The sequence below is a fragment of the Hyperolius riggenbachi genome, chromosome 8, assembly GCF_040937935.1.
Source record: "Hyperolius riggenbachi isolate aHypRig1 chromosome 8, aHypRig1.pri, whole genome shotgun sequence".
Lineage (NCBI taxonomy): Eukaryota > Metazoa > Chordata > Amphibia > Anura > Hyperoliidae > Hyperolius > Hyperolius riggenbachi.
The window spans coordinates 22,487,600-22,559,688 of record NC_090653.1 but is presented as its reverse complement, the minus strand read 5'-3'; the positions used below and the strand labels follow the sequence as shown (position 1 = coordinate 22,559,688).

The 72,089-nt window shown below is 43.9% G+C and overlaps 1 protein-coding gene across 1 annotated transcript; it reads left to right on the top strand.

The window, feature by feature from the left end:
• The first annotated feature begins 52,231 nt into the window (after nt 1–52,231).
• POU3F4 (POU class 3 homeobox 4) lies at nt 52,232–55,042 on the top strand. Its single transcript, XM_068249265.1, has one exon. The coding sequence runs from the start codon at nt 52,254–52,256 to the stop codon at nt 53,352–53,354; it is 1,101 nt and encodes a 366-aa protein (XP_068105366.1). The 5' UTR covers nt 52,232–52,253; the 3' UTR covers nt 53,355–55,042.
• Nucleotides 55,043–72,089: the final 17,047 nt, after the last annotated feature.

Sequence of the window (72,089 nt, the reverse complement as noted above, 5' to 3'; positions counted from 1 at the left end):
GAAATATTCCCCTGAAAAATCAATAGGTAATTTTTGATTGCCTTTTGTAGGCTCCACCTACTTTTCTGAATATTAACTCCAGTCACCCAGTAACCAACTGTGCAAAGTTTGAGAACCCTGCCATTAACAGTGTAAGAATGGCTGCTGTTTACATTTTCCCAGTAAAATTTGTATTTGTCTCCGCCCACTTATGACCCGGCGTTGCCTGCTTATGTATTTGGCTGGTGTTGGCTGTGCCCGTTTTTCTAACCCTAACGCACAATTAATCAATTACTCAATTATCAAGTTTGTGAGCTTTGCGGTGTTTGGCATCAATAATTTGCATTGGAATATAACAAATCTAATTGGCTGTTTGTGGCTCCACCCCCTTTCTGAAATTGAACCCTAGTCACCCAATGATCAACTGTACCAGGTTTGAGGCTTGTGGCATTAACAGTCCAAGAATAGCAGCAATGTAAATATTCCCCTTGAAAATCAATAGGTTAATTTTGATTGGCTTTTATAGACTCCACCCACTTTTCTGAATATTAATCCCAGTCACCCAGTAACCAACTGTGCAAAGTTTGAGAACCCTGCCATTACCAGTGTAAGAATGGCTGCAGTTTACATTTTCCCAGTAAAATTTGTATTTGTTTCCGCCCACTTATGACCCGGCGTTGCCCATTTATGTATTTGGCTGGTGTTGGCTGTGCCTACTTTTCTAACCCTAACACACAATCAATTACTAAGTTTGTGATCTTTGCGGTGTTTGGCATCAATAATTTGCATTGAAATGAAACAAATTTAATTGGCTATTTGTGGCTCCACCCCCTTTCTGAAATTGAACCCTAGTCACCCAATGATCAACTGTACCAGGTTTGAGGCTTGTGCCATTAACAGTGGAAGAATAGCAGCAATGTAAATATTCTCCTTGAAAATCAATAGGTTAATTTTGATTGGCTTTTGTAGACTCCACCCACCTTTCTGAATATTAATCCCAGTCACCCAGCGACCAACTGTGCAAAGTTTGAGAACCCTGCCATTAACAGTGTAAGAATGGCTGCAGTTTACATTTTCCAATGAAATTTGTATTTGTCTCCGCCCCCTTTTTGGTTATGGGAATAAAAAGTATCCTATGTGTTATTCCAGGTAATGTACTATGTGTGTGCCAAATTTCATTCAAATCCGTTCAGCCGTTTTTGCATGATCGAGTAACAAACATCCAAATATCCAAACATCCGAACTTTCCCATTTATTATATTAATAGGATAGGATACAGACCATTGACTGGTTGGATTGGTCAATTCTCCCTCTCCCTAAGCGGACTGGTCAGCTCTACCTGCCTCCAAGCGGATTGGCTAGCTCTCCCTGTTTATCAGAGCAGTATGGAAGAATAGATCGTGCTGTGCCCATAAAACACGCCTCTTCCACCCACCTGGCCCGCCTACCTCCTTCTCCGCCTCTCAGATCTTGCACAGTCCTCAGCAGCGAGATCTGAGAGGTGGTAACAGGATAGGGAGGGCCAGGCAGGTGGAAGAGGCGTGTTTTATGGGCACAGTGAGATCTCTTTCTTCCATACACTGGGCGTCCCAGACCTTGCAGCATGAGTGGTGAGCTCCCCCCCAGCATATGCGGCGACTGCCGTATCTCCAGAATCCGGTAATTAAACATTAGCATGTCGCATGTGCGAATCTCATATCAGCATCGCGTAAACATCAGCATGTCTCGTACGCGCATCACATATCAGCATTGCGTATTACCCGGCATCAATGACACATGGCGTATAAGATGACCCGTGACATTTCAGAAGATTTTCAAGGGTTAAAAAGTCGTCTTATACGCCAAAAATATGGAAATAGTAATTGAAAATAATATGTATAAGAAATAATATATATATGGAAAAGTAATTGTTGGGTAGAATTATAATAATAACTTTTTAGTACTTTGATTGATTGAACAGAAATCAATTAATGGTTGCAGGAATAAATAATGTTTAATCAAAGGGGCACTTTGGCGAAAAATTTTAAAATTTAAAATATGTGCAAACATAGACAACCAAGAAGTACGTAAAATGAGTCATAAATGACTTTTCTCCTATGTTGCTGTCACTTACAGTAGGTAGTAGAAATCTGATAGAAGCGACAGGTTTTGGACTAGTCCATCTCTTCATAGGAGATTCTCAGCAAGGCTTTCATTCTTTATAGAAATATTTCCTCAAAAGGACTTAAACAATGATGCTGGCCAGCTTCCCTGCTCCCTACACAGATTTTTGGCAGTTGGACAGAGCAACTGCCATTCACTAAGTGCTTTTGAAAATAAATAAATCCCTGAGAATCCCCCATAAAAAGATGGACTAGTCCAAAACCGGTCACTTCTGCCAGATTTCTACTATCTACTGTAAGTGACAGCAACATAGGAAAAAAGTAATTTATGGCTCATTTTACTCTGTGAAAAAATGTACTTCTTATTTGTCTATGTTTGCACATACTGTATTTAAAATTTTACAATTTTTCCCCATAGTGCCCCTTTAAGTTTTGAGTAGCAATGAGGTGTTCAGTGTTTGTTGTGATACTAAACACAGAATGATGATGGGATGAGATATTAATAGATGTACAGAGATGTTACATTTAAAAAATCCATATAAAAAAAGGCATTCATATTACAAAAAAGAAAAAAAGAAAATTGAGGCAATCTCGAACACACGTGTATAGTACCTCCAACAACTTCCTTGGAACGTTCAAACGACTGTCAATCCACTGAAAAACTGGATCGGTTTTGTCGGATTAAAAAAAAATTGATTTGATTTCTCAGTCAGAAAAAAAAAAAAATACATTTTTTATGTATTGAATTAAATAACCACCAATTGTTTTTATTGTAAGATGGGAAAATTTCATCTTTTTACTGTAGCATTTGTTTGTGGCCACCTTGGCATTGAACAAAACCATTATTGAATGCTTAACTTATAAACTCTCCCTATCTGTATACAATTTTTCCCAACCAACAATGCTACCGACTGATGAAACTACTGCTAAACAAACAATGCTACCGACTGATGAAACTACTGCTGAACAAACAATGCTACAGACTGATGAAACTACTGCTAAACAAACAATGCTACCGACTGATGAAACTACTGCTGAACAAACAATGCTACAGACTGAGACTGCTGAACAAACAATGCTACCGACTGATGAAACTACTGCTGAACAAACAATGCTACCGACTGATGAAACTACTGCTGAACAAACAATGCTACCGACTGATGAAACTACTGCTGAACAAACAGTGCTACCGACTGATGAAACTACTGCTGAACTAACAATGCTACAGACTGAGACTGCTGAACAAACAATGCTACCGACTGATGAAACTACTGCTGAACAAACAATGCTACCGACAGATGAAACTACTGCTGAACAAACAATGCTACAGACTGAGACTGCTGAACAAACAATGCTACCGACTGATGAAACTACTGCTGAACAAACAATGCTACCGACTGATGAAACTACTGCTGAACAAACAATGCTACCGACTGATGAAACTACTGCTAAACAAACAATGCTACCGACTGATGAAACTACTGCTGAACAAACAATGCTACCGACAGATGAAACTACTGCTGAACAAACAATGCTACCGACTGATGAAACTACTGCTGAACAAACAATGCTACCGACTGATGAAACTACTGCTAAACAAACAATGCTACCGACTGATGAAACTACTGCTGAACAAACAATGCTACAGACTGATGAAACTACTGCTGAACAAACAATGCTACAGACTGATGAAACTACTGCTGAACAAACAATGCTACCGACTGATGAAACTACTGCTGAACAAACAATGCTACCGACTGATGAAACTACTGCTGAACAAACAATGCTACCGACTGATGAAACTACTGCTAAACAAACAATGCTACCGACTGATGAAACTACTGCTGAACAAACAATGCTACCGACTGATGAAACTACTGCTGAACTAACAATGCTACAGACTGAGACTGCTGAACAAACAATGCTACCGACTGATGAAACTACTGCTGAACAAACAATGCTACCGACTGATGAAACTACTGCTGAACAAACAATGCTACCGACTGATGAAACTACTGCTGAACTAACAATGCTACAGACTGAGACTGCTGAACAAACAATGCTACCGACTGATGAAACTACTGCTGAACAAACAATGCTACCGACTGATGAAACTACTGCTGAACTAACAATGCTACAGACTGAGACTGCTGAACAAACAATGCTACTGACTGATGAAACTACTGCTGAACAAACAATGCTACCGACTGATGAAACTACTGCTGAACAAACAATGCTACCGACTGATGAAACTACTGCTGAACAAACAATGCTACAGACTGAGACTGCTGAAACTAACAATGCTACCGACTGATGAAACTACTGCTGAACAAACAATGCTACCGACTGATGAAACTACTGCTGAACAAACAATGCTACCGACTGATGAAACTACTGCTGAACAAACAGTGCTACCGACTGATGAAACTACTGCTGAACTAACAATGCTACAGACTGAGACTGCTGAACAAACAATGCTACCGACTGATGAAACTACTGCTGAACAAACAATGCTACCGACAGATGAAACTACTGCTGAACAAACAATGCTACAGACTGAGACTGCTGAACAAACAATGCTACCGACTGATGAAACTACTGCTGAACAAACAATGCTACCGACTGATGAAACTACTGCTGAACAAACAATGCTACCGACTGATGAAACTACTGCTAAACAAACAATGCTACCGACTGATGAAACTACTGCTGAACAAACAATGCTACCGACAGATGAAACTACTGCTGAACAAACAATGCTACCGACTGATGAAACTACTGCTGAACAAACAATGCTACCGACTGATGAAACTACTGCTAAACAAACAATGCTACCGACTGATGAAACTACTGCTGAACAAACAATGCTACAGACTGATGAAACTACTGCTGAATAAACAATGCTACAGACTGATGAAACTACTGCTGAACAAACAATGCTACCGACTGATGAAACTATACTGCTAAACAAACAATGCTACCGACTGATGAAACTACTGCTGAACAAACAATGCTACCGACTGATGAAACTACTGCTGAACAAACAATGCTACCGACTGATGAAACTACTGCTGAACAAACAATGCTACCGACTGATGAAACTACTGCTGAACTAACAATGCTACAGACTGAGACTGCTGAACAAACAATGCTACCGACTGATGAAACTACTGCTGAACAAACAATGCTACCGACTGATGAAACTACTGCTGAACTAACAATGCTACAGACTGAGACTGCTGAACAAACAATGCTACCGACTGATGAAACTACTGCTGAACAAACAATGCTACCGACTGATGAAACTACTGCTGAACAAACAATGCTACCGACTGATGAAACTACTGCTGAACAAACAATGCTACAGACTGAGACTGCTGAAACTAACAATGCTACCGACTGATGAAACTACTGCTGAACAAACAATGCTACCGACTGATGAAACTACTGCTGAACAAACAATGCTACCGACTGATGAAACTACTGCTGAACAAACAGTGCTACCGACTGATGAAACTACTGCTGAACTAACAATGCTACAGACTGAGACTGCTGAACAAACAATGCTACCGACTGATGAAACTACTGCTGAACAAACAATGCTACCGACAGATGAAACTACTGCTGAACAAACAATGCTACAGACTGAGACTGCTGAACAAACAATGCTACCGACTGATGAAACTACTGCTGAACAAACAATGCTACCGACTGATGAAACTACTGCTAAACAAACAATGCTACCGACTGATGAAACTACTGCTGAACAAACAATGCTACCGACAGATGAAACTACTGCTGAACAAACAATGCTACCGACTGATGAAACTACTGCTGAACAAACAATGCTACCGACTGATGAAACTACTGCTAAACAAACAATGCTACCGACTGATGAAACTACTGCTGAACAAACAATGCTACAGACTGATGAAACTACTGCTGAATAAACAATGCTACAGACTAATGAAACTACTGCTGAACAAACAATGCTACCGACTGATGAAACTACTGCTAAACAAACAATGCTACCGACTGATGAAACTACTGCTAAACAAACAATGCTACCGACTGATGAAACTACTGCTAAACAAACAATGCTACCGACTGATGAAACTACTGCTGAACAAACAATGCTACAGACTGATGAAACTACTGCTGAATAAACAATGCTACAGACTGATGAAACTACTGCTGAACAAACAATGCTACCGACTGATGAAACTACTGCTAAACAAACAATGCTACCGACTGATGAAACTACTGCTGAACAAACAATGCTACCGACTGATGAAACTACTGCTAAACAAACAATGCTACCGACTGATGAAACTACTGCTGAACAAACAATGCTACCGACTGATGAAACTACTGCTGAACTAACAATGCTACAGACTGAGACTGCTGAACAAACAATGCTACCGACTGATGAAACTACTGCTGAACAAACAATGCTACCGACTGATGAAACTACTGCTGAACAAACAATGCTACCGACTGATGAAACTACTGCTGAACTAACAATGCTACAGACTGAGACTGCTGAACAAACAATGCTACCGACTGATGAAACTACTGCTGAACAAACAATGCTACCGACTGATTAAACTACTGCTGAACTAACAATGCTACAGACTGAGACTGCTGAACAAACAATGCTACCGACTGATGAAACTACTGCTGAACAAACAATGCTACCGACTGATGAAACTACTGCTGAACAAACAATGCTACCGACTGATGAAACTACTGCTGAACAAACAATGCTACAGACTGAGACTGCTGAAACTAACAATGCTACCGACTGATGAAACTACTGCTGAACAAACAATGCTACAGACTGAGACTGCTGAAACTAACAAAAAGACTCAACCTACTGTATATTCAATAGCAGTTCCTAAACTATCCCAGGAGAGACTGTAAGCTTTCAAAAGTTAACCTAAATACCATACTTTTTGGTGCTCAAATTCCCTGAAAACTTAAAACACAATGCAGAGTAAGGCCTGAAACCCACTAGAGCACTTTGTTGACTATTAAGGGTTACAGTTACAGTAGCGCCTGCCAGGGGCGTACCTAGAAAGCCCTGGGCCCCCCTGCAAAAAAAAAATTCCGGACCTGTGTAAATTCCGTTTACACAGGATGTTCTATGAAGCACTTAGTGATCGGAGACCTCTGGCCAGAAGGAGGTATGTGCTCAGCTTGCCACGAGCACCACCAATGATTGCTTGCAGGAGGGGAGCGCTGAGAGGAGAGCCCGAAGTGAGGGGGGGGGGGGATTTCCCCCCTCCCCACCGATCTGCGGCCACAGCTCTCCTCTTATGCTGCGACCCCTCCTGCCCCCAAAAAGTCCCCGAGCGGGCCCTGGGGGGGACCCGGGCCCCCCCCCGCGACGGCAGGGGTTGCATTCCCTATTGTTACGCCAGTGGCACCTGCCATACGAGCACCAACAATTTGGCCTCTTTGAAAGTCTGAGAGATCTGCCATTTTTATAAATTACTAGCTGGTTGCCTGGGTATGTATTTGGCTGGTGTTGGCTCTGCCCACTTTTTCTAATCCTAACACACAATTACTCAATTACCTAGTTTGTGAGCTTTGTGGTCTTTGGCATCAATGATTTGCATTGAAATGACATAAATCTAATTGGCTGTGGCTCCACTCCCATTTCTGAAATTGAACCCCAGTCACCCAAAGACCAACTGTACCAGGCTTGAGGCCTGTGCCATTAACAGTGCAAGAATGGCAGCAATTAAATATTCCCCTTGAAAATCAATAGGTGAATTTTTATTAGCTTTTCAGGCTCAACCCACTTTTATGAATATTAATCCCAGACACCCAGTGACCGACTGTGCAATACTTGAGAACTCTACCGTTAACAGTGTAAGAATGGCTGCAGTTTACATTTTTCCAGTGAAATTTGTATTTGTCTCCGCCCACTGATGACCCGACATTTCCTGCGAATGTACTTGGCTGGTTTTCGCTGTGCCTACTTTTTCTAACCCTAACACACAATTATAGAAGGTAAAGGAAAGAAAAACACAGGGAGATCCGGGAGCCCACTTTGGTGCAATACCGTTAGTTGGAAAGATAATTTTTCAAAGATGTAAAGATAAACGGCGCCCGGACACCAGCTCTAGACCGATAAAAGGCACTTTTATTGACCTGAGGAAGCAGGTTAAGCCGTGAAATGCGTTGTCTTTATGCATCAATAAAAACGAAGTTTTCTTTCACCATATATCTCTACTAGCTTTACTTCCCTTAAGGGGACAACTTTAAGGTAGGTTCCTTAAAAACTAACACACAATTACTCAATGACCAAGTTTGTGAGATATGTGGTCTTTGGCATGAATAATTTGCATTGAAATGAAACAAATCTGATTGGCTGTTTGTGGCTCCACCCCTTTTCTGAATTTTTAACCCCAGTCACCCAATGACCAACTGTACCAGGTCTGAGGCTTGTGCCATTAACAGTGCAAGAATGGCAGCAATGAAATATTTCCCTTGAAAATCAATAGGTGAAGTTTGATTGTCTTTTGTAGGCTCCACCCACTTTTCTGAATAATAATCTCAGTCACTCAGTGACCAACAGTGCAAAGTTTGAGAATCCTGCCATTACCAGTGTAAGAATGGCTGAAGTTTACTTTTTCCCAGTGAAATTTGTATTTGTCTCCGCCCACTGATGACCTGGTATTGCCCGGTTAAGTATTTAGCTGGTGTTCGCCACGGCCCCTTTTTCTAACCCTAACACATGATTACATAGGGCTTGATTCACTAAACTGTGATAACTCAGTTATCAGGTGTTAAGGCTTTGCACTCGCAAACGTGCATGTTAAGTAGTTTGCACGTGCAAAGTTTATGCTGTTCGCGTGCTAAGTTTTAGCGCGCGCATGTCGTTAAGCGTCACAGGCCAAGTGCGGTATGCCACTGAAAACAATGGCGCTTCGCCCGCTCAGTAGATAGAGTTTGGTAATGAAATTATGAATGGTGCTTACATTAACATGTGCGGTACTGTAACGCGGCGCTCACAAAAGTCTTACGTACATGCATAATGAAATATATACAGTAATAATTCAAGATATACATTCCGCTCGCGGGATCTGTAGTGACTTTGCCTGCTAAGTATCATTATCACGTGAAGTCACTGCAGATCACGATACTTTGCGCATGAAGCAATTGCACACAAATCTTTACGCGCATGTTAGCACGTGCAAAGCGGCTTTTCACTGCCGTGCTAAGTGTTAGCACGGCTTTGTGGGATCGAGCCCTTAATGACCAAGTTTGTAAGCTTTGCAGTCTTTGTCATCAATAATTTTCATTGAACTGAAACAAATCTAATTTGCTGTTTGTGGCTCTACCCTCCTTCCTCAAATTGAACCCCAGTCACCCAATTACCAACTGTACCAGGTTTGAGGCTTGTGCCATTAACAGTGCAAGAATGACAGCAATGAAATATTTCCCTTGAAAATCAATAAGTGAATTTTGATTGGCTTTTATAGACTCCACCCATTTTTCTGAATGTTAATCCCAGTCACGCAGTAACCAACTGTGCAAAGTTTGAGAACCCTGCCATTAACAGTGTAAGAATGGCTGCAGTTTACATTTTCCCAGTGAAATTTGTATTTGTCTCCACCCACTTTTTGGTTATGGGAATAAAAAGTATCCTATGTGTTATTCCAGGTAATGTACTATGTGTGTGCCAAATTTCATTCAAATCCGTTCTGCCATTGTTGCATGATCGATTAACAAACATCCAAACATCCGAACTTACCCATTTATAATATTAGTAGGATTTACTGAAGGATTCTCTATCAAGGTGGCACCACTCACAGACCTGACTAAGAAGGGGGCTGACCCGAGTCAGTGGTCCACTCAGGCTTTTAAAGCTTTGAAAGAAGCCTTTTGTTCAGCACCCATTCTGCTGCATCCGGACATCACACGTCCCTTTATTGTTGAGGTTGACGCATCTGAGCTTGGAGTAGAAGCGGTCCTCTTTCAGTATGCTGGAACCCCTGGGAGGTTGCATCCCTGTGCCTTTTTCTCCAAGACATTTTGCCCCGCGGAGCAGAATTATGACATCGGGAACAGAGAGTTATTGGAGTAAAGTGGGCATTCGAGGAGTGGAGGCACTGGCTGGAGGGTGCAACGTACCCAGTCACTGTGTTCACCGACCACAAAAATCTGGAATACATTGAATCTGTAAAAAGACTAAATCCCAGGCAGGCTCGATGGGCCCTGTTTTTCTCCAGATTTAAGTTTACCATCATGTATAAACCTGGGTCAAAGAATGTTAAAGTGGACGCTCTGTCCCATTATTTTAGTTCAGGTCCCTCCCAAGATCAGGTTCCTGAATCAATTGTGCCCCCTCAAAGTATTGTTGTGGCTACAACTACCCTTAGTTCAGACAGGGATCTAATGGACATTCTTTGTAATTTTCAAGGTGATGCTCCTTCGGGAAAACCTGCCAGCCATCTTTTTGTTCCCCCTCAATGGAGACTCAAAGTCTTGCAACATTTCCATGAAGACAAGACAGCAGGGCACCCTGGCGAAGCCAAGACTCTGGAGCTGTTATCCCGTCTGGTTTGGTGGCCATCCCTGACTTGAGATGCCAAGGCGTTTGTAATCGCATGTTCTACTTGCACGCGCAACAAGGTCTCTCGACCTGCTCCGCGTGGGTTCACTCCAACCCTTACCAGTGCCATCTAAACTTTGGACAGACTTGTCCATGGACTTTATCGTGGACTTACCCTCATTAAATGGGTACACGGTCATTTGGGTGGTTGTAAACCGCTTTAGCAAAATGTCTTATTTTGTTCCATTAAAGAAATTGCCTTCTGCTAAGGAGCTTGCCGACCTTTTTATTACACACTAGCTGATGATCCGGCGTTGCCCGGGTATATATTTGGCTGGTGTTGGCTCCGTTCACTTTTTCTAACCCTAACACACAAACACTCAATGACCAAGTTTGTGAGCTTTGGCATCAATAATTTGTATATTCCCATAGAAATTAAACAAATCAGATTGGCGGTTTGTGACTCCACCTCTCTCCAGCATGTGAACCCCAGTCACCCAATGACCAGCTATAGCAGGTTTGAGGCATCTGCTATTAACAGTGTAAAAATGGCAGCAATTTAAATATTCCCCTTAAAAATCAACAGGAGAATTTTGATTGGCTATTAGGGCAGCCCCCTCCTTCAACACCTTCAAGAAAGCCCTCAAAACTCACCTTTTCACTCTGGCCTACCACCCCTCATAGTTGCTCTAAACCCACAGCTGAACTCTGGTCCCTACCTCTCGTGTCCTTACCTCTCCCTCTAGATTGTAAGCCTTTGGGCAGGGTCCTCCTCCTTTTGTGTCCTACCTGATTATGCACCTCCATTACTGTGCACCCATGCTATGCATTTGAGTGAACCTAACTTGCCTAATCTCCATGCTCCCCTCCAGTGACTGACTAAGCATTACCTGGTACTCATACTGTGCTGTGTGATCTGGTTTTCTTGTATTCCTGTATTGTCATATTGCTGTATCTCACCCCTAAATATTGTCTGTAACTCTAACTAATGTCCAGCGCTGCGTAATATGTTGGCGCTTTATATATACAATAAATAAATAAATATTTTAGGCTCCACTCACTTAACTGAATATTAATCTCAGTCACCCAGTAACCATCTGGGCAAAGTTTGAGAACCCTGCCATTAACGGTGTAAGAATGGCTGCAGTTTACATTTTCCCAATTAAATTTGTTTTGGCTCCACCCAGTTTTTGTAACCTGGACACACAGTCACTCAATGACCAAGTTTGTGAGCTTTCAGGTCCTTGGCATCAATAAAAACAAATCAGATTGTCTGTTTGTGGCTCCGCCCTTTTCTGAATTTGAACCCCAGTCACCCAATGACCAACTGCACCAGGTTTGAGGCTTGTGCCATTAACAGTGCAAGAATGGCAGCAATTTTAATATACCCCTTAAAAATCAACAGGTTGATTGGCTTTTTTAGCCTCCACCTACTTTTCTGAATATTAATTCCAATCACCCAGTAACCAACTGTACAAAGTTTGAGAACTTTGCCATTAATAGTGAAGAAGGGCTGCAGTTTAAATTTTCTCAGGGAAATCTGCTTTTGACTCCACCCAGTTTTTGTAACCTTGACACACAGTCACTCAATGACCAAGTCTGTGAGCTTTCGGGTCCCTGGCATCAAAATTGTGTGAATGGAAGCAGTTTATCTAGCAAAAAAATCTGATTGGTTGTTTGTGGCGCCACCCCTTTAGTAAATTTGAACCCCAGTCACTTAATGACTGACTGTTTATGACCTTTGGGGTCCTTGGCATCAATAAGTTGCATTTTTCCATTGAAATTAAACAAATCTGATTGGCTGTTAGTAGCCCGCTACTTTTCAGAATTTAAATCCCAGTCTCCCATTGACTGACTGTACCAGATTAGAGATGGCCCGAACCTCCGATTTTCGGTTCGCGAACTTCTGCGAAAGTTCGATTTGCGCGAACTTTCACGAACCGCAATAGACTTCAATGGGGAGGCGAACTTAGAAACACTTATGCTGGCCACAGAGGTGATGGAAAAGATATTTCAAGGGGTCTAATATCTGAGTTTTTGCATGGATGAGTGAAATAGACACCAAATGTCCCGGGGAAAAATCTGGATTTGACGCAAAGCAGCGTTTTAAGGGCAGAAATCACATTGAATGCTAAATTGCAGGCCTAAAGTGCTTTAAAACATCTTGCATGTGTATACATCAATTAGGGAGTGTAATTAGAGTACTGCTTCCCACTGACACACCAAACTCACTGTGTAACACACCGCAAACAGCAGTTTGTGTAGTGACGGCCGTGCTGGACTGGTGCGCACAATGGCCAGAGTGCAGGCCGTGGGGGTTTTCAAGCCCATATGGTCGCCGGGCTGTGATAGCTCAATGATAGTGACTGTCAGGTAGGTATATGCAGTGATGGGTATTATAATGTGCACCTGTCACACACAGACAGGTACCAAACAGGCACAGTGACACTGCGTGCGCCCCTCCTATTCCGTCCTCCGCAAGATGTCCGCCGTCACCCTTCCGCCCGTCTGGCCGGGGCAAGATGGCCGCTGCCATCCTTCCGCCCGTCCAACCCCGCAGCGCAAGATGGCCGCCACCATCCTTCCGCTTGTTCAACCCACAGAATTTTTCCATACGCGGCCACCATCCACCAGGTGACCCGGGAGTTCCCCCTCTGTCTGGCTGACGTCGCCCTCACCCCGCCCTTTCCCTCCACACGCCCGGCATCGTAGAAAACCATTCCGGACAGCGCAGTCTGGTTGAGACAGGCGCATCCGAATACTGCTCGCAATTTGCCGGTAAGGACTATACCTCTTTTTTCCTCTACCCTCTCTCTCACACTTCCCCCTTCCACACATACCCAGGCCACCCCACCCTCACCCGAATGTGTTGCCTTCCTGCTGCCACAGGACCACACATGCTGGCTCATAAGCCCTGACTTCAGTCCCCATTAGTGGCCCCTCAGCACATCACTTGGGGTGCATACATGACACAAAAGCAGACCACTCAGCCAGTTAGATCCTTCTGCGTATATACACTCATGCCAAACGACCACCATGTTTTGGCGTTGGGTAGGCAGCTTTTGCTATCCCTAGGGACTATAGCACTATGTTGCCAATGGTGTTTACATATTACAGCACCATGCAGCTAATGGTTTATACATATGATATATAATAATAATTCCTTTTTTTTGTATAGCGCCTTTCTCCTGTCGGACTCAAAGCGCTTGCGAGGCAGCCACTAGAGCGCACTCACTCAGTAGGCAGTAGCAGTGTTAAGGAGACTTGCCCAATGAACTCCTTACTGAATAGGTGCTGGCTTACTGAGTAGGAAGAGCCAGGATTTGAAGCCAGGACATCAGAGGCAGAGCCCTTAACCATTACACTATCCAGCCATATATATACTGCTTAGGGCCTTTACATATGACACATAAGCCATATGCCAGCTCTATTATACATGTTTTCTAACATCTTTCCTAATATTATATTTTTACTTTTTTTTTTTTATATATATATTTTTGAATGATATATGTGGTGCATAGATAGCCTTTATGACACTGTCAGACTGAATATTACAATGTTATGCTTATTAGTATGTTTTAATATGAGTGGACGAGTCTTGTGTATATATATATATATATATATATATATATATATATATATATATATATATATAATTCTTTTTATGCAATTTTTATTATGCCCTATTTGTTATACGTATTTTATCTGCAATTGAGTATTCTGAGCGCCACTCCTTGTTTTATTTTAAGGCACTTATTTGACCTGAAGAAGCAGCTTACCCAGAGAAACGCGTTGTCACAGTGCTGTTCGCATTTAAAGAGACTCTGAAGCGAGAATAAATCTCGCTCCAGAGCTCAAAGTTAGCAGGGGCACGTGTGCCCCTGCTAAACCGCCGCTATCGCGCCGCTAAATGGGGGTCCCTTCACCCCCAAATCCCCCCCTCCCGCAAGACTTGGTCGTACATTTGGTCGCTCCCGGAGGCAGGGCTAACCGCCGCAGCCCTGCCTCCAGTCGCGTCTATCAGCGGCGCATCGCCACCTCTCCCCCGCCCCTCTCAGTGAAGGAAGGCGGGGGAGAGGCGGAGATATGCGCTGACAGATGCGCGTGGGGCAGGGCTGCGGCGGTTAGCCCTGCCCCAACCAGGAAGCGCTCCCCCGCTGCACCGAGGGGATTTGGGGGATCAGGGACCCCCATTAAGCCGCGGGATAGCGGCGGTTTAGCAGGGGCACACGTGCCCCTGCTATATATGAGGTCTGAAGCGAGATTTATTCTCGCTTCAGACTCTCTTTAATAAATGAAATCATATTCAATCCTGTTATGATTCATCCTCCTATTTTATAAAGAATACATGTCATTATATAGACGTTTTAATCGTTTTATAATTACATAATTTCTCTAATTGGGCGCCTCCTGTTATCCAAGCTCACGTAGGTAGGTGGGTGCACTGAAGTGAACAACAGGTAGTAGGTATATGTAGTGATGGGTATTACAATGTGCACATGTCACACACAGACAGATACCGGACAGGCACAGTGACACTGCGTGCGCTCACGTAGGTAGGTGGGCGCACTGTGAACAACAGGTAGGTATATGTAGTGATGGGTATTACAATGTGCACCTGTCACACACAGACAGATACCGGACAGGCACAGTGACACTGCGTGCGCTCACGTAGGTAGGTGGGTGCACTGTGAACAACAGGTAGGTATATGCAGTGATGGGTATTATAATGTGCACCTGTCCCATACAGACAGGTACCGAACAGGCACAGTGACACTGCGTGCGCTCACGTAGGTAGGTGGGTGCACTGTGAACAACAGGTAGTAGGTATATGCAGTGGTGGGTATTACAATGTGCAGCTGTCACACACACAGGTAGTCACTGAATGTGCTGGGCCTGGCTGGCAGTGGCACACACAGTAGGAATTACCAAGGCTGTCTATGCAACACAAGTGTCAGTGGAGCACACACACACACACAAAAAAATGGATCACAAGAACAAGATTAGCTCTCAAAAGAGCTGTTGTGGGGTGCTATTTTAGCTATAAGAATCAGCAAGGAGCAAGCTAAGACGCCTACAAGCGCCCAACTAAGCTTTCCCTATAGGAGTCTGCAGCAGCTTTCCCTTCTCTAATTAATGCAGGCACACGAGTGAGTCCAATGCCTGACGCTGCCTGCCTCTTATAAGGGGGGGGGAGTGGCTCCAGGAGGGAGTGTAGCCTGATTGGCTACACTGTGCCTGCTGACTGTAATGAGTGTGACGCGGGAGCCCGTGTGGTGGGACTGCACCTGCGCTGAATGGACCCAACTGGCGGATTTATTGAGACACTTAGCGGAGGATCCAGGAGGATGGCGAGGGACTGATCAGCGTGAAGGGGGCTGGAGAAAGCCCCACGTATGTATATATTTTTTTCATTGTCTCAGTTACACGAGGCAGATGGTTTCAGCACACAACATTCAGCACTGGGCGCCAAAACCAGGTGCCCCATAGCGGCGATGTTATGCTGTGCAGGGCACACAAGAGTAATTCGGGGTTCAGTTGATCGCCAGACCCCGCACTACACCTCCCTCCACGTTGCAATGACTCAGAGGAGGGGGCGTTGCTAGGATCCTAAGAGATCCGGGGCACTTTTGGGCATTACAGCTTGAAAATGGGTGTGGCCATGCACCAGAATGTGGGTGTGGTTATAGGTGGAGCCTCCCTCCATTAATATAAAAAAATTGCAGCATATCACATAAATAAGCAGTGTCACTTAAACATTACTAGGCAGAGTTACCTGGCTTCTGTGCTGGCTAGTCTGGCTTTCTGCTGAGCGGGGGATCTGCCACCAGGTTATCTGGCAGTCCCCCCATAGCATTCTCTGACCTTCTAGTAGCCCATGCCCCCATGGGCCTCCCACTGAACCACCAAGAACCACAGCTGCCTGCATACCCCCATAAAGGCACCACAGCACCCAGTATGCCCACATCGAGGCACCACAGCACCCAGCATACCCCCGATTGATGCACCACAGCTCCCAGCATGCCCCCAATTGAGGCACCACAGCTGACTCTGCCTGGGGGACATCAGGGGCACGTGCCACTCATCTTCGGGGCTAGGAATGCCTCTGACTCAGAGGGTGAACAGTATTTAACACCGTTGGGGAGTTTAGCGGCAGCAGGGAGAGCCGTCATTTGGCGCTCCCGGCGCTCAACTCACCGACGGCATTTTAACACATACGCCACTTTATGCCTCCAGCAAATGAGAGAATACGCGAAGTGATTTTGACAACACTTTTCACCTAATTTTGTTACGTTTTCAATTGCGGAGTGACGAAAAGTTATTTTAAACTGACAATGAAAAATGATCTCCTTGGAGAAAATTTAGGATAAATAAAGTAAATTGAATAAGGACCATAATATCTTCAGTCCCTAACTCCAGACTAATACACAGCTCTGGCAATGTGCCCCTTACTGGCTGATCTCCCTTATAATATTGTTTATATAGCACCAACATCTTACACAGCGCTGTACAGCCTATATTGCCTTGTCACTAACTGTCCCTCGGAGGAGCTCACAATCTAATCCTTGCCATCGACATATGTCTATATCATGTAGTGTATGTATCATAGTCTAGAGCCAGTTTATTTATTTTTTTAGGGGGAAGCCAAATAACTTATCTGTATGTTTTTGGGGTGTAGGAGGAAACTGAAGTGCCTGGAGGAAACCCACACAGACAAGGGGAGAACATACAAACTCCTTGCAGATGTTGACCTGGCGGGGATCCAAACCGGGGAACCAGCGTCGCAAGGTGAGAGCGCTAACCACTACGCCACCGTGCTGCCCTGACACTGATCCATGCCTCAGTCACTATAGATACCATTCACTCTCACACTCTCCTCACCTTACAAACGAGCTCAGAAAAAGATCCGTGAAAAAAATATTCTAGTATAATAGAATGTAGTTTGGATATCACAAAATCAGCATAAGGGTAAAAATGAAACATCTGTACATCTACTGCTCAACTCTTTATCTTATAATAATACCTAGATGATATTGATAACACCGTATCACCCAAAATCAGTCCTTTATAATACCGATGTAAAGTTGCTTTAGAACTAGAAACTGCACAGCTAATAATTCAGGAGTGAAACTTTATTATCACAACTTTTGGTCAGAAATGTATCTACCAAGCTTTGCAACCAAAACTCCATAACCAAAACTTCCTAACCTCAGAGAAACATTTGAGCCCTATATAGGACATTTTAAAGCAAAATATAACAAGAAAGTGTACCGTATATCCAGAACCTGAAATTCCTAAGCATTTTTAAAAGAAAAAGAATCAGATGTCCTCACAACACAACTTTAATTCAGAACATTATAACCAGAGCTCTCTAGTCAAAACACAAAAACATAATCTGATCTGTTTTGTAACTTTTGATTCTGAATATTTAATTAAAATATGTAAATAATATATAACAAATGTTTAAAAACAAAAAGAAAGACTAAATAAATACTTTGCAGAAAAAGTACAATGGAAAAAGTTAAACAAGTACTGTAAATAAGCAAACAAAAGAAAAATAATAATCAATCAGGAACTATAAAATGTGAGAGTTGCACACCAGCAAAAATTACATTAAAAAAACAAAGTAATTTGACTCCAAATTAGTTTGCAAATTTCTGTCAGAGGAAAACTAACACACATTTTAATGAAAAGTTAAAACAAAAAAAACATTTTTTAACAGTTCGTTTCTAAAAAGAGTAAAATGCAAATGGCTTTATAAGCAACTGCTACAATAGAAAGTGTCTGAGAAAATAATAACCTTCAGAAAACTTCAGTATATAATACTGACAGTAAATACATATCTTAATTGTGAGGCAACAATGTAAAATTATATATACATTCAGAGTATGTGAATATAATTGCTTAATTTATACTTTTAAGAGTGGAAAAAGTCAAATTTCTTTATTTACAAAATGTTTCTCTACAGTATTTCAAACTTTTTTTTTTTTTTTTTTTTAAAGGGACTCCGAGCAGTGCAGAAACTATGGAAAGATGCACATCATTTTAAAGCTCTCTTTCTCCTCTTTCCAATGATATATAAACCACCACCCTACGCCTTTTAGTTTTCGCTATTTTCGCGATTGAATTTGCCGCGGCCGCGATTTCGATCGCGAAAATAGAGAAAACTAAAAGGCGTAGGGCGACGATTTAGGTGTCGTCAGAAAGAGGAGAAAGAGAGCTTTAAAATGATATCCATCAAGCCATAGTTATATTGTATTACACAGGGCGACTTTTTGTCAAAGTCAGCAGCTGCATTCAGCAGAATGGAGCTGCCGACACTGGGGAAAGTGTCGTCCTCTGTAATACAATATAACTATGGCTTGATGGATATCATTTTAAAGCTCTCTTTCTCCTCTTTCTGACGACACCTAAATCGTTGCCCTACACCTTTTAGTTTTCTCTATTTTCGCGATCGAAATCGCGGCCGCGGCAATTTCAATCGCGAAAATAGCGAAAACTAAAAGACGTAGGGTGGTGGTTTATATATCATTGGAAAGAGGAGAAAGAGAGCTTTAAAATGATGTGCATCTTTCCATAGTTTCTGCACTGCTCGGAGTCCCTTTAAGTTTATTGAGGACATGTGTATTCATTGCTTAACAAGGGCGAAAAGGGATAATTTGCATATTCACTAGTAGTGCATTGTGGGTAACCACAAATGTTCACTTATAACTGAATTATTGCAAATTTCCTTCTGTTTTAAGAAGGCAATTACACCAAGCTTTGCTTTTTTAGTCGGAGGGCTTTTTGGTCCCTTTTAGTTTTAGCCCCCTACACATTCCTAGTAGTTTGGGTCCCCCTGAGCTGCTTGATTACTCTGTTACAATTACAGTGACACACATCTTAAAAAAACTCAAAAAAACTTTTGGGTTTATGTGTTGTGGATCTGAATCCAAAATAACAAAATAAGACATCTGGATAAAGGAACAGTTTTGTATTCCAGATTAATGAAGTACTGACGGGTAAGAAGTTATTTTTATCTTCTAGATAAATGTCTGTGTCACTTTACCGCAGACAGTAAAATAATCCAAATGTTTGATAAATCTGTAATATCTATATAAAGTTTATCACTATAACGTTTTGGAGTCCTGCAATATAAAACCATCTAATAATGTAGCAGGTTGGCAATAAAATGTTAAGTTAACATTACTAGTAAAGAAAAATATATTTTGTTTTCGTCAAACAAAAAAAATAAAAAATGTGCATTTTATCAGTTTTGCCTACATCATCATCAATTTACCTCATCTCCTTACAATCAAGATAAACTCTGTGTCTTCACTCACAAAACTCTCCTAGTTACAGTATTTACTATTTATTGACATGTATTATACCATCTGCTTGAGAGTTATGTAATACATAAACAATCTCTGCATTTTCATTTGGTTTATTTTCATATTGAGTTTACTTAGAATAAAAAAAAAAAGTTTTTTTTCAGCAGACATTTGTCATGAGTTTTGTTACAGTAAAACTTTTTCTTTACACTTATTCCTTTCTGTAACTTCTACCTTCACACTTTTACTGCATATACTTATATTTTCTATGCTTCGATTACTGTTTCTACTGTAAAAAATTACATTTTCCTTTTCGCTTATCGTCGCCTTTATACTTTTTTGTTTCTTTCAATTTCTATCGATATGATTTTTATGTTTTTTAGGTTGTAAGTATTTAGTAGTTAGAATGAAAAGTCAGATGAAGTGGTTTTTGCAGTTACTGAGCCCGGTCTGTTTCAGGGGAATTAAGAAAGAAAAAGGGACTTTTTGAAGTACGAATAGTAACAGTAGAGAATGTCTCCACTCATTGCTCCACACCTACTTTAATAAATCACTTTAACTAGAATGCAAATTCTGTAAGCAGATGTTCGGATCAGAAATTGAAGTCCGGAATTTATAGAACTTCTTCAATATCTAACCTGAAGTATAGATTACAAAATATTTCCAATGTACTGGAAATTGTGGAAAACTTTTTTATACATCAACAAACATCACTGGTGAGTTGTCAGGAAGCAAAACTTAATGCTACATCTTGATTTTTGTATTGTGAATAATTCGTTCAACACTAACTAAAGCAGAAAAAAATATGTAATCAAAATGAACATAAATATTCACTGTATGAAATCTGTGGCAGCAACAGGTGTGTTTTTAAAATATGCAAACCTAATTCAGAACTGAACTTAAAATTTTGTCTGGAAAAAGAAATAAGGATGGAATACTTAAAGAACAAAAAAGTAAACATATATAAGTATACAGTATAATACTGATAAATAATAACAAGAGGAAAGTGTGCAACTTAAGGCCGGTGCTCACCTACCATTGCAAACACTCATCGCTTTTAGAAGTGATTTTTATAAATGATTCTAGGCATGTACCTAGCGAATTTCTAGCTATGCCTAGTGATTTTTGGAGGGTTTTTGTGTAGCAATTTTTTTTTATTTTGTACAGTAGAGCTGCCAGTGTACAGCTTTTGTATTAAAAAAGCTTGGAAAATCGCTCTGTTCTAGCATGTTTTAGATTGATTTTCCACTTTCCTATACTTAATATTGAGGCTGAATTGTCTCAGAAATGCTGCAGGACCCGTGTTTGCGTTTGGGAGAAAATCACATCGCTCCGGTGTGATCCATCCCATTCAAATACATTAGCCAAGCGCTTTTCAAAGTTGTAGCGTTTTGAAAAGCGCTCAGAAGCGCTCTAGGTGGGCACCAGTCCATAAAGTGACACAAATGCATTTATTAAATTCACTTTTTCTCCTGAGTTTTCTCCTAGGAGATAATTTGTTATCTAGTGTTTAAAATAGCTTTTTAGTGCTCTCCAATGGTAAAAAAAACAACAAAAAAAAACAAAAAGAAGGTAAAAAAAGTACTGTCAAAATTATTTTCTTTGCTTCCTGGGCCCATATGCAATTAACTTTTCCTCCTTAGTTTTCTCCAAGTTGACATTTCTAAACTTGTCAATAAAATGCTTTTGAAGCCACCAGAAAGCAAGAAAATGCTCAAAATAATTTTGATAGGACTTATTCAACTTCTTTTGGGTACTTTTTTAGTTGAAAAGTGCTGGAAAGTGATTTTAAATTGAAAATGAAAAATTATCTCCTAGGAAATAACTCGGGTGAAAAAGTGAATTGCATATGGCCCCTGGTGGCTTAAAAGGCCAAGGCCCATATGCAATAATTTTTTTCACCTGAGTTATCTCCTAGGAGATAATTTTCATCTTCTCTGTAAACTAAATTTTCAGCATTTTACAATTGAAAATATACCCAAAAGTTGGTGAAACGTTCTATCAAATTTATTTTGAGTATTTGCTTGCTTGCTGGTGACTTAAAGGGACACTTAAGCCAGAAAAAAAAATGAGTGTTACTCACCTGGGGCTTCTACCAGCCCCTGCAGCAGTCCTGTGCCCTCCCAGCCACTCACTAATCCTCTGGTCCCCCGCTGCCAGCTAGTTTCATTTTTTCCGACAGGCCCGTCAGGACTGGCCATGCGTAGCTTTTTCCGCATTCCCAACTGTAATTATCGCTATTGCAAAAATATGTTTTGCCGCATTACGCACGCATAGATATGCGACAACGCATATTTTTGTACGCGTTGCGGCCCGCAATAGCGCTAATTACAGTCGGGAATGCGAGGGCACAGGACTGCTGCAGGGGGCTGGTAGAAGCCCCCGGTGAGTAAAACTCATTTCTTTTTCTGGCTTAAGGTTCACTTTAAAGAGAATCTGTACTCTAAAATTCTTACAATAAAAAGCATACCATTCTATTCATTATGTTCTCCTGGGCCCCTCTGTGCTGTTTCTGCCACTCCCTGCTGCAATCCTGGCTTGTAATTGCCAGTTTTAGGCAGTGTTTACAAACAAAAGACATAGCAAGTGATAGGCTGAGAGGAGCTCAGTCTGTGACTCACACAGAGCCTGCAGTAGGGGGTGTGGAGAGGGTGTGTATAGCTTCTATCCTATCACAAGCAGACCAGCACATTCCAGCCTGAGTGCCTGAGCCCGACAAAGCCATCAGAGGAAAGAAGATTTGATTATATAACAGAGATAATGCAGCCACTGTGCAACTAGGAAAGGCTGCAGTAAGACAGGCCACATTAGAGCAGGTATAGGAACTTATAGGATAGAAGAAATAAGGCTGAAATTTTTAGAGTCTCTTTAAAAGGCATTTTATGGCAAGTTGTAAAAATATCACCTAGGAGAAAACTCTGGAGAAAAAGTAAATTGAATAAGGGCCAAAGTTTGCTATTTAAAATTAACAAAATAAAAATTTGTTGTAATTGTGAGGCGGTGATGCAACATGAAATGTAAAGTAATGTGGGTAAAATGTAATAGTTAATAAAGATGGCGATATAAATGGGGAATTTTCAGACTGATCTGCTGCATCACAGCTGTTTTTTTTATGGAACTGCTGCAGTTACCAGATATGTAACTTGAAAAGTTTTTTTATATGGGTTAAAGTTACTCATTTCATCTACAAATCATTTTCTGACAAGTGAATAATGAATTAACTTTTGTTAGGACGCGCTAAAAACTTTGACATTATTTAGGGATCTTGTTTAATCTTATTCAGGCTCAGAACAAGCTTCATAAAATACTCCAGAATTCTTGATTTTCAGCAAATCCCTTACCTGGCAGAGCAGCGCAGACATAATTGGCTGCAGGCAAGGAGAAGCCCTGTACTGAGACTAAAATGAATGGGTAGGCGGAGTTAAAGTGGACCCAAATTAAAAATACAACATTTCAGAAATAAAATCTATTTTCTAAATTATAATAATAAATAGCAGCCTTTTTTCAGCTGCATGATGACAAATATAAAATATTTTACATTTATTGAAGGAACCCTTCCCTTCTTTTCATATTGCCGGGACAGAATCCGGCAGACTAGTGGTGGAGTAGGAGGTGTCTGGCAAAGAAGGAATTGCTAATGGCTGCCACCTGTGTAACCCTAGTTATGGAAAGAGGAGGGTGAAAAGCATGCACTGAAATGCTCATAGGCTTGAAGGAGTGTTTTTAGTTATCTTTGTATGTGTCAGAGTGGTGCAACTAAATATTTTGAATTAAAAAAATGTTTGGTTTGGGTCCGCTTTAAAGGAAACCTGAGATCGCGTTACTGGAGGTATTTATACTTACCTGGGGCTTCCTCCAGCCCCATAAGGTGCGTGGAATCCCTCACCGTCCTCCCTGGCCACTCTGTTTCTTTGTGATCCCCGCCAATAATCTGGCCAGCCACACATGGGCAGCTTAGCCACGCCCACCCCGCTGCCCTCCAATGCTTTCTGCGCCTGTGCAGTAGTGCGACTGGCCAGATTACCAGAGTAGAATATAAGGCAACGGAGCGGCCGGGGAGGATGGCGACCTCATGTACCTCATGGAGCTGGGGGAAGCCCCAGGTAAGTAAAGAAAACCCCAGTAATGAGATCTCAGGTACACTTTAATTATGTATTAAATTTGAATAGTTGACTAGTAGGAGTTATCTTTGTATTGAATTTAATATTAACCAGCAGCCGACAGTCTTATCCATGTAGTAAAGTGGGCATTGACTAATATGAATGAATCACAAACACTGGTCCACATGACAGCCCAGGGGCCCCAGGTCTCTCTCACTCGCTGGGGCCCCCAAACCACCATGCGACACCTAGAGGGAAGTGTGGGCAAGCCCTGGACCTCTCACCTCCAGGGAACTCACCCCACCACCTCTAAACTGAATGCCAACTGCAACAAACACAATTGCTAACTTCCAGCCAGAGCAATATCCTGCCTCTATCTGGCCAGCAGACGCCAGTCAGCCAATCAGGTGTACTGTCATACACCCTTTGCCTGCTGTACCAAATCTAGCAGGAATTACATAAATTAGCATTCAGGTGGGAGGCTTCGGTTGGACGCAATCGTGAATTGCATCGTTTACAGGGACGCCCCGTGTAGGCACATCTCCCACACGGTCCCCTCCCTAATATGAATGAATATAAATTAGCCCTGCTGTGTTGAGTCTAAAGCCCAATCTACACAATAAGATTCTTTGTGCGATTCGATTACGATTCTATTTACGATCCGATTAAATACGACATGTCCAATCAGGATTTGATTCAATTCATTGCAAAACAATGGCAAATCGAATTGAATCGAATCAAATCCCAATCGGAAATGTCGGATTTAATCGAATCGTAAATAGAATTGTAATCGAATCATACAAAGAATCGTATCGTGTAGATGGGGCTTAACCCTCAAATGAGTTTGGCGTTGCCTAGAAGGCAGAGTTTGCTCTCAGCTGAGATAAGCATTGCCAGTGAGGTAGGAGTTTCAGCACTAGTAGGTAGGAGTTAGCACTAGTAGTTAGCTATCTGATAAAGTTAGCTTTACATGCTGGACAGGGCTATCGCCAGAGCTGAAGGTGGTATTGCCCAGCTGCCAGGGTTGGTATTATACTTAGTCTGGCATTGCACAGTTATAGCAGAGTTATCCCCATACACAGGCTGGCATTGCTTGGTGTGTAGGATCAACTCTGTACTGAAGATGGCGCTATCTGCTAAATCAGGTCAGCCCTGTGGGAACATAACCTGTAGTGACAAATACAAAAATAAAGGAATTCCATAATGTGTCATTCATTGTATCTGTCACTTGGTAGGAATAGTATTTAAAACTTATGGGCCCATATGTGGTTCACTTTTTCTCATGGGTTTTTTCCTAGGTGATACTGTCACAAATTTTCATAAAATGCATTTTTAAACCACCAGCAAGCAAGAAAATACGCAAAACAATTTGATAGTACTTTTTCACCAACTCTTAGGAACTTTTTTAAATTGTAAAATGCTTAAAAGGTACTTTAAAGAGAATATGAACATTAACTCCTGGAAGATAACTCAGGAGAAAAAGTTAATGAGCCGTTAACTTTTAAGCCATAGTCACTCTTCAGAAGTTATCAGCTGCAGAACTTTAAAGAGAATCTGTACTGTAAAATTCTTACAATAAAAAGCATACCATTCTATTTATTATGTTCTCCTGGGCCCCTCTGTGCTGTTTCTGCCACTCCCTGCTGCAATCCTGGCTTGTAATTGCCAGTTTTATGTGGTGTTTACAAATAAAAGACATAGCAAGTGATACACTGAGAGTAGCTCAACTGAGAGTAGCTCAGTGTGTGAGTCATACAGAGTGTGCAGGGGGCCTGGAGAAGGTGTGTATAGCTTCTATCCAATCACAAGCCGCACAGCACATTCCAGCCTGACTGCCTCAACCCGACAGAGCCGACAGAGGAGAGAAGATTAGATCATATAACAGAGATAATACAGCCACTGTGCAAATAGGAAAGGCTGCAGTAAGCCAGACCACATTAGAACAGGTATAGGAACTTATAGGATAGAAGAAATAAGGCTCACAATTTTGTTACAGAGTCTCTTTAAAGAGACTCTGAGGTCTCAAGAAAAATCATCTTTTTATTTTAAAAATGTGTTTAATATGCTAGCCCTATCTAAACCGCCGCATCCCCGCGGCTGTAATCTAACTAAATCCCCCCAAACTTCCCGGGGGGCAATCTGGGCAGCGCTTGCATGAGAGGCAGAGCTATGATGCAGCTCTGCCTCTCAGCACGTCTATCAGCCCGGATCGCCACCTCTCCCCCGCCCCTCTCAATCTTCCTTCACTGAGAGGGGCGGGGAAGAGGCGGAGATCCACCGCTGATAGACGTGAATGGAGGCAGAGCAGCGGCTTATAGCTCTGCCTCCTACAGCAGCAAAATCCACAACCAAGAAAGTCGTGGATTTTGTGGGGGAGAAGGATGGGGGAGTTAGGGGGGATTTAGTTAGATTTCAGCGGCGGGGACACAACGGTTTAGGTAGGGCTAGCAAACCACTTAACGACCGTCTAATACCGATAGGCATCGGCAGGTCGAAGTGGTGTTACCATGGAAACGTTCCATGTCAGTTCACGGAGGGTGTCTTTGTGAACAGCCTGCGAGCCTCTGATCGCGGCTCGCAGGCTAATTGTAAACACGCGGGGAAGAAATCCCCTGTGTTTACATCAATATGGCGCAGCGCCGTAAAGGAGATCGGCGATCCCCGGCCTCTGATTGGCCGGGGATCATAGAGGCCGGGGATCGCCGCAGTCTGATAGGCTGAAGCCTATTAGAGGTGGTGCAGGACGGATATCCGTCCTGTGCCGCCCATAGCCTACAGGAGAGGGAGGGAAAGAGAGGGAGCGCAGAATATCGCTGCGGAGGTGAGAAGCCCCCCCCTAAACACATGTAGCCAGCGGCGATCAAACCCCCCAGCAGGACATCAACCTAGTGGGGAAAAAAGGGGGGGGGGGAGTCTGGAGGCCCTGGCTGATTCCTGATCTGTGCTGTGGGCTGGAGAGCCCACGCAGCACAGATCAGGGAAAAGGAGCCTGGTCCTTAAGTGGTTAAACAAGTTTTTTAAATAAAAAGAGGATTTTACTGACAGTTCAGTGTCTCTTTAAGATGCTCTGTCTGGCCACCTGGCCAATTCACCCATTTTGAATATAAGTCAGGAGAAAAGCAGGAATACATATTGTATCACAGCTCCAAGGGCAAAAGGTTTATATTTCAACACAAAAGAATTGCTGAATTAGGTAGCTTATCGGTAGACAGAAAGGTTCTAAGAGGAAGACACACAAAGAAACACGCTTTATGGAATGTGTCATACATAGTAATGAGTGAGGATAGATAGTCATAGAAGTCTACGGGAATTCCACCCACATAGACCACCAGTCCCTCCTCTCTTACGCCCGCTACCCACTGAAACACAACCTGAGTGTTGTTATAACTCTAGATCACAGGCTAAGATAATTACCAGCTCAAAAGTGAAGAATAAGGAGTACAAAGATCCCCGAGAAGCTTTAAATGTTTGTGGCTACGCAGACCTGGTCATTGTAAAAACAACAGGAAGGTCAGAAGAGCAGCATACTAAGTAACAGAGGAGAGAATCGGGCATCATGAAGCAACCTATTGATTCCAATACTTGCCTGGAATGGTGGAAAATCTGAAACAAACATCCTTTCCCTATTTTATTTAAACCTAGCGGCATACTGAGAAATCAACATGTATGTCCTGAGAATCTGACACCTGAGTACAAGCAAAGAAACTTGGCGTCGCCTGCAGTCCACTGAGGAGCGCCAATTTGTGTAAACTGGGGGCACTAAGGAACTTCTTAAATAAGCCCAACCTAAGAGGGGCAACTGTTGAGTAGTGATGGATGAAATCGGTTCGCGAACGCTCCACGAACGATCCCGCAACCGCTCGTGAAGCCCCGAACAGCCATAGACTGCAATGGGCAGGAGAATTCTAACACCTATAGGGACTATTTCTGGCCACAAAACTGATGTAAAAGTTGTTTCAAGGGTCCTAACACCTGGGCAGGGGAATGCTGGAGGGGGATACATGGCAAACGTTCCAACAACAAAATACGTATTTTACGCAGAGGCGTGTTATAATCCTAAAGGGCAGAAATCACATTAAATTCCGAAATTTGTAGAATAAAGTGCTTTAACATATCCGGCGTGTGTACACGTCGATCAGGCAGTGTAAGGATGAGGCCCGCTTCACACTGACAGATGAAATGCAGCGTTTACCGCAACGCAAACAACTACAAAGGACTTTACTGATAACATCAGGTGAGCGAAACATTGTTTTTACTAGTCGACACCTCCAGGACGTCAATGTTAGACCTCTCAGCAGCAATATTAGTGTTGTGGTGGCAGTTGCCGTTCTTGTGCTCACATTTGCGAGAGTTCACACCATCACGGTTTCCCAGCTCCTGGCATATATATGTTTGTGAAAAATAATGTCTTGCTGCAGCCACTGTAGCAGAGGCCAGAAGTATTTGGCATATACATTTTTAAAAACTGACTTTGCTGCAGCCGCTGTAGCAGTGGCCACAAGATTTTGGCATATATATTTACATTAAAAAAAATTGTATCCCTTATAGCAGGCCAGAAAAATCTGGCATATTTAACCACTTCGCCATATCTGGACGCATATATCCGTCCAGATAGGCAGTGGTGCTGCAGCCGTGTGGTGCGCGCGATCGGGCGCGCGCTCCCGCTGCCTCCCGCTGCCCCCCCGATCAGTGAATGGGAATATAATTCCCATTCACCGATCTAAGTCCCCGGCAGAAATACCGACGCTTTCTCATCAGAGAGCGTGGTATTTCTGCCCCCAGGAAACTTCTTCTCTTCTTTTTAGTTCCTAGATGCGACATCGTTCGCATCTAGGAATTTTTTGAATGTGGCCATCTTGTGGCCAAATAGTAAACTGCACCCACATACCTGTATTGAATAAAAAAATACATTACATTACATCTAAAATTGGCTATTTACCTCCCAAACTAAAATTACCCAAATACATTTTTGTATTAAAAAAAAAATAAAAAAATTACAATTAAAAAAAAAAACTAAATAGTTACCTAAGGGTCTGAACTTTTTAACTATACATGTCAAGAGAGTATCTTATTAATTTTTTTAAAATTATAAGCTTGTAAATAGTGATGGACGCAAATTGAAAAAATGCACCTTTATTTCTAAATAAAATATCGGCGCCATAAATTGTGATAGGGATGTAATTTAAATGGTGTAATAAGCGGGACAAATGGGCACATAAAATGCATGGGTTTTAATTACTGTAGCATGTATTAATTTTAAACTATAATGGCCAAAAACTGAGAAATAATGATTTTTTTCCATTTCGATCTTAATCTTTCTGTTAAAATGTATTTACAGTAAAGTGGCTCTTAGCAAAATGTACCACCTAAAGAAAGCCTAATTAGTGGCGGAAAAAACGAGATATAGATCAATTAATTTTGATAAGTAGCGATAAAGTTATTAGCGAATTAATGGGAGGTGAACATTGCTCGGATGCATAAGATTTTCGAAGCTGTAGGCTGAAGTGGTTAAAAAACAAACAAAAAAAAAAAAAAACCTTTTTTGTTACAGCCGCTGTAGCAGAGGCCAAAAGTTTTTGGCATATACATTTACATTTTCAAAAAATTATTTTATTGCGTACACTGTGGCAGAGGCCAGAAGATTTTGGCAAATTGGCATATATATTTTTGAAAAAAAAAAAACTTTTTGTTTTGAAAAAAAAAAATTGTTTAGGGAACTGAATGACACTTAACACATGACAGTCGGGTTTATGCAATGTGCAACATCAAGCACCCCCAAAAAAAAGGCCCTGACAGTGACGTCCTTACAGACAGTACAGGATAGATAACAGTAATTTTTCAAAAATTATTTTTGTTGTATCCACTGTAGCAGAGGCTAGAAGACTTTGGCATATTGGCATATATATTTTTGAAAAAACATTTTGTTTAGTGATTATATAGGGAACACTTAGGCTGGTTTCACAGTGGGATGTTAAAGTCCCACGTTACAGCAGCCAGTAACGCAGCCTAACTCACAGCACTGTGAAATCAATGTGCTGTTCACAGTGCACAAGTTGCCTTACATAGTAACGCAGCACGTTTAAACAAAGTGCTGCATGCTGTACGTTACACTGGGCTAAGCCACGTTAGACTGTTTGCACATGCTCAGTAATGTTGGAGAAGGTCTTCCCTCCTCCGCCGTGGCCAGCCGCATGGCTAATTAATATTCACTGCACTGTGGTGACTCCTGGTGGGACTCATAGTGTTGTCCGGATCATGAACGAATCGTTCATTTGATTCGGATCTTTTTTGTGAGTCGAATCATCCGGATCATCACAATGAAAGATTTTGTTCACAGTGAATGTCTGTCTGGAAGACACGGGAACATACAGAATGTACAGTGCAGGGAAAGTCCTGTCCTGCTAGTCATTTCACCCAGTCTGCTTCCCTAGTAAAATGATTCAAATGATTTGGTTCAAAGATCCGGATCTTTTCAATGATCCGATTCAAATGATCCGAATCCTTAAAAAAGATCCGGACTTCCCATCAGTAACCTGGTGCGGCTGCTTTGAGAGCTGCATAATGCGGCTCAATCTGACATCCAACTTCAACACCACCATACGTTGCGTTAGGGGCACGTTATGCGAACATAACGTCCCCTAAAACGCAACATCTTGGTGGGAAAGTAGCCTTAAAGTGAACCAGAAACAAAGCACCCTCATGTATTTTACCGTATGTATCAGTGGGAACATTAGAGAAAACATCTACCCTGCTCACTGTCAGGACTGAGTCAGCCACTTACATACCTGATATTTAACTCTTTCAGGAAGAGAGAGAAAAAAAGGAACACAGCATAGTTATTAGTGTGCTAGGCACTGTACATACGCATGTCTATCTCATCATGTCACATGTCACTTCGGGTATCCATTAACAATTACCCTATGCCTAAAGTTGGCCACGCAAGATACAATAAAAAGATTTGATTTTCCTTTCAATTTTTTTTTGAGTGAAAGTATTAGCAAATTTCCTGTTATGATGATCAGGAGTGGCAGAAAAATGTAAGTTTTTTTTTGTTGTTGTTGTTGTTTTTTTGACAATTGAATGGTATAGGATAGATAGTCAGATTCTTGATATAGGTGTTTTTTTTCTGAGTTTTTGATAATTTTTTTCATAATTAGGGATAAATTAAGCATACATGAGTGATTAATTGGTCAGGTGTTTCAAAGGTCACAATCAGTTTGAAAAATTATGATGTGAAATTTTGGGAAAATTCATAATTAATTTCACGCATAACCGTAATTATGTTCAGTAACTACGGAATTGAGCATAATTACGCCAAAATGCTAAATAATACTGTGGGAACAAGTTTTTTTTTTGGTCTGTAAAAAGACTGTAGTTTTGAGAAAATTGATTATAAAGAACTCAAAGAAAAAATAGTTTTATGACTGAATCGTTCAATTGATTATTTAAAAAAAAATCACATCAGGTGTGGAAAAGCTAAGATGGCCACTAACAATGCGATAGTATGAACAGACTGTGTGGGTAAGCTCAAATACTACATGGAAGTGGTAAGATTGGCTAATCTAAATTGGATGTATGTATGCACCCTAAAGGCAACCACTAATGATACAATTAGCTGAGCGATCGTTCATTTGTGATCAATCGTATGATCGCTCGGATAGATCATTCGGGACTACTAATGGACAAAAATCTCATAACTAATCCGATCAGATTGGTTCTGAGAATTTTATAAGATTTTCATCTGTTAGTGGTCACGAAAGATTGTTTCCAATCAATCACGCAAATGTTTGGAAAAGAGCGATCGTGTGGTGAATTGTATCGTTAGTGGCCACCTTAAAGAGGAACTCCAGTGAACATTTTACTGCTGGCAGGTGATGCAGCTGCTGCAGGGTTTTTGGCAGTTGGAAACAGCTGTAAACAGCTATGTCCCACAATGCAACAAGGTTCACAGACAGGAAACTGCCAACAAAAGTTCGAACTTTTCTTGTGGGAGGGGTTTCTTGTGGGAGGGGTTTTACCACAATATCAGCCATGCAGCGCCCCCTGATGGTCTGTTTGTGAAAAGGAATAGATTTCTCATGTAAAAGGGGGTATCAGCTACTGATTGGGATAAAGTTCAATTTTTGGTCGGAGTTTCTCTTTAAGGCCTCCTTTCCACGGACTGTTGAGCTGTGTGCTCAGCAAGCAGTTACCAGGCAGAAGTAAGCAGTTATCAGGCATCAACAAGCAGTTACTAGGCAGCAGTGAGCAGTTGAGAGAGTTTGAGAGGCATTTCACTGCCTATCAGCGGTCCGTGGAAAGGAGGCCTAAGGGTGCATACACTCCAATTTTGATTAGTCACTGATTGTACAATTTTACCACCTCCATATAGTATCAGAGCTTACCTACATAGTCTGTTCATACTATTCAGAATCTGTTGGCTCTCATACTGGAGGCAGTAAAATTGGTCAGTGATTGGCCAATCAAAATTGGTTGTATGTATACACCCTTAATGGTACACACACAATTTCTGTCCCTCGAAGATCAAGTCTCGATCTCTCAGGCTACAGTTTGGGGTTGAGTGCTGTACAGATGTGTCGCTAACATGCAGGCTAGTGACGCGTTCTGTTGCTATGGCGGTGGGAGGAGAGACAACGGGATGGACTTGAGTGGGAGGGGTAAGGAAGTATACAGAGCGGGTCTCAGGGACACATCCTGACCCCCATACCCACAGAAATGGTCCCCATCAGCCGCCTCGGCCAAGAACCCTCTAGCGTGCATGCAAAGCTTAAACGTGCCCACTAATGATACAATCCTGATTGTACAATCTTACCACTTCTATGTAATTTAAAGGGAACCAGAGGCCCCAGAAAAAAGATTTTATACATACCTAGGGCTTCCTCCAGCCCCATACACACGGATCGCTTCCACGCCGCCGTCCTCCGCTTCCTGTATCCGGCGGTACTGGGTCCCGTAGTTTCGGCCAGTCGGCGGCAGCACGCGGCCAATTGTCCGCATCACAGGGGCTCCCGGCATACCCTTTTGCGTGCGGCTGCATACTGCGCAGCCGCACGCGTAAGGGTATGGAGGGAGCCCCTGCTCATGCGGACAATTGGCCGCGTCCGCCGGAAGTGACGGGACCCGGTACCGGCCGATCCAGGAAGCGGAGGATGGCGGCATGGGAGCGATCCAGGCTTATGGGGCTGGAAGAAGCCCCAGGTATGTATACAATCTTTTTTCTTTTTATAAGTCTGGCGTCTCTGGTTCCCTTTAAGGCACCACCTAAAGATGGTACAACATTTTCCTCAGATGCGATCATTGGATCAGATTTGTGGAATCCTAAGTAATATGAAGGTGACTGTTCCTTCAAGCAGGTCGATTAAAGTGGACCTGAACTCAGAACTTCCTCTCTGCGCTAAAAAATAAGCAACAGCATAATAACCTTTAAAGAAAAAAATTTCTTTGTTACAGATGATACAAATCCTGCAATAAATCTGCAGTGTGTCTACTTCCTGCTTTCATGGAAGCAGACATAGGGTTAACATCCTGTGTTTACAAATTAGCTGCTCTGCCGAGGCAGTCAGCTGACACAGCTGAGAGATCAAATTACAGTTGTGACTAGTCACAAATGAGGGGGAATTAGACAAGCTAAACTCTCTAAATACATACAGGGTGAATTTCTCTCTGTATTCCTTCTGTCCTGAGCAAGAGTTCAAGTCCACTTTAAGGGCACTTTATCTCTTCAGATACATTCCGATTGACAAGATTCTGTAATCCGATCAATCATAGAATCGTTTCACAACAATTTTTTCCCCATACTGCATAGTTTTCTGCACAATTCAATTGTAAAAATCTGACCGTATAATCGCATCTGAGGAGAATATTGTATCGTTAATTGGCACCTTAAAGTATCCATTCAGTTCTACTAGATTTCTTAAGATTGTACAATCAAGATTGTATCATGTGTGATGGGCACCTATAGACTGACATTGCCCAATCCATATGTTAGTCTGGAAGAGACGACCTTTGGCAGAATCATCCCACGATCTGTGTATGTGTGAGACCGAATTTAGTTACATCTAATGGCTTAAAGAGAAACTCCGACCAAGAATTGAACTTTATCCCAATCAGAAGCTGATACCCCCTTTTACATGAGAAATCTATTCCTTTTCACAAACAGACCATCAGGGGGCGCTGTATGACTGATACTGTGGTAAAACCTTTCCCACAAGACACTCTGAGGACCGTGGTACTCCTGGCAGTTACCTATCTGTGAACCTTGTTGCATTGTGGGAAATAGCTGTTTACAGCTGTTTCCAACTGCCAAAAAAGCATGCAGCAGCTACATCACCTGCCAGCAGTAAAAATGTCACCATGTGATAAATGTCAGAAAGTAAATCAGGGATTTGAAAGATTTTACAACGGGCAAACACTGACTAAATCATTTATACATAATTATTGTAAAAATAAAGCACTTTTTTTTATTACATTATTTTCACTGGAGTTCCTCTTTAAGGTGTCCACTACGAACGAACAAATGTCCTTCAGATCTGATCATTGCGATCGGAAGGTAAGGATCAAAAATAACCCGGTCCATCAACGGAATACAAAATTATAACTGATCATTTTAGATAGAATTAATAATCCAAACGATGATCTGATTGTTGTCGATTGGTACCATCAATATTATCCAATCTAATTGATCGGAGGTTGATTGTAAGGTAAAATTGGATACTTAGCAGACATCTTAAGCTTTATTTGAGATTCGACTGAACATTTATGTATTTTATTTTAAAGCGGATCTGAACTCAGAACTTCCTCTCTACTCTAAACGATAATCAACAACAGCGTGATAACCTTTAAAGAAAATAATGTCTTTGTTACAGCTGTTACTAATCCAGTAAAAAATCTGCAGTGTGTCTTCTTCATGCTTTCATGGAAGCAGACAAAGTGTTAACATCCTGTGTTTATAAATTAACTGCTCTGCCACGGCAGTCAGCTGACAGCTGAGGGATAAAATTACAACTTTTGCTTGGTCACAGATGAAGTGGAATTAGGCTAAACTCTCTAAATACATACAGGGTGCATTTCTCTCTGTTTTCCTTCTGTCCTGTGCAAGAGTTCAGGTCCACTATAATTGTGTATAATATAGAGTGAAAAAACAAAACAAAACAATAAAAAACATTAAGTACAAAAACATTACAAAAAAAAACAAAAACACAATGCTACAAAAGTAACAGGTCAATAAGTAAGAGAGAAATATTACAGAGGCCACTCACATTCTCCCCTCCACATGCGGGGTGATAATTGAATTATTAATAGTAGTATTATTAGTGAAGCTGCAGTTATTGCTGCTGATAATGGCGGGAAGCGCGGGGAAAGTTATGCGGCCGATCTGCGCTCCTGCGAGCTGGTAACAGTTTCCAGAGTCTCTGTCTTTCTCTGTTGTCCAGGCGGGTCATCTATTGAGAAGCCGCTTCTATTATGTGCAGCGGGCAGGGGGATTTGTGGCCATGGTCCCCCTATTATTCCCCTCGCTATGGAAACCCGGATCATGGGCAGAAGTATGCGAGAGCGAATAATGAGGCTCAGCAGAGGAACACCGCATCTGTTACACTGCGAGAGCGAGAGTGACAGCACTGAGCTAGAGACCCTCATGTTACCCAGCCACAGACCCCTCCTCATAGTATACAGCCAGAGATCCCTCCTCATAGTATACAGCCAGAGACCCCTCCTCATAGTATACAGCTGGAGGCCCCTCCTCCTAGTATACAGCTGGAGATCCCTCCTCACAGTATACAGCCGGAGGCTCCTCCTCATAGTATACAGCTGGAGACCCCTCCTCATAGTATACAGCCGGAGGCCCCTCCTCATAGTATATAGCTGGAGGCCCCTCCTCATAGTATACTGCCAGAGACCCCTTCCCCTCACACTACACAGCCAGATATCCCTCCTCCTCATACTACACAGCCAGAGACCCCTCCCCCTCATACTACACAGCCAGAGACCCCTCCCCCTCATACTACACAGCCAGAGACCCTTCCTACTACACTGCACAGCTGGAGACCCCTCCTACTCACACTACACAGCCAGAGACCCCTCCCTCCTCACGCTACACAGCCAGACACCCCTCCCTCCTCACCTACACAGCCAGAGACCTCTACTCCTCCTCATACTACACAGCCGGAGACCCCTCCCTCCTCACACTACACAGCCAAAGACCCCTCCCTCCTCACACTACACACCCAGAGACCCCTTCCTCCTCTCACTACGCAGCCAGAGACCCCTCCTCTCACTACCCAGCCAGAAACCCCTCCTCTTACTACCCAGCCACAGAACCTCTCCCCCCACACTACACAGTCAGAGACCCCTCCCCCCCACACTATGCAGCTAGAGATCCCTCCCACCACACTACACAGTCAGAAACCCCTCCCTTCTCAGGTTACACAGCCAGAAACCCCTCCCTCCTTATGCTACAAAGCCGGAGACCCCTCCTGCTCTTGCTACACAGCCAGAGACCCCTTCTCCTCCCTCCTCCTCACACTACACAGCCGGAGACCCCGCCATATACTACACCAGGGGTGGGCAAACTTTTTGACTTGAGGGCCACATGTGGTTCTCTAGTTTGACCAAAGGGCTGGATGAAGCAATACAGGTCCAGGGACAGCAGGCAGACCCCCTTAAAAAGCAAGACACATAATGCAAGCGCGTTTCCCCCAAAATACTCAATTCGGCAGCATTTACTCCAAAATACACATAATGTGGCAGCATTTCCTCCAAAATATACATAATGTGGCAGCATTTCCTCCAAAATATACATAATGTGGCAGCATTTCCTCCAAAATATACATAATGTGGCAGCATTTCCTCCAAAATATACATAATGTGGCAACATTTCCTCCAAAATACACATAATGTGGCAGCATTTCCTCCAAAATACACATAATGCGGCAGCATTTCCTCCAAAATACACATAATGCGGCAGCATTTCCTCCAAGATACACATAATGCGGCAGCATTTCCTCCGAGATACACATAATGTGGCAGCATTTCCTCCAAAATACATATAATGCGGCAGCATTTCCTCCGAGATACACATAATGTGGCAGCATTTCCTCCAAAATATACATAATGTGGCAGCATTTCCTCCAAAATACACATAATGTGGCAGTATTTCTTCCAAAATGCACATAATGCGGCAGCATTTCCTCCGAGATACACATAATGTGGCAGCATTTCCTCCAAAATACACATAATGCGGCAGCATTTTCTCCAAAATACTCAATGCATGTAACGATCGGTGTAACACAGAGAGGATCTGATTATCGGTGATCTGCAGTATCACCGAGAATACAGATATATACCTGGTTATTGATGATCTGCAGTATCACCGATAATCAGATATATCTCTAACCTCTGGACACCTGAGTAAGATGAGTGTTTGGTGCAACAGTAATACTTTGAGGAGAGCACCCGGATCGAGGATGCAAGGCAGTAAGAGATACTGCCCAAGAACAGGCTCCTTCCAATGGCCTGAGGCTCCCCAAGGGGAGGAGTCAGGCTGAGAGGGGGAAGGACCAGAGTGTGAGTGACACCAATGGTGGAGTGTCACTGACAGATCTGTGAACTATCTCTAAACCGAGGAGATAGTTCTCGAGGTCGGACAAGCCAGGTCCAGGGGCGTAGCAATAGGCCCTGCAGCGCCTGCGCCCGCGGGGGGGCCCAGCCCCCCCCTGGGGCCCGCTCGGGGCCGTTTTTTGGGGGCTGGAGGGGTGGCAGCATGAGGGGAAAGCCTTGCCCACAGTCGGCGGGGAGAGGGGAAGTTCCCCCCTCTCACTCACCTCGGGGCTCTCCCCTCTGCGCTCCCCTCCAGCTAGTTAGTGTGTGGGCAAAGGCCAGTGGGCAGCGAGCGGCGGGCAGATACATACCTTCTTCCGTGCGTTCCATCGGAGACTTCTCGCTCTAGCGGCTGACGTCACTTCCGCTTCCGGAAGTGACGTCAGCCGCTAGAGCGAGAAGGCGGCGATGGAACGCAAGGAAGAAGGTATGTATCAGCCCGCCGCTCGCTGCCCACTGGCCTTTGCCCACACACTAACTAGCTGGAGGGGAGCGCAGAGGGGGGGAACTTCCCCTCTCCCCGCCGACTGTGGGCAAGGCTTTCCCCTCATGCTGCCACCCCTCCAGCACCCAAAAACCGGCCACGAGCGGGCCCCAGGGGGGGAGGGGGCCCGCTCTGAAAATCTGCAGGGGGGCCCGGTGGGGCCTAGTTACGCCCCTGGCCAGGTCGGCAACAAACAGACAGACAAGATACAGTGGAAGAGACTGATACAGAGTCCTAAGGCAAGCAAGGTTTGGCAACGGAGTATCAGATATAGCGAAGTACCAAATCAGAGATCAGAAGAGAGGTCAGGAAAGCAGAAGGTCATAACAAATAATCAACAATGTCTAGTCTTAGGTGTGAGCTCCTTGATCATCGACACCCTGGAACTAGTCTGAAGAAACACAGATGATACACAGTATTCCTAGTCTTTGGGTGTGAGGTCCTTGATCATCAACACCCTGGAACTAGTCTGAAGAATAACACAGAATGATAACACAGATTCCTAATCTTTGGGTGTGAGGTCCTTGATCATCAACACCCTGGAACTAATCTGAAGTATAACAGAGATAACACAGATTCTGACAATAAGGTCTGAGTGCTTCCACGTAGTGATCGCAACGGCAGACAACCAGAGAATGACCAGCACCCAGTATATATAGCAAAGCACTCTCCAGCGCCTCCCCTAAGTGCTGGACCAATGGGAAGTGGTGCTACCGTCAACTGACCGGCTTGGTTAGCTGACTCCCTTCTGGCTGTCATATAAGTTCTGCCTCTCAGCGCGCGTGCGCGTCCTTCTGAACCTGTGTGGACTATCAGTCCCAGCCCCACCAGACGTGATGTAAAGCACCCGCCGTGCTGGACGCAGAATCCGCCGCACTGCTATCAAGGCATGCGGCGGTTTCTCAGCGTTCGGCTATACTACTAGATGCAGGCTTACGCGTGCCAACCGCCGCGTTGGACGCGGAATCAGCCGCCTTGTTCTGAGTACACGCGGCGGCTTTTCCGCGTTTTCTCACAATGCACCAGCATTTCCTCCGAGATACATGCAATGTAGCAGCATTTCCTCCAAAATACACATAATACGGCAGCATTTCCTCCAAAATACACATAATGCGGCAGTATTTCCTCCAAGATGCACATAATGTGGCAGCATTTCCTCCAAAATACACATAATGCGGGAGCATTTCCTCCAAAATACACATAATGTGGCAGCGCTACCTCCAAAATACACATAATGTAGCGGCGTTTCCTCCAAAATACACATAATGTGGCAGCACTTCCCGCAAAATAAAGATAATTGGCAGCGTTTCCTCATAAAATGAGGCAGAGTTCCCCTTTAATGCACCCCATAGTGCCCTCAATATCCCTGGAAAGAAAAATACTCACCGGGCAGCAGATTCCTCCCTCGGCGTCCGCCGTCCAGCGCTGGTCCCCGATATTGGTTTGCAGCAAGTCCAGCTACAAATATCCCCCACTGACAGGCAGAGAAGGGCTACAGGATAATGGCCTGCCAGAGCCAGGCACTGGAGACACATATAGACTCTGGTGATGGGCTTTGGAAGCCATTTTCCCATAGCCTGTCTGACAAATACAGGCTCCCGCAGCCTGGAACAGGTGAGCTGCAGCCAGAGGCGGGACAAGGTCCTCCAGCACCCAAGGCTGAGAGACCAAAGTGCGCCCCTCCATCCCTCCCACCCCACCCTTCACACACTGATTGCTATTAGACTAAGAGGCAGGGCCCACAACCTCCCCAACACCTTAATATCTAGTTATCTGGCTTGCAGTCACGGCTATGTATCCCCTTTTCTTATTTCTTTCTGCTTCAAACACAATTAGGAATGACAGCTGAATGAATTGTGCGCCCCCTCCTACACTGCGCCCTGAGGCTGGAGCCTCTCCAGCCTATGCCTCGGCCCGGCCCTGGCTGCAGCCGCTGAACTGTATACGTTGGACGCCGCAAGCCAGTTTACCTATTAGGGAGACACACAATCCGGCCTTACATGGGTGGGCTAGGGAATGTTTAAAGCTGGCCATACAACACTCAATGTATGGGCAGATCGATCATTAGATTGCTCTCTCTCTCTCTGATCGAATCTGATCGCAGAGGGGTCTATTGCCTGGCCACACACTGCACAGGGATTTCCAACAGATTACAGCAGGTGATGTGACTAGAAAATCTATTTACTTCTGGGCAGGGCTAATGTTAATCTGATCCTGTGTGTATTTAGCCTGCCGTGTTTTTTGAAAACTTTTTTCAGGAGAAAGAAATTCTGAAACACGAAACAGAAACAAAAAAGGCAAAGAACAAATGGCAGCACCGATATTCAGCAGAAAGCTCTGGGCATGGGAATTGGGATTTAATATGTGTTTGTCCCCGGTGGCTCTGCTACCCTGGCTATGGAGACCCTTCTGCCAGGGGTGTAGCTAGGATCCTAAAGCTGAGTACACACGTACGATAACGATCGTTCAAAAACGAACGATAATGACAATCGGACCGATAATCGTGCGTTCCAAATTTTCCAACGATCGTTTTTTGGGACGATAACGACCATTATCATTCAATCCGACCGATCCAACCCGGCGGATTTTTTCGAAAGATAATAGTTCAATCGTTGCAGTGTGTACAAAGATCGTCCGATAATGATTATCTGTGGAGTAGTACGCATGTTCTTATTGCCTGTCATAACGTCACTTCCGTTTGCGCACGCATTTTTTTATCATTCGTTGTTCAGTACTTTATACTTATATCGTTCACATGTGTACACAATCGTTCATTACGAACGATCTTTTCGGTCTAATTTGAATATCGTGTAAACGTCACGAATCGTTCGTAACGAACGATCTTTATCAGACGTGTATACGAACCTTTAGAGATCCAGGGCACTTTTGGGCAGTCCAGACAGAAAATGGGTGTGGCCACGCAACAGAATGTGGGTGTGGTCATAGATGGAGCCAAATTTATATGAACTTAACAGCAGTCTAAGTAGTCCTTCCCAGCAAAATGTTGGATGAAGCCCTCTCTTCAGAAAAAGAAATGCAGCATATCACATAAATAGACAGTATCACTTAAACATAACTGGGCAGAGTTACCTGGCTGGGTGCGGGTGGTCTGGCCTGCCGCTAGGTTGTCTGGCAGTCCCGCCCATAGCATTCCCTGACCTCCTAGTGGACTCCCTCCCATGCTCCCACGGGCCTCCCATTGAGGCACTACAACTCCCAGCATGCCCACATAGAAGAACCACAGCTCCGCTTCCCATAAAGGCATTACAGCACCCAGCATGCCTACATAGACGTACCCAGCATAACCCCGATTGGTGCACCACAGCTGACTCTGCCTGGGGGACATCCGGGGCACCCAAGAATAGATCCGGGGCACGTGCCACTGATCTTCAGGGCTAGCGACGCCCCTGCCTTCTGCAATTTGGGAAGGGGGTGGGCTGAGGTCCAGCAGGTACCAAATGGGGTAGCCTTGATTTGGATATAAAGTAATTTGGGAAAGTCTAGAGAATGACTCAAATTTAGAAGAAGGGGCATCGGTAAGACCTCCAGACAGGGATCCTCCAGCGGTGGCATAAAAACAATTTATGGGGATTATGAAAACTTTGATGCCCCCCCCATGTTCACACCCCATCCCTTGCCTCCCCTTGGTGCCCTTTTCGCATAGCTCCCAGATGTCCCATTTTAGGAGGGACAGTCCCTCTTTTGGAGGCCAATCCCTCTGCCCTTCTTTCTTCCTTATTTGTCCCTCTTTCAGGACTGATGTACAGATCTGTGTAAATATATGTATTTTAGCTACTGAAAAATAAGTTTAATTGACTCTAAACTGTATTCAAATCCTTTTAATTGCTATGCTTCTTATTTTCACATGTTAATATGGAAGGAAAATGAACCAGAATAGAAAGGACCAGTGTGGTCTGAATTATAAAACAACATTGTTTTCTTATGAAATCTTTACTGTATGCATGACTAGGGGTGTGGCCAGGGGGTGATCTAAGTGTCCCTTTCTTATCTCGAACAATTGGGAGGTATGCTTTTCGGCCTTGGGGTTGGGGCTGATAAACCCATCCAGCACTGCCATTGGCTGCTTCCTAGTCGTGTTGTCCCCACCCACTCAGCATGTTGGCCATCAGCTTGTTCCATTCTAACTAATATCAATCAATCACAATCAAGGCTGAATTGTGAAATGCCTGCTGTGGATGTGGTGTGAGTTTTCCCCCTGGTATTTAACCACTTTATCCACCACTACAGTGGGGGCTCGTTTCCACTAGTGCGGCGTGCGTCTACGAGACTGAGTGGGTGGGCGGGATCGCAGGCGAATCCCATGAGCCGTGCCATGCACGGCTATGGGAATCGCAGCCTCCGCCGCGAATTCTGTAGGGGGTTCCGGCCGAATCGCTACTGCAAGCGATTCGGCCGGCGGCGCAGTTATCCCCTATGGCAGAGTTTCCCCGCGTGATTTGCCTGCGGGGAAACTCTCCGCAAGAGTGGAAACGGGCCCTATATCTACGTCCTCTGTGACTTCATCTAAGCCACGAGTCAGTAGATATACGTCTTGTAGCTGAGGCAGTGCTGTGCAGGATTGGGCTGGCTCCTGTGCACATTTCTGGCACTATCTGATGCAGCACTAATTGGTGAACGGGAATATATGTTTCCTGAGCTAATGAGATTGATTTTTACTATTAAAATTACTTTTATTTTCTCAGTTGATAGTGAAAAATACACTCTGTAGCATTTTTTCAGAATCAAATCTCTTCACCATAAATTGTGACAGGAACATAATCTAAGTTTTGTGATAAGCGGTAAGAATAGCCAAACAAAATGTATGTTTTTATCTACAGTAGTACTTTTTATTTTTAAACTGGAATTGGTAAAACTGAGAAATAATGTGTTTTTTTCTATTTTTTTCCTTATTTTCCCATTAAAATTCATAGAGAACAAAATTGTTCAAGGGAAAAAATGGCATACAATGAAAGCCTAGTTTGTCTTGAAAAAAAAACAATATATATTTCTGTGTCCTAAGTAGGGATAAAGTTATTTCTGATTAAATAAGGTCATAGCTAAACTGTCAAAACTGCTCTGGTCAATAAGTGGGAAAAAACGTCTGGATGCGAAATAGTTAAAATCCACACGTACCTTTGCTTCATACTGCCCTGTCCGCAATAAGAAGATTTTTGCTTACTTGCAGTTTTAGGGCCTTTTTACACTACCCTGCGACTTGCGATTTTATTCCGATTGCAAAACGCAAGGTACATTAAACGGATTGAAACGGCAGCAGCTATTTCCATTAGTGCGATCTGATTGTGAAGCAATTTTGGTCCAAGCGCAATTGTCGTCCTGCTGCGTTTTGGATGCGATTGAGTTCTACTATACTGAGTTACTACTACTTTATAGTAGCTAGTCGGAATTGAAATGCGATTGCGATGCCATTTCATAGTGGAAAAGAGCCCTTAGTGCTGACCACAAAGAGTTTATCTCAGCAGCACAGGGAGAAGGTGGGCAGTGTCAAGTGAAGGGGAAAGGCCAAGGCTCCGCCCTGACAACTTTGCATGGGTGATGATGGGAGAGGGGGAGGAGTTTAGGCAGCTCAGAGAGTAAGTCATCCACTTTAGCACAAACAGTTATGCAGATCCAGCCACCCTTGTAATAATAATAATAATATTAATAAAAGAATGATGAAAATATGGAGGAGAGTAAATCACAGAGCTTTGTGCATTGCAACAAATGCCATATTCCACACAATATGCTTTAAAAAAAATAATGAACAACACACTGGATGATACAAGGCGCAGTGTAGAGGAATAAGGCTGCAGTCACACTATAAGCACTTTTCCGAGCGCTTTCTGGTCATAAGTGTTTTCTGAGCGCTTTAAAAAAAAAACACTTCCATTCACTAGCAGTAAAATCGCAATTGAGAAAAAAATGTTTTGACTACGGCAATTTTACTGCAATTTGAATGCAAGTGAATGGGAGCATTTTTTTTAAAAGCACTTAAAAAACGCTTATGACCAGAAAGCGCTCAGAAAACACTTCCAGTGTGGCTACTACAGCCTAGATCTTTATACACACAATATAAATGCATTTCCCAGAGATACTGGGGGCCGCTGTGACGCTTTCACACCCCCATCACACCTGTCCTGTTCCCCTATTGTGAAAGAATCGAGTCACCAATGCCCAGACTGCCCGCCACATTGTGGGAAAGACACAAGTGCACACACAGCAGGCTATGGGGGTCACTAACACCACCGCAGGGGATTAACTGGGATTAATCTAGCGTTTAATCTGGAGAGCAACAAACACAGCAAGGAGCACGCTAATGACACCAACCTGAGCTCAGTGCAACTGTGTGCAGCCCCTACATTACTGTGTGCAGCTCCTACACTACTGTGTACAACTGTGTGCAGCCCCTACACTACTGTGTGCAGCTCCTACACTACTGTGTGCAACTGTGTGCAGCTCCTACACTACTGTGTGCAGCTGTGTGCAGCTCCTACACTACTGTGTACAACTGTGTGCAGCTCCTACACTACTGTGTACAACTGTGTGCAGCTCCTACACTACTGTGTACAACTGTGTGCAGCTCCTACACTACTGTGTGCAACTGTGTGCAGCTCCTACACTACTGTGTGCAACTGTGTGCAGCTCCTACACTACTGTGTACAACTGTGTGCAGCTCCTACACTACTGTGTACAACTGTGTGCAGCCCCTACACTACTGTGTACAACTGTGTGCAGCTCCTACACTACTGTGTACAACTGTGTGCAGCTCCTACACTACTGTGTGCAACTGTGTGCAGCTCCTTCACTACTGTGTACAAGTGTGTGCAGCTCCTACACTACTGTGTGCAACTGTGTGCTGCTCCTACACTACTGTGTACAACTGTGTGCTGCTCCTACACTACTGTGTACAACTGTGTGCTGCTCCTACACTACTGTGTACAACTGTGTGCTGCTCCTACACTACTGTGTACAACTGTGTGCTGCTCCTACACTACTGTGTACAACTGTGTGCTGCTCCTACACTACTGTGTACAACTGTGTGCTGCTCCTACACTACTGTGTACAACTGTGTGCTGCTCCTACACTACTGTGTACAACTGTGTGCTGCTCCAACACTGCTGTGTACAACTGTGTGCAGCTCCTACACTGCTGTGTACAACTGTGTGCTGCTCCTACACTACTGTGTACAACTGTGTGCAGCCCCTACACTACTGTGTACAACTGTGTGCAGCCCCTACACTACTGTGTACAACTGTGTGCAGCTCCTACACTACTGTGTACAACTGTGTGCTGCTCCAACACTGCTGTGTACAACTGTGTGCAGCTCCTACACTGCTGTGTACAACTGTGTGCAGCTCCTACACTACTGTGTACAACTGTGTGCAGCTCCTACACTACTGTGTACAACTGTGTGCTGCTCCTACACTACTGTGTACAACTGTGTGCTGCTCCTACACTACTGTGTACAACTGTGTGCTGCTCCTACACTACTGTGTACAACTGTGTGCTGCTCCTACACTACTGTGTACAACTGTGTGCTGCTCCAACACTGCTGTGTACAACTGTGTGCAGCTCCTACACTGCTGTGTACAACTGTGTGCTGCTCCTACACTACTGTGTACAACTGTGTGCAGCCCCTACACTACTGTGTACAACTGTGTGCAGCCCCTACACTACTGTGTACAACTGTGTGCAGCTCCTACACTACTGTGTACAACTGTGTGCTGCTCCAACACTGCTGTGTACAACTGTGTGCAGCTCCTACACTGCTGTGTACAACTGTGTGCAGCTCCTACACTACTGTGTACAACTGTGTGCAGCCCCTACACTACTGTGTACAACTGTGTGCAGCTCCTACACTACTGTGTGCAACTGTGTGCAGCACCTACACTACTGTGTGCAACTGTGTGCTGCCCCTACACTACTGTGTACAACGGTGTGCAGCTCCTACACTACTGTGTACAACTGTGTGCTGCTCCAACACTGCTGTGTACAACTGTGTGCAGCTCCTACACTGCTGTGTACAACTGTGTGAAGCTCCTACACTGCTGTGTACAACTGTGTGCTGCTCCTACACTACTGTGTGCAACTGTGTGCAGCTCCTACACTACTGTGTACAACTGTGTGCAGCTCCTACACTACTGTGTACAACTGTGTGCTGCCCCTACACTACTGTGTACAACTGTGTGCTGCTCCTACACTACTGTGTACAACTGTGTGCAGCACCTACACTACTGTGTGCAACTGTGTGCAGCTCCTACAATACAACTGTGTGCAGCTCCAACTCTACTGTGTGCAACTGTGTGCAGCTCCTACACTACTGTGTACAACTGTAGTGTACAACATATCACCGAAATATGTATACACCACACTGTACTGCCATACACAACACTATAATAGTGTGCCTACAACAACCCACAATACTACCGGCAACATACCTAGATCACACTATAGTAATAGATGTATAGCATACTGTACTAACAATTAAACCAACCACACCGTATTAAACAATTAACATATGTGTACAAAACACTACTGACTCGGCAATGAAACTACACAACTGTACAATCTGACAACAAACATCTGCACTGTAGCAAGTGCAAGGGGAGCTCCCTATGATACTTTTATTACAGCTACACCACCTGTTACACATGCTCACACATTGTCACAGTAACACCTTTCCAGCACACACACTCAGTCTCGTGTATGCACGCACGCACACACACACACACACACACACACACACACACACACACACACAGTGTCACAGGAACACCTTACCAGCACACACACTCACAGTCTCGTGTATACACACACACACACACACACACACACACACACACACACACACACAGTGTCACAGGAACACCTTACCAGCACACACACTCACAGTCTCGTGTATACACACACACACAGTGTCACAGGAACACCTTACCAGCACACACACTCACAGTCTCGTGTATACACACACACACAGTGTCACAGGAACACCTTACCAGCACACACACTCACAGTCTCGTGTATACACACACACACACACACACACACACACACACACACACACACACACACACACACACAGTGTCACAGGAACACCTTATCAGCACACACACTCACAGTCTCGTGTTTACACACACACACAGTGTCACAGGAACACCTTACCAGCACACACACTCACAGTCTCGTGTATACACACACACACACACACACACACACTCACAGTCTCGTGTATACACACACACACACACACACACACACACAGTGTCACAGGAACACCTTACTAGCACACACACTCACAGTCTCGTGTATATACACACACACACACACACACACACACAGTCTCGTGTATATACACACACACACACACACACACACACACACACACACACACACACACACAGTGTCACAGGAACACCTTACCAGCACACACACTCACAGTCTCGACACACACACACACACACACACACACACACACACGCACGCACGCACGCACGCACGCACGCACGCACGCACACACCTGCCAGAGAATGAACACACAGCACACAGCTACACAGCCAGATAAGGGTTACCATCACATCTACAGTTTGCCAGCACAATGCAATGCATTGTCACAACTCTCTACACTGCACAACAACTAGAAAACACATTTTTTTTAGAACAGTAAATAACTTGCTACAGTAAACACTACTATACTAATCAGTACATCACAACAGTATACAGCTGTGCACTAAGCATAGCCTGCAAATCCACTCACAGCATATAACACAACACCCTCAGCACTGAATCTAAGGAGTACTCCATGATATTATGCTCTGCAGCGCCTGTAACCCGGCATACACCCTCCTCTGTGCAAAGTGCTGTCATCACCCCACTACTCGGTACTGTCACTGCACTAATTACACAACAGCACAAGGGAAACAGCCCTGTAACTTCAGTTCAAAAAGTCGTGTAGAAAAGTAACTGCAGGGAATATGAAAAGATCCCAAAATATGCTTAAATATTAATTAATAATAGTAAACTAAAATATATCCTGTATATCAGTTTTAAATACATAATCTACGACAAAGGCAACTCCAGGGTCGGTGATTTATGTTGGTCAGTAGTTAGGACAGGGTTAGGAGGTAGGGAAATAATTATTATGGTATTATAGGTGAGAGTCTGATTATTACCCCATAGCAGGGTGGCTGTCGGATTATTGCCCGACCTGTCTGCTTGTTGCTGAATTGTTGCCGGACCCCAGTGACTGGGTAGGTGTCGGATAAATTACCCCAGCGGCTGAAGTGTTGGATTGTTACTCCAGTGGTTGGGCAGGTGTTGGATTCCTCTTACCCTAGTGGCTGAATAGTTGTCGGATAGTTAGCCCCAGCATTACCCCAGAGGCTAGGGTGTTGGATTACTACCCTAGTAACTGGGTATGTGTTGAGTAGTGACCCCATTGGCTGGGGTGTCGGATTGTTACCCCAGCGGTTGGGTATCTGTTGGATAGCTACCCCAGTAGCTGGCTGGGCGTCGGATTGTTACCCTAGAGGTAGATTGTGCGTCCGATAGTTACCCTAGTGGTTGGCTGGGTGTTGATTTATTACACCAGTGGCTGGGTAGGGGTCGGATGGTTACACTAGTGGTAGATTGTGCGTCGGATTGTTACCCCAGTGGCTGGGTATGCGTCGGATTGTTACCCCGGCAGTTGGAGTGTGGCAATGTTACCCCAGTGTCCGGGTATGCATCTGATTGTTACCCCTGCATTTGGAGTGTTGGATTATCACCCCAGTGGCTGGGTATGCGTCGGATTGTTACCCTGGCAGTTGGCGTGTTGGATTGTTACTCCCGTGGTTGGCTGTGTGTCGGATTGTTACCCCAGTTGCTGGGTAGGTGTGAGATAGTTACCGCTGAGGTAGATTGTGCGTCGGATAGTTACCCCAGAGGTAGATTGTGCATCGGATAGTTACCCCAAATCCTGCAGACGCTGAGATGAAGTAGATAATCGCTTGATGTCCATTGGTGCTGAGTAAAATCGCTGCGGGACCCCGATGTGCCCCCTGTCCCCACAGGATTGCCCCTCGCAGCAGTAGCAGCAGCCTCCCTGTGCCTCCAGTGTGTGGCAGCTCCGAGCGGCTTCTCAGCCTCTTTTATTGCAGCTAAACAGATGAAAATGTATGCTAATGTAAATCAAGCTTAACCTGCCGCCCGGCGATAGATTCAACGGCGTTCAAACCAATAATACGCGACGCGTCCGTGCGATCCAGCGAGGGAAGGAGTCGGGCGCGGGTGGAAGGAGTCGGACGCTGGTCGGATGGAAGGAGTCGCGCTGCAGAGATCGGTGCGGTACCGGCGGGTGGAGAGATCGCTCTCTTTCTCGCGCTCTCGGTAAATTCTATTGTTTCGGTAACTGTTGAATGCGGAATATCGCCCTGTGTTGTGGGGTATCTGAATTCGGAGGAATGAATGGCACAATGTGGATTTTTTTGTTATTTTTTCAGTTTTGCTCGACCTTGGAGAGGAATTGACATTTTTTTTCGTTTTCTCCCCTTTTTACTGGCACGATTTACTCTGTGATTTTGTTATATTTGGCATTTTTGGGGGGCAAAAGGCCGGGTGCTGCCCCAACCCTCTGCCCTGCGCTCCCAGTGTAGGGGGGAGGGGGGCACCCTCTGTCCTGCGCTCCCAGTGTAGGGGGGAGGGGGGCACCCACTGTCCTGCGCTCCCAGTGTAGGGGGGAGGGGGGCACCCACTGTCCTGTGCTCCCAGTGTAGGGGGGAGGGGGGCACCCTCTGTCCTGCGCTCCCAGTGTAGGGGGGAGGGGGCACCCACTGTCCTGCGCTCCCAGTGTAGGGGGGAGGGGGGCACCCACTGTCCTGTGCTCCCAGTGTAGGGGGGAGGGGGGCACCCTCTGTCCTGCGCTCCCAGTGTAGGGGGGAGGGGGGCACCCACTGTCCTGTGCTCCCAGTGTAGGGGGGAGGGGGGCACCCACTGTCCTGTGCTCCCAGTGTAGGGGGGAGGGGGGCACCCACTGTCCTGCGCTCCCAGTGTAGGGGGGCACCCTCTGTCCTGCGCTCCCAGTGTAGGGGGGAGGGGGGCACCCACTGTCCTGTGCTCCCAGTGTAGGGGGGGAGGGGGGCACCCACTGTCCTGTGCTCCCAGTGTAGGGGGGAGGGGGGCACCCTCTGTCCTGCACTCCCAGTGTAGGGGGGAGGGGGGCACCCACTGTCCTGTGCTCCCAGTGTAGGGGGGAGGGGGGCACCCACTGTCCTGTGCTCCCAGTGTAGGGGGGAGGGGGGCACCCTCTGTCCTGCGCTCCCAGTGTAGGGGGGAGGGGGGGCACCCACTGTCCTGTGCTCCCAGTGTAGGGGGGAGGGGGGCACCCACTGTCCTGCGCTCCCAGACCCAGGGTAGGGGGGCACCCTCTGTCCTGTGCTCCCAGTGTAGGGGGGAGGGGGGCACCCACTGTCCTGCGCTCCCAGTGTAGGGGGGAGGGGGGCACCCTCTGTCCTGCGCTTCCAGACCCAGGGTAGGGGGGCACCCTCTGTCCTGTGCTCCCAGTGTAGGGGGGAGGGGGGCACCCACTGTCCTGTGCTCCCAGTGTAGGGGGGAGGGGGGCACCCACTGTCCTGTGCTCCCAGTGTAGGGGGGAGGGGGGCACCCTCTGTCCTGCGCTCCCAGTGTAGGGGGGAGGGGGGCACCCACTGTCCTGTGCTCCCAGTGTAGGGGGGAGGGGGGCACCCACTGTCCTGTGCTCCCAGTGTAGGGGGGAGGGGGGCACCCACTGTCCTGCGCTCCCAGACCCAGGGTAGGGGGGCACCCTCTGTCCTGCGCTCCCAGTGTAGGGGGGCACCCTCTGTCCTGCGCTCCCAGTATAGGGGGGAGGGGGGCACCCTCTGTCCTGCGCTCCCAGTGTAGGGGGGAGGGGGGCACCCTCTGTCCTGCGCTCCCAGTGTAGGGGGGAGGGGGCACCCTCTGTCCTGCGCTCCCAGTATAGGGGGGAGGGGGGCACCCTCTGTCCTGCGCTCCCAGTGTAGGGGGGAGGGGGGGCACCCACTGTCCTGTGCTCCCAGTATAGGGGGGCACCCTCTGTCCTGCGCTCCCAGTGTAGGGGGGAGGGGGGCACCCACTGTCCTGTGCTCCCAGTGTAGGGGGGAGGGGGGCACCCACTGTCCTGTGCTCCCAGTGTAGGGGGGAGGGGGCACCCACTGTCCTGTGCTCCCAGTGTACGAGAAAGGGGGGCACCCACTGTCCTGTGCTCCCAGTGTAGGGGGAGGGGGGTACCCACTGTCCTGTGCTCCCAGTGTAGGGGGAGGGGGGTACCCACTGTCCTGTGCTCCCAGTGTAGGGGGGAGGGAGGCACCCACTGTCCTGTGGCTGCCAGTGTAGGGGAAGGGGGCACCCTCTGTCCTTTGCTGCCATGAGGGGGGTGGGCTCTGCCCTGTGGCTCCCAGTGTAGGGGGAGGGGGGCACCCTCTGTCCTCTGCTGCCATGGGGGGGGGGGGCTCTGCCCTGTGGCTGTCAGTGTAAGAATGGATGGGGGCACCCTCTGCCCTGCCTCTGTGTGAGTGTGTGTGGCGGGGGGGGGGGGGGGCAGATGACACCCATGGGGGTGGGGGAAGGGGACAGAGGGTAAAGAGGTGGGAGGGTAGAGTCCTGCGGTGGGACTGGCAGTTCATTCGCAGAATTTCGCCCTTACAATGTAACGCACGTGCTCCTGTGGGAAGTGCAGAGATACAAATGTAACAATATTTTAATTGTAACGACTAGCATGGAGTCCACAGCCGGGGGAAGGGGGGTGAGGATGGTGGAGGAGGGTGGGGGTGATGGGGTGCAGGAGGGTGGGGGGTGATGATGGGTAGAGGGGTTTGGGAAGGAGGGGGCTGGATATGAAGCTGCCCCAGCAGAGCTCTCTCCTCATCCTCTCAGGTCTGACACTGGGGGTCTTCTCTCTCTCCTCCTGCAGGATAGGGAAGGGTTAATCCCGGGACTCTCAGGAGCCAATGAGGGGCCCCGGCTCCCTGACTTCCTCCTCAGTTAACCCCTGCCAGTGCCAGGCTGCTGTGCAGGCAGAGTCCCTCCCCCCGGCGGTCCCCATTGGCTGGGGGTGCTGTCACTGATCAGACCCCCCTCACCTTGTAGATGTCAGAGGCTGGAAGCTGGTGCCACTCTCTGACTGGCAGGGGAGCCGCCATGGCCACAGCTGCCTCCAATGCCTACAGCCTCCTGAGCAGCCCAGCCCTGGTCCATGCAGATCCTGGCAGCATGCAGCAGGGCAGCCCCTTCAGGAACCCCCAGAAGCTGCTGCAGGCGGACTACCTGCAGGGGTTACCCAGCAATGGGCACCCGCTGGGGCACCACTGGATGAGCAGCCTGGCAGATGCCAACCCCTGGTCTACCAGCCCCTTGGAGCAGCAGGACATCAAGCCCGGCAGGGAGGACCTCCAGCTTGGAGCCATCATCCACCACAGGTCGCCCCATGCCAACCACGCCAACGCCTGGGGTGCCAGCCCGGTCCACAACCCTTCCATGCCCCCCAGCGGGCAGGCCCTCTACTCCCAGACTGGCTTCAGCGTGAGTGGCATGCTGGACCATGGTGCCCTCACCCCACCACCCCCCCAGACTGTCAACACCCAGAGCCTCCACCCGGTGCTCAGGGATCCCACCGAGCATGGGGACCTCAGCGGCCACCACTGCCAGGACCACTCGGATGAGGAGACCCCCACCTCGGACGAGCTGGAACAGTTTGCCAAACAGTTCAAACAAAGACGGATCAAGCTGGGCTTCACCCAAGCGGACGTCGGGTTGGCCCTGGGCACCCTCTATGGCAACGTCTTCTCCCAGACCACCATCTGCAGGTTCGAAGCCCTCCAGCTCAGCTTCAAGAATATGTGTAAGCTGAAGCCCCTCCTGAACAAGTGGCTGGAGGAAGCCGACTCCACCACGGGCAGCCCGACCAGCATCGACAAGATCGCCGCGCAGGGCAGGAAGAGGAAGAAGAGGACCTCCATAGAGGTCAGCGTCAAGGGGGTACTGGAGACCCACTTTCTGAAGTGCCCCAAGCCAGCCGCCCAGGAGATCTCCTCCCTGGCAGACAGTCTACAGCTGGAGAAGGAGGTGGTCCGGGTCTGGTTCTGTAACCGGAGGCAGAAGGAGAAGAGGATGACCCCACCTGGGGACCTACAACAACACGAAGTCTTCTCCCATAGCGTCAAATCGGACACGTCGTGCCACGAGCTCTGACCCGAGGACTTCCCTGGACCTGAACTGTGGATTTTTCCCCCCTTCTAAAACCATAAGAGCTTTTTTTCTTAACTTATATTCTCTTCTGGAGGAAGAAAAACAAAAACTTGATCCAAAATTCAAAGACTGGAGGAGCTAAGAGTTCCGTTCCTGGCAATATAATGACATATGATGATGATGATGATTCTAATTCTCTCCATGCTGTTTACTAAAAGGACCTGAAATTTCTCCTTTTTTTCTACAGAGACTTGTGTGCCTCTACTCTGCCTTGCAGCCTTCTGACTACATCAGGTGATTCCACAGATAGTCCCTCTCTTTCTGGAGACCCTCAGAATCTGGGAGTATGTTTCTTGTGTCTGGAGGTCTTTTTACTACCACAACCCGGAGCTCACCTACCCTCCCCCTCTCCCCAGCCACTACTCTGTTCATTCTGTTATTTTTCTGTCAGTTATTATCACCAGGCAAAGCCACAAGTGTATCTCCATGTCCTGTCTGTCTGTCCTAGAAAGAGTTCTGTATGGCCCCCCACCTCCTCCTCACCCCTTACCACCCCACCAAAAACTGCCTGTGGAGTATTGCTGCATGTCATGTTATGTATTCCTTAGCACCTATCATTATGCATCCTATATCATTTTATACAATGTATCTACTGTCTCAAGAGGACTGGTAAAATGTAACTTTTAATAACATCCTAATATAAAATGGAATTCACAAGAACAGGTGATTTTCAAATGTTTGGGGGGAGGGGAGGATTGATATAAGACCCTTATAGGCATCTACCATAGTATGGAAAGGGTCCTTTCCCTCTAAACCCAAATAATAATGCTATTTACAAATGGAAAACAACATCCATACCATACCACCACAACCCAACACGTTTCGCCCCATAAAAAAGGGGCTTCATCAGGGGTAAATATTTCTATTGATAAATATTTCTTTTTATCAATCCTTCCCTCTCCAAACCTTTGAAAATCACCTGTTATTGTAAAGTGAGGCTGTGAATTCTATTTTTATAATTGGATGTTATTAAAAGTTACATTTTACTAGTCATTATTACTCATTTTGTTATGTAGGGAAGAGGCTGGGGTGTGAGGAAGGATGGGGGGGCTCTGTGCAGGTTTAGAGGGCTTCATCTGTTCTCAGACCCCCACCCCACCACACACACCCCACCCCTGTCTTTGGGTTTTGTGTTGAAGTCAGAATTCACAGCTGTGTCACTGATCCCAGCGGTGTTTTTTCAGAGATGGCGGAGCTGTTGGGGCAAATCCTGTGCTCCATGCACCTTAACCCATCATGGATAATAATTGTCATATTTCCAGATAATAAGAGCCAGGTGCACCTTCATATCATTATAGCATCATATACTATTAGCAGTAAGTCAATATACCCATGTGACTTGCGCATATCTTATTTTTTTTATTTTATTGAATTTTTTTTTTATTTTTAGTAATCTAATATCCAAGGTCTGAAATATTTTGAAGCCAGCAGCGGTGAATTTCCACCTAATCGACTAGTAGTTAGTGCCCCCCGTCCAACACTCCTTCTGCAGTATTGTACTTTCTTTCCCCCTCCCCCTTTTACCATCATTCTTTCTGTGTTGCTTGGTCTGCCCCTTCTATGTCATTTTTTTAACTTATTATTTTGCATTTAAATAAATATACTGGCTCTTTTTTATATCTCCCCTTTTCCACTTCCAATAACATATACTTTTAATTTAAATATTCAGCCATTTTTGAATATTGTACATTTGTTTTACTTATTATTTTGCATTTAAAAAAATATACTGGCTCTTTTTATACCTCCCCTTTTCCACTTCCAATAATATATACTATTAATTTAAATATTCAGCCATTTTTGAATATTGTACTTTTTTTTTTTAACTTTTTTTAATTACTACACTTATAATACTTATCAACAGAAGTAGCAATACAAATAATAACAGAGTAAATATATATACATCTATATATATATAAAAAATCATTCTTTTTCTTTTTTTGTGTCTAATTTTTGTTACCATTATTATTACTATTATTATTATTTCAGAGCACTTACTTAAAATGTTGTTTTCCTGAGGCATCCCCACAGCACTTAGGCCTGGATCAGTATCTCTTCCTGGTGTTGTTAATCCCTCTGGCATAATGCTACAATTGCCTTATTTGTATCCAGTATTACAAAAGCTACCCCTGCTTGGAACTTGCCTCTCTGCCCCCTTCTTCCACAACCTTTTGTGCCCCTTGTTCTGTAGTCGCTGGAGAAAAAGACACCGCTGGCTTCAACCTCACTACATTCATTCTGGCATTTTCACGCCTGCTCACTACAGAGCTCAATTTCACCCCCTCAAACTCCCCCCCCCCCCCTCCTTCCCCTTCAGATAATAAAAAAAAACAATCAAAAATTATTTCTGCCAACTTTATAAGTGTACAGTTTTGTATATTGAAAACTTTTTCGAAGTTATTAATTTAAAAAAGTGAAAAATACAAAAAAGATCATTTACTTTATTCATTTAGTATCTGATGTATAATAAACACTATTTTCATTAAAGGTTGCTTTTTTCAACAATTTTATTCAAATTGCCTATTACAGCTGCCAATTATTTATTTTCAATAAATTCTGCAGTCTGTTTAAATAAAAAAGAAAGCAAAAAAAGTGTCTGAAAGTGTAATGAGTGTCAAGACAAAAAAAAAAAAAAAGAACAAAAAAGAACTCTTCTTGTTTCTCTGTTGAACAGTTTTAGTTTAGGATTTCTATGGACACAATATTTTATTTGTTGTATAAAAAAAAGAAAGAAAAATACATATAAAAAAAATGACACAAATAAACAGTTTTACAAAATGAGAAGTTAATTCTTTTGTGTGAAAAACAAAAATGGCAGCGCTCAGTATTTAGGAACTAAAATTTAAGTGGGTTATTTATTTTGAATATAATAAATATGTGTCTCTGTGTTTTTGAAATGCAGGAGGGGAGCTGAAAAACATTATTTGCTGTGAAATAATTAATTGCATTTTAGAATTTTTATTTTACAGTATTTGACTCTGTTCTTAACAAATGAACATGCCCTACATTTAAAACAACTAGAAAGTATATTTAAGGTTTGATTGAAAATGAAATATATATATATATATATATATATATATATATATATATATATATATATATATATATATATATATATATATATATATATATATATATATATATATATATGTATATGATTTATATTTTGTCTCCCCTATTAGAATGATTTATGTTGCTTCCTTTTATATTGCTTCGCATCTCATATTAGATTCTGGTATACTTTATGTTAATGGTTTAGGTAACATTTTCTTTTGTATGGTATTTTCTCAGGTCCAGGTTTAGTTATGTTTTCACCCCAAAAAAGCAAATTGATAATGGGTAGTAGGTGTTTTCACATGACAGTATGACATTGCCAGTGCGTCAACTGTCACGTCACGTGTCAGTTAGCTGTAATGCAGTATAACATCCAAAGGTTTATAAGATATTCTAAACAGAGTGAATGCATTTAATTATATTCAAATTGAATTTTAAATATCATCTGGAATATATATATATATATATATATATATATATATATATATATATATTATATTTTTTTTTTTTTTTCTTCTGTTGTGTAAGAGAGTACATTTTTGTATACTTGAGTGTATGAAAGATACAAGTTATATATTTAAACTGGTGGCAGAGATTTGGAGAGCTGTGTAGGAGGCTTGATCAATGTGTTTAATGTTGGTGTGTTTCCATCTGCTTGTCTGACAGGCCGTCCCTGCTTTGCATTGTGGAGTTTTTGATGTATTCTGGAGAAAATTCATTTTGATCTGTCCCCCTCAGTTTTGCTTTAACAATCAGCCTAAAAGGAGGGAAACATGTAATTTCTATTTGCATGTCAGGCTGCTGAATGGGGGGGTTCAGGCCTTGCTTCTCAATGACATCCTTACAGCTCGGCTCCTTATTTTAATAAAATCCAGACACAGTAATAACTAATTACACCTAATCGCATCATGCTGAAGTTTTTTGAAATTGGATGCTGCAAAGAATGATTTGCACACTGATTTTATTATTAATATTTGTAATGGCTCACACCTGATTTTTGGATTGTCAGACTTTCTAAAAAAAAAAAAAAAAACTTAATTGTCCTAATTTCCAATGTTTTTGTAATATAGTCTGTGAATGTTTTTCTGTATTTAGGGGTTTAAAGCATAAATTTACATTTTTATATTTTTAAAAAAAAATTCTCAATACATTTTTATTGGTGCAAGTCGCTGAATTTTGTAGACGGTTGTTTTAAGTAACTCTTGGCATCGCTATTAATATTATGTTAAATTATTAAACAGGTACCACTGAAAATAAAGGGGGCTGTAATTTGATTGTCATTTCACTATTGATGCCCGGGGACCGCGACCACCCGTAAAACCTCCAATAAAGCCGCCCTCTCTGCTCTGGGAGAGTAATTGGATTTCCAGTAAAATTGTGATGCTCTTTTAGAGATTTCAGATCTTCTTGAATATAAAGTAGATTTTCTCGTTCTGCCGCCGAATTAAATTCTGGGACATCCATCTCTACCGGCGTTCGGTCATCCATGTTAAATCGCAGTGCTCAGTCACAAACAGAGAAGACACAGGTTCAGCAGGCAGTCAGGAGTGACACTTCCCATAAATCCTGATATTTCTGCCTCTTTTTTTATCACTGGTCTTCAAGCTAAAATCCATAATTTAGATTCAGCACCCCCCCCCCCCCCCCCGCCACACACACACACACACACACACACACGGCTGCACAATTGTACAAATCCGCTGTCTGTGTTGAGGCCTTCAAATGAAGGGATTTTTTTTTTGAAATATTTTAGACAACCTTAAAATATTTAGGTGGCGCAGAGAGATGGTGCAGCTTAAAGATATTAATGTGCTGAGTTACATTTTTTACAATTGGTTTGCACATATTAGAGCAAATATTAATGTTCATGAGATAGAATATTACTGTTATTATTACTACTACATAGTACTAATGTGTTCCCCATTGCTTTACTGAGTACATAGTCATGTCACTGACTGTCCTCACAATCTAACCCTTCCATAGTTATAGTGTAATGTCCTACCATATTATAATTATGTATTTATATAGCACTGACATCTTCTGCAGCCCTGTACAGAGTACATAGTCATGTCACTGACTGTCCTCAGAGGAGCTCACAATCTAATCCTACCATAATGTCCTACCATATTATTATTATTATGTATTTATATAGCACTGACATCCTCTGCAGCCCTGTACAGAGTACATAGCCATGTCACTAACTGTCCTCAGAGGAGCTCACAATAAAATCCTACCATAGTCATATTGTAATGTCCTATCATATTATTATTATGTATTTATATAGCACTGACATCTTCTGCAGCGCATTACAGAGTACATAGTCATGTCACTGACTGTCCTCAGAGGAGCTCACAATATAATCCTACCATAGTCATAGTGTAATGTCCTACCATATTATTATTATGTATTTATATAGCACTGACATCTTCTGCAGCACATTACAGAGTACATAGTCATGTCACTGACTGTCCTCAGAGGAGCTCACAATCTAATCCTACCATAGTAACAGTCTAATTTTCTACCATATTATTATGTATTTATATAGCCCTGACATCTTCTGCAGCACTTTACAGTGTACATTACATAGTCATGTTTCTGGCTGTTCTTAGAGGGGCTCACAATCTAATCATACCATAGTCATAGTAAACTTTCCTACCATATTATTATTATGTATTTATATAGCACTGACATCTTCTGCAGCACGTTACAGAGTACATAGTCATGTCACTGACTGTCCTCAGAGGAGCTCACACTCTAATCCTACCATAGTCGTAGTGTAATGTCCTACCATATTATTATTATGTATTTATATAGGACTGACATCTCCTGCAGCACATTACGGAGTACATAGTCATGTCACTGACTGTCCTCAGAGGAGCTCACACTCTAATCCTACCATAGTCGTAGTGTAATGTCCTACCATATTATTATTATGTATTTATATAGGACTGACATCTCCTGCAGCACATTACGGAGTACATAGTCATGTCGCTGTCTTCATAGTTTACAGTCTAATCCCCACCATAATGTAAGGCCACAGATGTAAGTTTATAATATCTAAAAACACGCATCTGGTACAAACATACCTGTACTTCAGCGTGCGAACATGTAATCTATGTATGTGTCTATGGAAAATGAACCATTTATTCTGGTCCCTCTTTCAAAACATACCTTGAATTCATTAAACAATTTCATTGACACCGATAGAAAGGTGATTGGACCGCTAGTGTTGTTATATTAGTCTGTTGCTACAGTAAGCCTGATGGGGCAGGCCCATTCCTCCTCTCCTGTATCCTCCTGTATTTGTATCCAGTATTTGGAATGATTGATTGATACTAGTAATCTTCTCCTTTTTATTAATTCATTGTTCAGGGCTGTCCTCATTTACTGTACAGGGCTGTGTAATATGTTGGTACTTGATGAAGAAAAAATTGCAACAATAGCAATGGAGAAAGATTGAGAAAGGCAGGAGGAACCTCTGAGATATCAACATTGTCTGAGACGTAGTTGTGCTTTTCTTGTACTAAATTGTAGACCTTTGACTTGGATCTATCTATCTATCTATCTATCTATCTATCTATCTATCTATCTATCTATCTATCTATCTATCTATCTATCTATCTATCTATCTATCTATCTATATCTCTCCTTGTACTACCCATGATTTAAAAACCCTATGGTTTTAGAAATTAAATTTTTTATAAGTATCAAAATTGTGTTCATTTTAACTGTCCAATCATGTGAGATTTTCTTTTAATAGAACGATTGGATGTGTGGTTTGAATACTGCATTGCCTTCTTGTTCGTCCATGTACCCCCAGTAAATGGCCCCCTTTGTCCTCATGTTCATGTTGGCGGTAGATTTGTAGAGGCTGTAGACAGATCATACTAGTGAAGGCCTGGACCAGGCAGATGGATAGGAAAGAAGTTGTTTGGCTGTAACACTTGCATAAGAACGCGTGATGACAAATAGCTGTTTGGCGACAAGTCGTTTAGGTGGAGCATTGGCTGAGGTCATTATCATTAGAATAAGGTTGCCCACAGCTTGCCCTTGTGGCCACGTACAAGTCCAGCCTTTGGGGAGTCAGGCTGCGGTTTTTTGACTGTAGAACTGAAACAATAAAGATTTCTTGTCACTCATTCAGAGATATCTGAAAGCCAGTGGCGTATTCTGCGATTCGATGGTTCAACCCACTGCGGGATTCAGTAAACTCCTGCAATCGATGAAATAACATAAAAATTCCATTCCGTTGATTCTTTATCTCTGTATTGCATTAAAATTTTTGGTAGATGAGATTGGCTAAAATATTTTCATGAGAACTGCTTATTTTTTGCATGCTGTTTATGTTCAATTAACAATTTACGTCTGTACCCCAAAAAATTTAATCGTGGAAATCTTAAGGTGGCCACTAACGATACAAATGGGCAAACGATCGTTTACGAACGATTATTTGTATGAACGATCGGTAAAAATGATCGTTTGGGACCACTAAAAGATGAAAATCTCCTAACCACTCCCATCAGATTAATGAAATCGATCCGATTTTCGGATTGATGTCACCAATCTGATCGATCCAAACTAGTTGAAACAATGACTTCTGATATGTTTTGGAATAGCTTCTTTGTCCCTAATTTTGACAGATCGATTGTTGACTGTCGAGGTGACCATACAACAAACAATTGTTTTTTCTCTTTTTATTTATTTATTAGAGCCTTTAAATTCAATCAATTTTCTTGATTATTCAAATTAAAACCAATCCACGGTACTCCTTTAAATTTTTCTAAAAATTGATAAGAATTTCCCCCCACAGCTGATAGATACTTTAAAAAAATGTTTGCAGCTGAAAATTAAATTGCATACTGTTGATCGTCTATAAAAAAAAAAATTCTAGAAAACTGATTTTTCCGATTGGAAAATAAATCAAATTCAAATTTTCAATACAATTTTGTTATTAAAAAAGTAAGACAATTGAGTGTTTTAATTGAATCATGTATGACCATCGAAAGAATGCTCAGAATGTAATTATGTAAACGAGGGTTGGAGAATTGTTGCGTGTATGTAACCTTCTTAAAGGGGAACTGTAACGTTATATAGTAGAATGCCATAAATTATTCAGGACACCCACTTTTATGGAGATTTTCCTGGTTTCAGCATCAGAAACACTTCCTGTATCTATATATTGCTGTTTATTGATATGTAGCCCCGCCTTCCCACGGAGACTTATGCTACGTACACACATGCGACAACGATCGTTCGTTGTGAACGACGAACGATCTTTTAATTGAGGAAAGAACGAACTAAGTAAAGATAGTTTTTAAAGGTGTGTAACGATCTGATCGTTAGAACGAACGTTACATCACGTAAAGCAACTATTGTGCTTGCGCATAAAAATGAAAAGTTCCATGGAGAAATAGCGAAATGCGCATGTCAAGCCGAGTACGAACGACCGTTTCCAATGATTAACTACTTTTGTAAACGATCGTCGTTGGAAAAAATCCGCCAAGCTAGATCGTTCGTTTTTAACGATCTAGCTCGTCCGTCGTTAGACTTAATGGTCTTTGGCTGCTTTTTTTTAAACGATCGTCGTTTAAAACGATCTGGGAACGATAGTTTCAAACGACTATAGTCGCATGTGTGTACGCACCTTTAGCCTAGGCTGTTTATTATGCGGAATTCACACCCCCAGAGCATTCTGGGAGACCAGCTATGTTTTTGTACTGGCTTTCAGAACTCACAGTAAACAAACATTCCCCAAAGATCACCTGCCGCTACTAAAGGTGTCGCCATTTGTGATAAATTTCAAAAAGTAAATCGGGGTGAGGAAAGATTTTACAGTGGGTGAACACTGACTTAATCATTCACAAATGAGTATTGTAAAAAAAAAAAAAAAATAAGCAATTGTATTCATTATGTTATTTTAACTACAGTTCCTCTTTAAATGACAAAAGAAACGAGGGATATGGAGGCGGCCATATCTATTTCCTTTTAATCAATACCAGTTACCTGGCAGCCCTGCTGGTCTATTTCTCTGCAGTAGTGTCTGAATCACACCAGAAACAAGCATGCAGCTAGTCTTGTCAGATCTGACAATAATGTCAGAAACTCCTGATCTGCTGCATGCTTGTTCAGGGGCTATGGCTAATAGTATTAGGCCTCGTTCACATCTGCTGCGCTGAAAAACGTGTTAAAGCGCATGGTAAAAAACGCATGCGCTTGTGCGCGCTTTAGTCCGCGTTTCTGTGCGTTGCGCTGCGCTTCTTTAAAGCACGTTTTGCTTACTGTAGCAGCAGCAGTTGTCAATAAAACTTTGTTTTTGTATGTAAATGTATTTTTTTCTCCAATTAGGGGTAAAAAACGCATGCGCTTCTATGCGCTTGTACGCGCTTCTGTGCGCTAAAAAAGCGGACCCATTCACTTGCATTGCTGTGCGCTTTACAGCTCAGCGCACAGAAATGCATGCAACACTACGTTTTTGTAACGCTGCTCAGCGCAGCGCATAGATGTGAACCAGCTACATTTAGTTACATGGACAAATCAATACCTTGCTGATCGCACAGGGCAGTGCGCTGTGGAAAGCGCACAGAAACGGCCCTGATGTGAACGAGGCCTTAGAGGCAGAGGACCAGCAGGGCTGCCAGGCAACTGGTATTGCTTATAAGGAAATAAATATGGCAGCCTCCATATACCTCTCTCTTCAGTTGTCCTTTAAACAATACCAGTTGCCTGACTATCCTGCTGATCCTCTGCTTCTAATTCTTGTAGCCATAAACCCTGAACAAGCATGCAGCAGATCAGGTGCTCTGGGCCTTGTTCACATATAAAATCGCAATAGCTGATGCTGGCGTTTTGCGCTTTTGTGTGCAATTATTTTTAAGGTGTGATTATTTGTAAAGCGCTTTTGCAGAGCGATTTGTTTTTTCACTCCCTGACGCAAGTCCGGAAGTGAACTCTTTGACCCGGAAAATAATAAACACAATGAATTATTCTTAAAAGCGCTGGGGAAATCGCTATACAAAGCGCTTTTTCAAGCGTTTTGTGATTTCCGTATACCTTCTACCTTCCATTGAGGCAAATCGCCCTGAAAATGGTACAGGCATCGCTTTGGGGAGTGGATCGCAATCGAACCGCTCAGATGTGAACTCTCTCATAGGGAAGCATTGCACAATCGCTTTTAGGGCGATTTAAAAAATCACCGGCGCTTAAAAAATCCCGAAAATGCCCTCAGTGTGAACAGGCCCTGACTGAAGTCTGACTGGAGTAGCTGCATGCTTGTTTCTGGTGTTATTTAGACACTACTGCAGCCAAATAGATCAGCAGGTCAGCCAGGCAACTGGTATTGTGTACAAGGAAATAAATAAGGCAGCCTCCATATTCTTCTCACTTCAGGTTCCTTTAAAGCTAAGATGGGAGCTTCTGGGTAACAGAATTGTGAATCCCCCCTGCCCCAGTTCCTGGGCAGGAAGTGTCCACTTCTGTGACTCGGCCTTCGGTTCTGGTTCCCTGCTCCTCATTCCCGGGGTCAGCGGCCGCCCATAATCCCAGGACATTGCGGCCTTCTTGATTACGCCAGCTCTGAAACAAACCGGCAGGTTCTGGATGGCGGGCACATGAGGAATGCAGCAAGACTCTGCCGTAATCCACATTCAATTTCCTCTCTCCTCAGTCAATGTTCAGAGCTGCTGTAATTAAATCCTTCGCTCCCTGGAGCTGTGTTCGCCATCGAGGCAGGTGCCTGGGGCGGCGCTTTTCTGGGGGCAGAAAGAAATGACTTTAGGGTAGCTGAATTGATTGGCTGTTTTTTTTTTTCTCGTTTGTGTTATTTTATTTCCTCCGGTCTTTCCTGGCCGCATAACTTTGTAGCTGGCAAGTGATTGTAAAAGTGAGCGGGAATGGAATGAGCTGTTGGGCAGGATTGTGACGGCGCTTCCTGGCTTTTTTGAAGACATTCTGTGGCGGTGGCGAAGCTTAGAGCGCACAACGCCGGCTGTAATACTGTAGATATAACCAATCGCTGGGGGGGGGAGTTAACTTTATTCAAATTGTACCTGCCAAATGCTGTTTCTGTCTGCATAAATCACCATTTATCGCTCTCATGTATGAGGTGTCTGATTGCAAAACATTTTCTGCTTCCTAGCAACCAATCGGGTGTCCATTTCCTGTTACTAGGGCGGGTTAGAGCATTGGCTGGCCAATAGGAGAGAAACAGTTGCTGTTTATCCTCTTACAGTTAGATAGTTGCTATATTGCATAACAGTTGCATTGTGTGCTATGGCTAGTTTTGCCTGTATTTTTAAGGGTACTCTGGGAATATATTCAGTGGTGTTTGTCAGTGTGCTGACTGCTGCAATGATCCTACCCAGTGATTGGCGAGTGTAATGAACCAGAGTCGAAGCACCCTCAAGTATTTTACTATATATATTATTGGGAACATGAAAGAAAACACCTTCCCTGCTCTCTGTTTCATCCTTCACTGCTCAGCCTGCTTCTTACCAGTCCTAATAAAATCCCCGTCTGAGCATTCAGTCTGGCTTTGCTCAGGAATCATTATAGCTGAGTCATTATAGCAGAGCCAGAAGGGGGCAGGCTTGGGCTTGAAAAGACATCAGAGAAGACAGACTCAGCTATAATGATTCCTGAGCAAAGCCAGACTGAATGCTCAGTTTGGGACTTTATCAGTGCTGATAACAAGCCGGCTGAGCAGTGAAGGATGAAACAGAGAGCAGGGTAGGTGTTTTCTCTAATGTCCCCACTGATATATATGGTAATATACATGCGGGTGCTTCGTCTCTGGTTCCCTTCCAGGGCCTCTGATATAGGAGACCAGGGTTCGAACCTCAGCTCTTCCTGTTCAGCACCTATTCAGTAGGAGACCTTGGGCAAGACACCCTAACACTACTACTGCCTATAGAGCGCACCCTAATGTCTGCCAGGAGTAAAATGTGATATAAATGTTCTTTGTCTTATCTACCTCTGATTTATCTCTACAGCAACTCAACCAATCAGCAACCACCACTCCTTGCTACGATTGCCTAAAGGTGACCACACACAATACAATAAAATGATCCGATTTTACGGCAATTTGATAAATATGATCGGATCTCCCCAACAAAATAGAAAGCTTCTTTTTCATTCGACTGAAAAATCCGATCGCATTTTCCATTTTTTTCCGATTTTTATTGATCCGGAATGCTGAAAATTTTTCTTCAACTTTTCTAAAGATTGTATGGTGTGTGTTAGATTGTCAATTTATTAATAAACACACACTAGCAATTTTCTCAGACTTTCTGATCATTTTTATCATAACTGGGGAAAAATTTAACATATGTGTGTGGTACATTGGTCAGATTTTTGATATGTTACAATCAGTCAGAAAAATTGATTGCAATTCTTGAATTGAACAGATATTTTAAAAATTGTATGGTGTGTGGCCCCCTTAAGATTGATGAACCATCAAAAACGATTGGTTGCTGTGGGTTGTATCTGAAGGTGCCCATAACCATTTAATTTCCCAAACGATTAAGCATCTGGTAACGTTGATTGCGGTCGATCAGAAACAATCGTTCAGGGACACCAACGGAGGGGAAAATGATAAGCAATTTGATCAGACCAAAATAATCATTCTGAAATTCGTATTGAAGAAACGATTGATAGATCAATCTGATCAGATTGGTTAGCAGCTTTTCTTCGTTAGTGGGCCAGAACGATCGTTTCTGATTGATATCACAATCGAATCTGGGGATTGAGCATATGGAGAATTGTATCGGTAATGGCCACCTTTAACGACGTCCAATACGCTCAATCATACGGTTTATCATTCGGGAGATTGTACCGTTAATGGGCATCCTAACAGAACCTCTGAGCAATCTTTGTTCTGCAGTAGAGAATACATTGTATAATAACAGACGGTCAGATTGATGGTCGGTTCAATGCAAAGTGTATGAACCTTGGTATTGGGCCAATTAATATCAATATCGAGAGTTCACTTGATTGGCCCAATTCCAGGCAGCTTGCAACCTCCGTTAAATTTGCGTGCAAGTCGGAAATATTTTTCAGAGTTATTTGCATCTTGTTGAAAATCTCTAATGAAATAATTTATTATGGTGTAAAATTCTGAGGATCTCAATTCACTTCAATTGTCTTTAGTGCAGAAAACGCAACTATTTTTCGTAAGCGGAAACTTCGGCTGAAAGAAATATGGAAGCAGCCATTGCTGATCCCTGTGAAAGCGGTCCCTGAACTCAGAACATCCTTTCTGTGCTCTAAAAGATAAGCAACAGCATAACCTTTTAAAGAAAAACATTTCTTTGTTCCAGCTGATACAAATCCTGCAATAAATGTGTAGTTTGTTTACGTCCTGCTTTCATGGCATCAGGCATAGGGTTAACATCCTGTGTTTACAAATTAGCTGCTCTGCCGAGGCAGCCAGCGGACACAGCTGAGAGATCAAATTATACCTTGTGCATAGTCACAGATGAGGGGGGACTACACAGGCTAAACTCACTAAATACATATAGGATGCATTCCTCTCTGTTTTCTTTCAGTCCTGTGAAAAAGTTCAGGTCCACTTTAAAAATAATGCCAGTGGCTTGGATGTCGCCATGCTAGCGAGCACGCAAAAGGGGCAGAGCAGAAATGTGGGTGCTGGAAATAGCAGCTAATAGACTAGTGGTAACATTATAGATATTCTACTATTGGGCCGGGGTAATTCCGATAGTGGGACTCTAAGGCCACATACAGACATCAGACCATAGTCTTTGGAAAATGAAAGATCACAGACCAATCTTACCACCCTCCATGTAGTATGAGAGCCATACCTACACAGTCTATTCTATGGAGCTGCACTCCACATCAGACAGAAATCTTACCCCCTTCCATGTAGTATGAGAGCCATACCTACACAGTCTATTCTATGGAGCTGCACTCCCCATCAGACAGACATCTTACCCCCTTCCATGTAGTATGAGAGCCATACCTACACAGTCTATTCTATGGAGCTGCACTCCCCATCAGACAGAAATCTTACCCCCTTCCATGTAGTATGAGAGCCATACCTACACAGTCTATTCTATGGAGCTGCACTCCCCATCAGACAGAAATCTTACCCCCTTCCATGTAGTATGAGAGCCACACCTACACAGTCTATTCTATGGAGCTGAGCTCCCCATCAGACAGAAATCTTACCCCCTTCCATGTAGTATGAGAGCCATACCTACACAGTCTATTCTATGGAGCTGCACTCCCCATCAGACAGAAATCTTACCCCCTTCCATGTAGTATGAGAGCCACACCTACACAGTCTATTCTATGGAGCTGCACTCCCCATCACACAGAAATCTTACCCCCTTCCATGTAGTATGAGAGCCACACCTACACAGTCTATTCTATGGAGCTGCACTCCACATCAGACAGAAATCTTACCCCCTTCCATGTAGTATGAGAGCCATACTCTACACAGTCTATTCTATGGAGCTGCACTCCCCATCAGATAGAAATCTTACCCCCTTCCATGTAGTATGAGAGCCACACCTACACAGTCTATTCTATGGAGCTGCACTCCCCATCAGACAGAAATCTTACCCCCTTCCATGTAGTATGAGAGCCATACTCTACACAGTCTATTCTATGGAGCTGCACTCCCCATCAGATAGAAATCTTACCCCCTTCCATGTAGTATGAGAGCCACACCTACACAGTCTATTCTATGGAGCTGCACTCCCCATCAGACAGAGATCTTACCCCCTTCTATGTAGTATGAGAGCCACACCTACACAGTCTATTCTATGGAGCTGCACTCCCCATCAGACAGAAATCTTACCCCCTTCCATGTAGTATGAGAGCCACACCTACACAGTCTATTCTACGGAGCTGCACTCCACATCAGACAGAAATCTTACCCCCTTCCATGTAGTATGAGGGCCACACCTACACAGTCTATTCTATGGAGCTGCACTGCTCATCAGACAGAAATCTTACCCCCTTCCATGTAGTATGAGAGCCACACCTACACAGTCTATTCTATGGAGCTGAACTCCCCATCAGACAGAAATCTTACCCCCTTCCATGTAGTATGAGAGCCACACCTACACAGTCTATTCTATGGAGCTGCGCTCCCCATCAGACAGAAATCTTACCACCCTCCATGTAGTATGAGAGCCATACCTACACAGTCTATTCTATGGAGCTGCACTCCCCATCAGACAGAAATCTTACCCCCTTCCATGTAGTATGAGAGCCATACCTACACAGTCTATTCTATGGAGCTGCACTCCCCATCAGATAGAAATCTTACCCCCTTCCATGTAGTATGAGAGCCACACCTACACAGTCTATTCTATGGAGCTGCACTCCCCATCAGACAGAAATCTTACCCCCTTCCATGTAGTATGAGAGCCATACCTGCACAGTCTATTCTATGGAGCTGCACTCCCCATCAGATAGAGATCTTACCCCCTTCCATGTAGTATGAGAGCCACACCTACACAGTCTATTCTATGGAGCTGCACTCCCCATCAGACAGAAATCTTACCCCCTTCCATGTAGTATGAGAGCCATACCTACACAGTCTATTCTATGGAGCTGCACTCCCCATCAGACAGAAATCTTACCACCTTCCATGTAGTATGAGAGCCACACCTACACAGTCTATTCTATGGAGCTGCACTCCCCATCAGACAGAAATCTTACCCCCTTCCATGTAGTATGAGAGCCATACCTACACAGTCTATTCTATGGAGCTGCACTCCACATCAGACAGAAATCTTACCCCCTTCCATGTAGTATGAGAGCCACACCTACACAGTCTATTCTATGGAGCTGAACTCCCCATCAGACAGAAATCTTACCCCCTTCCATGTAGTATGAGAGCCACACCTACACAGTCTATTCTATGGAGCTGCACTCCCCATCAGACAGAAATCTTACCCCCTTCCATGTAGTATGAGGGCCATACCTACACAGTCTATTCTATGGAGCTGAACTCCCCATCAGACAGAAATCTTACCCCCTTCCATGTAGTATGAGAGCCACACCTACACAGTCTATTCTATGGAGCTGCACTCCCCATCAGATAGAAATCTTACCCCCTTCCATGTAGTATGAGAGCCACACCTACACAGTCTATTCTATGGAGCTGCACTCCCCATCAGACAGAAATCTTACCCCCTTCCATGTAGTATGAGAGCCATACCTGCACAGTCTATTCTATGGAGCTGCACTCCCCATCAGATAGAGATCTTACCCCCTTCCATGTAGTATGAGAGCCACACCTACACAGTCTATTCTATGGAGCTGCACTCCCCATCAGACAGAAATCTTACCCCCTTCCATGTAGTATGAGAGCCATACCTACACAGTCTATTCTATGGAGCTGCACTCCCCATCAGACAGAAATCTTACCACCTTCCATGTAGTATGAGAGCCACACCTACACAGTCTATTCTATGGAGCTGCACTCCCCATCAGACAGAAATCTTACCCCCTTCCATGTAGTATGAGAGCCACACCTACACAGTCTATTCTATGGAGCTGCACTCCCCATCAGACAGAAATCTTACCCCCTTCCATGTAGTATGAGAGCCATACCTACACAGTCTATTCTATGGAGCTGCGCTCCCCATCAGACAGAAATCTTACCACCCTCCATGTAGTATGAGAGCCATACCTACACAGTCTATTCTATGGAGCTGCACTCCCCATCAGACAGAAATCTTACCCCCTTCCATGTAGTATGAGAGCCATACCTACACAGTCTATTCTATGGAGCTGCACTCCACATCAGACAGACATCTTACCCCCTCCCATGTAGTATGAGAGCCACACCTACACAGTCTATTCTATGGAGCTGCACTCCACATCAGACAGAAATCTTACCACCCTCCATGTAGTATGAGAGCCATACCTACACAGTCTATTCTATGGAGCTGAACTCCCCATCAGACAGAAATCTTACCCCCTTCCATGTAGTATGAGAGCCACACCTACACAGTCTATTCTATGGAGCTGCACTCCCCATCAGACAGAGATCTTACCCCCTTCCATGTAGTATGAGAGCCACACCTACACAGTCTATTCTATGGAGCTGAACTCCCCATCAGACAGAAATCTTACCCCCTTCCATGTAGTATGAGGGCCATACCTACACAGTCTATTCTATGGAGCTGCACTCCCCATCAGACAGAGATCTTACCCCCTTCCATGTAGTATGGGAGCCACACCTACACAGTCTATTCTATGGAGCTGCACTCCCCATCAGACAGAAATCTTACCCCCTTCCATGTAGTATGAGAGCCATACTCTACACAGTCTATTCTATGGAGCTGAACTCCCCATCAGACAGAAATCTTTGCAAGATGCTGCACACACAGATGCTGTACAGACACAAAAGATCAGTATCTGCAAAAGATCTGTTCCTGCCAAAAATCCATTCCTACAAATTGCAATGATAGTCTATGAGATCTGCAGATCATCATACACACATGATTTAACTGACATTCATCTGCAGATCTGCAGATCTGAAAATCCATCCTGGTGGATCTGATCTGCAGATGAATGTCAGTTAAATCATGTGTGTATGATGATCTGCAGATCTCATAGACTATCATTGCAATTTGTAGGAATGGATTTTTGGCAGGAACAGATCTTTTGCAGATACTGATCTTTTGTGTCTGTACAGCATCTGTGTGTGCAGCATCTTGCAAAGATTTTTTTCTGATGTGGAGTTCAGCTCCATAGAAAAGACTGTGTAGAGTATAGCTCTTATACTACAGGAAGGGTGGTAAGATTGGTCTGTGATCTTTCATTTTCCAAAGACTATAGTCTGATGTCTGTATGTGGCCTAAAACAACCAAAGCCAAAAGCTCAGTGTGACAATCAGGCAACGGGCATTGTTTATAAGGGAATGAAGATGGTAGCCTCCGTATTCCTCTCTTTTCAGGTTCCCTTTAAAGTGTAACTGTCGGGCATAACATCAAAAATCAATTCTTTGTTTTTATCTGGTAAACAAGTAATAAGGATGTTAACCAGGCAATCCACATGGTAAAATCTCTATTACCTTTCTTGTTTATAAATGATCATTCCCCAGTTTACCTGACTCTTATGTGCTATGTTGCCACACAAAGGAAGTTGCAGGGCATGCTGGGTTGTCCTTTTTTGCTTCTGTACATTAGTTAAGTCTGAGGGGAAATAAAGAAGCAAAAAAAGACAACCCAGCATGCCCTGCAACTTCCTTTGTGTGGCAACGTACCAAATAAGAGTCAGGTAAACTGGGGAATGATCATTTATAAACAAGAAAAGTAATAGAGATTATAACTTTTGGATTGCCTAGTTAGCATCCTTATTACTTGTTTACCAGATAAAAATAAAGAATTGATTTTTGATTTTTTTGCCCGACAGTTACACTTTAAGCAGCGGTAACACTTATCGTGTGGGGTTTGCCACAGAGCAGAGAACACATCCAGAAATGCATATAGTGTAACTATTTGGGCCAAACAAAAAAACTCAATTAGGTATGTTTGTTTTAAGGTGCAGAAAAAAAAACGCTCGGCAAGTTCATTTTTTTAAACATGCTTTATGAGAATTGCATGAGACGTTCCCTATGGGAAATTAAAAACATATGCGATTTGCATGCAT

Excerpts from the sequence above, each read along its gene's own strand:
- POU3F4 (XM_068249265.1), top strand. The coding sequence starts at position 52,254 with ATGTCAGAGGCTGGAAGCTGGTGCCACTCTCTGACTGGCAGGGGAGCC.